Consider the following 72,089-nt stretch of genomic DNA (forward strand, 5'->3'; position numbering starts at 1 on the left):
CCAAAAAATCGTTGCCAAAACCAATTTCAAAAAGATTTTTCTGTTTTCTTCTAGGATTTTATGGTTTTACCCTACATTTAGTCTTTAAATTACTTTGAGGTGATTTTTGTATATGGAGTGATATGAATCCAGTTTCAGTATTTTGTACTGAAGTTTTCCCAAAACCATTAATAAAGAGACTGTCTTTCCCTAATGTGTGTTCTTGGTACTTTTGTCAAGGATCAGTTGTCCATAAATGTGTGGATTTATTTTGGGGTTTGGTACTCTCTTTCTTTGGTCTATGTGTCTTTTTTTTTTTGGCCAGGATCATGCTGTTTTAACAACTGTAGCTTTGTAGTACACATTGAAAGCAGGTAGTGTAATGCATCCAACTTTTAAAACATTTGCTTAAGATTGGTTGGGCTACTGGTAGCCTCTTGTGGTTCCATATTAATTTTAGTGTTGCTTTTTCTACTTCTGTGAAAAATGTCATTGAATTGTGATAGGGATTACATTTAATCTGCAGACTTTAAGCAGCATGGACATTTTAACAGTATTAATCACAGGGAAGTCTGGCATGCTGCAGTCCATGGGGACACAGAGTCAGACACGACTGAGTGACTGAACAACAATAATTCTTCCAATCCATGAACTGGGAATATCTTTCCATTTATTTGTGTCTTTAATTTCCTTTACTAGTGTTACACATCTTTAAGTATATAGATCTTTCACTACCTTGGTTCAATATGTTCCTAAGATTATTTTTTTGATGCTATTTTAAATTGTATTCTTTATTTTTTTGGATAGTTTGATATTAGTTTATAGAAAAGCAGCTGATTTTTATATGTTGATTTTATATTTATTTTCATTGAGATAGAATTAACATATAGTATTAAAATAGTTTTAGGTCTATAAATTAGTGCTTTGATATATATATATATATATGTGTGTGTGTGTGTGTGTTGTGAAATGATCATAAGAGTAAGCTTAGAAGTTACAAATTATTTTTCTTGTGATAAAGGCTTTTAAGATTTAGTCTCTTCAGTTCAGTTCAGTCAGGCAGTTGTTTCTGACTCTTTGCAACCCCATGGACTGTAGCACACCAGGCTTCCCTGTCCATCATCACTCCTGGAGCCTGCTCAAACTCATGTCCATTCAGTTGGTGATGCCAGCCAACCATCTCATCCTCTGTCATCCCCTTCTCCTGCCTTCAATCTTTTCCAGCATCAGCGTCTTTTCCAATGAGTCAGTTCTTTTCATCAGGTGGCCAAAGTATTGGAGTTTCAGCTTCAGCATCAGTTCCTCCAGTGAACACCCAGGACTGATCTCTTTTAGGATGGACTGGTTGGATCTCCTTGCAGTCCAAGGGACTCTCAAGAGTCTTCTCCAACACCCCTGTTCAAAAGCATCAATTCTTCAGTGCTCAGCTTTATTTAGAGTCCAATTCTCACATTCATACATGACTGCTGGAAAAACCATAGCTTTGATGAGATATGCTATCTGACCTTTGTTGACAAAGTAATGTCTCTGCTTTTTAATACGCTCTTTAGGTTTGTCATAGCTTTTCTTCCAAGGAGCAAGCATCTTTTAATTTCATGGCTGCAGTCACCATCTGCAGTGATTTTGCAGCCTAAGAAAATAAAATCTCTCACTGTTTCCATTGTTTCCCCCTCTATTTGCCATGAAGTGGTAGTACCAAATGCCATGATCTTAGTTTTTTGAATGGTGAGCTATAGGCAGCTTTTTCACTCTCCTCTTTTACTTTCATTAGAGGCTCTTCAGTTACTCTTCACTTTCTGCCATAAGGGTGCATATCTGAGGTTATTGATATTTCTGCTGGCAATCTTGATTTTGATTCCAGCTTATGGTTCATCCACCCTGGCATTTTGCATGATGTACTGTGGATATAAGTTGAATAAGCAGGGTGACAATATACAGCCTTGATGTATTCCTTTCCCAATTTGGAACCAGTCTGTTATTCCATGTCCAGTTCTAACTATTGCTTCTTGAAATGTGCATACAGGTTTCTGAGGAGGCAGGTCAGGTGGTCTGGTATTCCTATCTCTTGAAGAATTTTCCACAGTTTGTTGTATTCCACGCAGTCAAATGCTTTGGCATAGTCAATAAAGCAGAAGTAGATGTTTTTCTGGAACTTCCATGCTTTTTCTAAGATCCAATGGATGTTGGCAGTTTGTCTGGTTCCTCTGCCTTTTTAAAATCCACCTTGAACTTCTGGAAGTTCTAAGTTCATGTACTGTTGAAGCCTGACTTGGAGAATTTTGAGCATTACTTCACTAGCATGTGAGATGAGTACAATTGTGTGATAGTTTGAACACTCTTTGGCATTGCCTTTCTTTGGGATTAGAAGGAAAACTGACCTTTTCCAGTCCTATGGCCACTGCTGAGTTTTCCAAATTTGGTACCATATTGAATGCAGCACTTTCACAGCATCATCTTTTAGGATTTGAAATAGTTCAACTAGGATTTCATCATCTCCACTTGCTTTGTTTGTAGTGATGCTTCCTAAGGCACACTTGACTTCAGACTCCATGATATCTGGTTCTAGGTGAGTGATCACACCATCATGATTACCTGAGTCATTAAGATCTTATTTTTATGGTTCTTCTTTGTATTCTTGCCACCTCTTCTTAATATCTTCTGCTTCTGTTAGGTCCATACCATTTCTGTCCTTTATTGTGCTCATCTTTGCATGAAATGTTCCCTTAGTATCTCTAATTTTCTTGAAGAGATCTCTAGTCCTTCCCACTCTATTGTTTCCCTCTATTTCTTTGCACTGATCACTGAGGAAGTCTTTCTTATCTCTCCTTGCTATTCTTTAGAACTCTGCAGTCAGATGGTTATATCTTTCCTTTTTTTTTTTTTGCCTTTAGATTCTCTTCTTTATCCAGCTATTTGTAAGGCCTCCTCAGAGAACCATTTTGACTTTTTGCTTTTCTTTTCTTTGGCATGGTCTTGATCAGTCCCTCCTGTACAATGTCAGGAACCTCTGTCCATAGTTCTTCAGGCTCTCTATCAAATCTAATCCCTTGAATCTATTTGTCACTTTCACTGTATAATCGTAAGGGGTTTAATTTAGGTCATACCTGAATGGTCTGGTGGTTTTCCCTACTTTCTTCAGTTGAAATCCAAATTTGGCAATAAGGAGTTCATGATCTGAGCCACCGTCAGCTCCCAGTCTTATTTTTGCTGACTGTATAGAGCTTCTCTGTATTTGGCTGCAAAGAATATAATCAATCTGATTTTTATATTGGCCATCTGGTGATGTCCATGTATTGTCACCCTGCTTATTTAACTTATATGCAGAGTACATCATGAGAAATGCTGGGCTGGAAGAAGCACAAGCTGGAATCATGATTGCTGGGAGAAATGTGAATAACCTCAGATATGCAGATGACACCACCATTATGGCAGAAAGTGAAGAAGAACTAAAGAGCCTTTTGATGAAAGTGAAAGAGGAGAGTGTAAATGTTGGCTTAAAGCTCAACATTCAGAAAACGAAGATCAAGGGATCCAGTCCCATCACTTCATGGGAAATAGATGGGGAAACAGTGGAAACAGTGTCAGACTTTATTTTTGGGGGCTCCAAAATCACTGCAGATGGTGACTGCAGCCATGAAATTAAATGATGTTTACTCCTTGGAAGGAAAGTTATGACCAACCTAGATAGCATATTAAAAAGCAGAGGCATTACTTTGCCAAAAAAGGTCCGTCTAGTCAAGGCTATGGTTTTCCCAGTGGTCATGTATGGATATTTGAGTTGGACTATAAAGAAAGCTGAAGTATTGATGCTTTTGAACTGTGGTGTTGGAGAAGACTCTTGAGAGTCCCTTGGACTGCAAAGAGATTCAACCAGTCCATCCTAAAAGAGATCAGTCCTAAGCGTACATTGGAAATACTGATGTTGAAGCTGAAACTCTAATATTTTGCCTACCTGATGCAAAGAACTGACTCATTTGAAAAGACCCTGATGCTGGGAAAGATTGAAGGCAGCAGGAGAAGTGAATGACAGAGGATGATATGGTTGGATGGCATCACAGACTCGATGGACATGAGTATGAGCAAGCTCTGAGAGTTGGTGATGGACAGGGAGGCCTGGCGTGCTGCAGAACATGGGGTTGCAGAGTCAGACATGACTACATGACTGAACTGAACTGAACTGTATTGATGTTAATGTTAAGTCATCTCTTGTGTTGTTGGAAGAGGGTTTTTGCTATACCCAGTGTGTTATCTTGGCAAAAGTCTGTTAGCCTTTGCCCTTCTTCATTTTGTACTCCAATGCCAAATTTGCCTGTTACTCCTGTTATCTCTTGACTTCCCAATTTTGCATTCTAGTCCCCTATGACGAAAAGACATCTGTTTTTAGTCTCTGAGCAACTTTTAAATATACAATACAGTATTGTTAACTCGAGTCACCATGTTGTAAATTATACCCCCAGAATATATTTATCTTAAACTAGAAGTTTGTATATTTTGACCACCTTCATCTATTTTGTCCATGCCTCCACTCCCTCCCCACCTTTGACAATTATCAATCTATTATCTGTATATATGAGTTTTTTTTTTTTTTAGGTTTAACACATAAGATCATAATTACTTATCTTTCTCTGTCTATTAGTTTCACATAACATAATGTCCTCAGGGTCCATCTGTGTTATCACAAATGGTAGAATTCTTTTTATATGGTTGAATACTATTTTACTACATATATATGTGTTTATATGTGTACATATATACACGCACATGTATATGAATGAATAGATAAAGTATATGTGATATGTATATGTATATATATCACATTTTCTTTATTCATTTGTCACTGGACATTCAGTTTATTTTCATGTCTTGGATATTGTAAATAATGTTGAAATGAACATAGGTATCAAGATATGTTTTCATGATTGTTGTTTCTATGATCAGTATCCAGAAGCAGAATTGCTGAATGGTATGGTCCTAAAGGAGATCAGTCCTGGGTGTTCATTGGAAGGACTGATGTTGAAGCCGAAACTCCAATACTTTGGCCACCTGATGTGAACAACTGACTCATTTGAAAAGACCCTGATGCTGGGAAAGATTGAGAGCAGGAGGAGAAGGGGATGACAGAGGATGAGATTGTTGGATGGTATCACTGACTCAGTGGACATGAGCTTGGGTAGGCTCTGGGAGTTGGTGATGGACAGGGAGGCCTGGCATACTGCAGTTCATGGGGCTGCAAAGAGTCAGACATGCCTGAGCAACTGAACTGAACTGATGGTAATTCTATTTTTAATATTTTAAGGAAACTCCATACTAACCTCCATAGTGGTTGCACCAATTTCCATTCCAAGCAACAGTGGTCAAAGGTCCCCTTTTCTCCAAATCCATACCAACACATGTTATTTCTTGCCTTTTTAGTAATAGCTTTTCTAACAGGAGAAGCTTCCCTGGTTGTTCAGTTGGTAAAGAATCCGCCTGCAGTGCAGGAGACCTCCTCCACTACAGAAGACCAGGGTTCAATCTCTGGGTCAGAAAGATCCCCTGGAGAAGGAAATGGCAACTCACTCCAGTATTCTTGCTTGGGGAATCCCATGGACAGAGGAGCCTGGTAGGCTATACTCCATGGGGTCTCAAGAGTCAGACATGACTTAGCAACTAAATCACCACCATTCTAACAGGTGTGAGGTTGTTTCTCATCATGGTTTTAATTCGTATTTCCTGATGATTGATGATGAAAAACACATTTTTGTGGCCCTGTTGGCCAACAGTATGTTGGAAATGACTTAGCAACTAAACCACCGCCGTTCTAACAGGTGTGAGGTCATTTCTCATTGTGTTTTTAACTTGAATTTCCTGATGATTAGTGATGATAAGCACATTTTCATGTCCATGTTGGCCATCAGAATGTCTTTGGAAAAGTGTCTACTCAGATCTTGAAAGGTTGTTGCTGAACCACAAAAGACACTGGGATTCTTGGCCTCCAGAGGAGAAGAATTCAATCCGGGTCCAGAGACAAGGCTTGATCGCTCAGAGCTTTTGTGTAATAAAGTCTTATTAAAGCATAAAAGAGATAGAGAAAGCTTCTGACATAGACATCAGAAGAGGGCAGAAAGAGTGCCCCCCTTGCTAGTGTTAGCAATGGAGTTATCTACTTTTTAATTACTTATTACAGTGAATCAAAAGAATGTCTGGAGGTTGTAAAGACCTTACTAGACCCACACCCATAATTTATATTTTAAGATAACAGGATTAGCCAGAAGGTTTTTTCCAGAAACTGTCCTCAAGCAAGATACATTATTGTTATATAATCCTAAGGAATGTAAGTGAAGTTGCTCAGTTGTGTCCGACTCTTTGCAACCCCATGGACTGTAGCCTACCAGGCTCCTCTGTCCATGGAATTTTCCAGGCAATAGTACTGGAGTGGATTGCCATTTCCTTCTCCAGGGGATCTTCCCAACCCAGGGATCGAACCCGGGTCTCCCGCATTGTAGACAGACGCTTTACCGTCTGAGCCACCAGGGAAGTCCAAATGTAGGGGGAAAGAAAAAGTTTGTCCTTTCTTCCTCCTTGAGAATTCTAGATTTCTCTCTCCTTAGGGAGACTTCCCTGGTGGCTCAGACGGTAAAGTGTCTGTCTACAATGCGGGAGACCCGGGTTCGATCCCTGGGTTGGGAAGATCCCCTGGAGAAGGAAATGGCAGTCCATTCCAGGACTGTTGCCTGGAAAATCCCATGGACAGAGGAGCCTGCTAGGCTACAGCCCATGGGGTCGCAAAGAGTCGGACACGACTGAGCAACTTCACTCACTCTCCTTAGGGACCCTTGGACTGCTTATCAAGCTGCCTAGGAATTGACTCTCTCATGCTATTCTTGCTATCAACCTGTATGAGTTCTTTATATATCTTAGATATTAATGTCTTATCAAATATATGATTTACACATACTTTCTCTCTGTAGATTGTATTTCATTTTACTTTTGTGCAGAAACCTTTTAGTTTGTTGTAGTCTCACTTGCTATTTTTTATGTTATCTTTTTTTGTTGTCAAAAAACAACAACAAAAAACATTGCTAAGATTGATTTCAAGGAGCTTATTCTCCATCTTTTCTTTTAGGTATTATGATTTCAACCAAGTTTTTAATCCTTTTTGGGTTAATTTTTGGGCATGATGTAAGCCGGTGGTCTGCTTTCACTCTTTTGCATGTGGCTTTCCTGTTTTCCCAACATAATTTATGGAAGAGACTATTCTCTTTCCATTTTATATTCTTGGCTTCTGTGCAATAAATTAACTAAACATAAGGAGTGGATTTATTTCTGGGCTTTGTATTCTTTTCTTTCGATCTATGTGTTGGTTGTTATGCCCATACTATACTGTTTTCATCACTGTATTTTTGTAATATAGGATGAAATTAGAAAATATGATTGCTCTAGTTTTGTTCCTCTTTCTCAAGGTCATTTTGGGTATTTCTTGTCTTTTGTGGTTCCATACAAATTTTAGGATTGTTTTTTTCTATTTCTGGGAAAAATGCCATTGGGATTTTGATAGGGATTGCATTGAATCTATAGATTATTTTGGGTAATATGGATACTTAAATGATATTATTCTTTCCATTCATGTGCATGAATATCTTTCTATTTAATTTGCATCTACTTCAGTTTCTTTTATCAGCATTGTTTACAGGTCTTTTACCTCCTTGGTTAAATTTATTTCCAGATGTTTTATTCTTTTTTTGCAACTATAAATAGGATTGTTGTCTTAATTTTTCTTTGATAGTTCACTATTAGTATATGGAAATGAAATAGATTTTTGAGTATTGATTTTATATCCTGCAACTTTACTGATTTTGTTTATTAGATCCAACAGTCCTGAGTGGAGTCTTAAGGGTATTCTATATATGATATCTGCAGATAAACACAGTTGATTTCTTTCTTTCTCATTTGGATGGCTTGTATTTCTTTTTCTTGCCTATTTGTTTTGGTCAGAAATGTTAAGACTGTGTTGAATAAAAGTAATAATAATGGGCACTCTTGTCTTATTCTAATTTTTGAGGAAGTGCTTCCAGTTTTTCACCATTGAGTATGATATTAGTTATGGGCTTGTCCTGTGCTGTGCTAAGTCGCTTCAGTTGTGTCTGACTCTGTGCTACCCTATGAACTGTAGCCTGCCATGCTCCTCTGTCCATGGAATTCTCCAAGCAAGAATACTGGAGTGGGTTGCCATGTCCTCCTCCATGGATCCAGGGATCCAGGATCTTCCCGATCCAGGGATCGAACCTGCATCTCCTGAATCTCCTGCATTGTAGGCAGATTTTTTACTGCTGAGGCATCAGGGAAACCCTGGGCTTGTCATGCATGGTTTTTATTGTGTTGGTATGTTTCTTTTATAACCACTTTGGTGACAGTTTTTTTTTTTTTTTAACATGCATGGACTTTGAATTTTGTCAAATGCTTTTTTTCTGCATCTGTTAAATGTTCATATGATTTCTGTCATTTATCCTGTTAATATGGAATATCATGCTGATTGCTTTGCCAATACAGAACCATCTTTGCATCCCTGGGATAAAATTTTCTTAAAAGTGAGGTATGATCCCTTATTGTATTATTTTTTTAACTTTTTATTTTATATTGGAATGTAGTTGATTAACAGTGCTGTGATAGTTTCAGGTGTACAGCAAAGTGATTCAGTTATACCCTTTAATGTATTTTTGATTTCAGTTTGCTAGTATTTTGATGAAGATTGTTGCATCTTTATTTATCAGGGATGGTGGCATATATCTCATAGTCTTCTTGTCTGACTTTGGTATTAGGGTAATTATAACCTCATAAAATACATTTGCAAGTGTTCTTGCTTCTTTAATTTCTGGGGCAGAGTTTGAATATAATTAATATTAATTCTTCATTCAGTGCTTGGTAAAATTCACCAGTGGCCATTGGCTTTTTTCAGGGAGGGTTGATTTTTGATTACTGATTCAATCTGTTTATTCATTGTTGGTCTGTTCAGATATTCTATTTCTTTATGACTCATTCTTGGTAGGTTGTATATGTACAGGAATTTGTCCATTTCTTCTGTGTTGTCCAATCTGTTGAAATGTAATTGTTTATGGTGAGTGGTCTTTTATGGTCCTTAGCATTTCTATAGTATTAGTTGTAATATCTTCTTTTAATTTCTGATATTTGAGTCTTCTCTTTTTTCTCAGTCTAGCAAAGGATTTGGATTTGCCAAGTTTGTTTATCTTTTAAAAAAAACACTCCAACTCTTTCTTTTGTTGATCCTTTTTCTTCTTCTAATCTGCATTTTATGTATTTCTTTAATCTTAGTTATTTCCTTTCTTCTACTAACTTTGGTTTTTGTTTTTCTAGTTCTTTGAGGTATAAAGTTATAATTTGAGATCTATATTCTTAATGTAGGGATTTATTATAATAAACTTCCATATTAGACTGCTTTGGCTGCATCTTATTAGTTTCGATATGTTGTGGTTCCATTTTCATTTAAGAGTTTTAAAATTTTTCCTTCGATTTCTTCTTCAGCCATTGGCTATTCAGAAGTGTGTTGTTTAATTTCTTCATTATTTATGAATTTTCAGATTTTCTTTCTGTTACTTATCTCTCGTTTCATGCCATTTTGTCAGAAAAGATACTTGATATTATCTCAGTCTTAGTGAATTTGTTAAGACTTGTTGTGTAGCCTCGCATATGCTCTATACTGAAGAATATGTTCTTGAAGAGATGTGGCTCTCCATGTTGGATAGAATATGCTGGGTATGTCTATTAGGCCCATTTAATCTGTAGTGTTCACGTCCGCTATTTCCCTGTTGATTTTCTGCCCGGATGATCTATCTATTGTTGAAAGTGGGGTATTATAGTCCTCTACAATTACTGTTTGTATGTAATTTTCCCCTTTCAGTTCTATTAATATTTGTTTTGTACATTTAAATGCTCCAAGGTTGGGTGCCTGTGTATCTGTAATTGTTATATCATCTTGATGAATTGACCCCTCTATTATTATGTGGTAACTTCTTTGCCTCTTTTTACTTCTCTTGATTTAAAGTCTTCTTTGTCTGATATAAGTTTAGTCATAGTTGTTCTCTTTGGTTTACCATTTGCATAGACTATCTTTTCCCATCAATTCACTTTATGGCCTTTCTTTTAAATCATTGCAACTGCTTGTATTTTTCTCTCTACCAAAAAGTTCTTTTTAATTACTACCATTGAACATTTTAGGATTTGTGTTGTCCTCTTGTTCCAAGAGGTCTTCCCAGGTGGCTTAGTAGTAAAGAAACCGCCTGCCAATGCAGGAGACATAAGAGATGCAGGTTCAATCTCTGGGTTGGGAAGATCCCCTGGAGGAAGAAATGGAAACCTGCTCCAGTATTCTTGCCTGGAAAATCCCATGGACAGAGGAGCCTGGAGGGCTACAGTCTATAGGGCTACAAAGAGTCAGAAATAACTGAATGAGTACAAATGCATGCCGGTTCCAGGAGTTATCTGTGCTTCACTTGGGTTGGAGTCCTCGTTGCCATCTAGCCAGTGCATGACCCAATCCCCAAATCTCATCTTACAGTTTGCTTTCTAAGAGCACATTTGGTACCACTGTGTCAGTTGGATCTTCCGGGGAGTAGACACTGGGATGATGTTAGGTAGTGCCAATGGTTTACTAAGAAGCAGTGCCTGTGAAAGGAAGCAGGTAGGCTGAGGCAAGTGTTGGATCATGATGCTTCTCAGATAGGTAACTGCCAGCATCAGTAGGGAGTTTCAGAGGAAAAATCGTCTGGTGGATGTAGAATAGTTAGGCCATTGTACCATAGTTTTTCTCTTTTTTTGGTTGGGTTCACCCAGAGGAAAGTATAACAGCATAAAGGTGGAGATGCATGTGTGCTAATTCACTTCAGTCTTGTCTGACTCTTTGCAACCCTATAGACTGTAGCCCATCAGGCTCCTCTGTCCATGGAATTGCCAAGCCCTCCTCCGGGGATCTTCCCAACCCAGGGATAGAACCCATACCTCTTACATCTCCTGCATTGGAAGTAGGGCTGTTTACCACTGGCACCACCTGAGAAGCCCCAAAGTGGAGATATGAAGGATCAAACACCTGAAGACTGTCAGCTAACCAACCATACTCCTCATGGCTGGTCGAGAAGTCCTTTCTTGGAGGAGAATATGAGCCAGGTATCTCTATACCTGCCACAATTGTGTGCTGTGCACCACCTCTAGTTATTGAAACTGGACAGATTTTGATGATGTGATGTGAAGCTTATGTTGGAAAAGCTGCAAGCAGAAATTTACTTTGTCCCTGAATGTAATGCGCTGTCTATAGAAGTACTGCTTTTTAGTTGCTAAGTTGTATCCAACTCTTTTGCAACTCCATGGACTGTATCCCACCAGGGTTCTCTGTATATGGGATTTCTTAGGCAAGAATACTGGAGTGGGTTGCCATTTCCTTTTTAAGGGGATCTTCCTGACCCAGGGATCAAATTCATGTCTCCTGTATTGGCAGGCAGATTCTTTACCACTGAGCCCTCAGGGAAGCCCCAGTTGCTGCTGCTGCTGCTAAGTCACTTCAGTCGTGTCCGACTCTGCGACCCCATAGACGGCAGCCCACCAGGCTCCCCCATCCCTGGGATTCTCCAGGCAAGAATACTAGAGTGGGTTGCCATTTCCTTCTCCTGTAGAAGTATGCAAACTCTGTACGTGGGAAATTGTCTCTTCTATTCTGAAAAGAAGCTGTGCAAGACTGACTGAACTGTAGGAACCTATTTCAAAGCCTGATCAGCGCCTATGCTAACAGCTAAGTGTCCAAAAAGATTTTTATGGTAGATTTCTCCATTGAACTATAGATTCCACTCAAATACCAGATTTTGTTTTGGGGAAAAACAACATCTGAAATGGAAACATTAGAAAAACTAGTTTTCCTAAAAGCCAAAGTATTGCATATCACAATACACAATAAAACTCAATACCTGTCTTTGATGTAGGTATAAATACATCTTGGTACTTCATTCTTTGGTGATTTATTTCCTTCTCTGTAAAAGCTCACATAATTTTCCAAGCACCAGTAAATCTTCCTTAGAGAAGAGCATTCTCATTTCAGCAATTGCTTAAGAGAGGGAGTCTAAGACAAAGAAGACTCAGAAAGAACCCTTGGGAAAGATTTTCACAATACATCTTAGGAAGGACCTTAAATGAGCCAGCCTGGCTTGGAAACGATCAATCTGTGCTGAAAGCCTAGTGGAATTGTTTAAGATGGAAGAAGAATCAGAATCACTTTCACACACTGCTCCTCTTTTGCTCTCGCTTCTAAGGTTGGATTTTGTCCTCAGATCATTCTCTTGTTGGGGTTAGCCCTCAGGACCATGCTATCTCAGTGATGAAAGCAGAAGCCAGTAAAAGAGGAGCAGCAGTAGGGTAACAGTATGTCTAGTCACACATTGAGAACGGTTTGGGATAGGGGTTATGATCTGGGAGGCACATATTTTCTTTGTTGCTAATTTTCTTTCAAGTCTCTTTATAGGGACAGAGAAGGCAGAACATGGTTGTAATTGATGTGGACTTCATGTGTCTTCTCAGATTTTCTTGGCAATGGCCAGTCTTCCACCTCAGTTGCTGCTTAGCCTGATTCCAGTCAGGTATGATTTCTCCCTCTAGATTTTCCTAAGAAGTTCTATGTGATGAGCAAATTCCTATGACCTGCCCTGAAGCTGCAGCAAACATGATTCACCTCTTCTCAGGCCAGTTCACTTTCTATTTTCCTTTGAGGCCATGGATTTGTTCCTCCCAAAGCCATTCTCAGGCCCTGTTTTTAGAGTTTTCAGGTTAAGCCAGTAAGATTGATTGATCTAAGGTTAGGTTTTGTCAGTCAAGTGAGGAGAAAAGTTGGAGAGGATATTTAACACTAATGGTTGTGAGACTCAAGTCACATTCCCAAGCTGAGAAGGTCTAATTGAACAGCATGAAGCTCCTTTAACAAGGAGAAAACTGTGATCAATAGTGGAAGGTAGGCATTGAAAATCTGTAGTTGCTGGAAGTCAACCATTGAGCTTGAGGCGATGGGATCCCTAAGGCTGGGGAATACTTTGACCCTTAGATACATGAACTGTGTTCTCATTTTTGGTGGTATGCCAGGTCCCAAGAAGTATATGGAGCAGACTTCTGACTTAGTTACTATTAGTTACTCCCTAGTAGTAACTAGCCTCCACAATGACCCCCAGCAATCCTTTCCCCTTGAAGTTTATCTCCTTGTGTGGTTAGTTCCTTTCCACATTGTAACAGGGTTGGCAATTGTGATTGATTGGATATGGAAAGTAATGGTGTGTCTCTTCCAAGCTTCAATTCAGTTCAGTCGTTCAGTCATGTCCGACTCTTTGTGACCCCATGAATCGCAGCACGCCAGGCCTCACTGTCCATCACCAACTCCTGGAGTTTACTCAAACTCATGTCCATCGAGTCAGTGATGCCATCCAGCCATCTCATCCTCAGTCGTCCCCTTCTCCTCCTGCCCCTAATCCCTCCCAGCCTCAGGGTCTTTTCCAATCAGTCAACTCTTTGCATGAGGTGGCCAAAGTACTGGAATTTCAGCTTTAGCATCAGTCCTTCCAATGAACACCCAGGACTGGTCTCCTTTAGAATGGACTGGTTGGATCTCCTTGCAGTCCAATGGACTCTCAAGAGTCTTCTCCAACACCACAGTTCAAAAGCATCAATTCTTCGGCGCTCAGCTTTCTTCACAGTCCAACTCTCACATCCATACATGACCACTGGAAAAACCATAGCCTTGACTAGACAGACCTTTGTTGGCCAAGTAATGTCTCTGCTTTTGAATATGCTACCTAGGTTGGTCATAACTTTCCTTCCAAGGAGTAAGTGTCTTTTAATTTCATGGCTGCAGTCACCATCTGCAGTGATTTTGGAGCCCCCCCCCCAAAAAAAAGTCTGACACTGTTTCCACTGTTTCCCCATCTACTTCCCATGAAGTGATGGGAACAGATGCCATGATCTTCGTTTTCTGAATGTTGAGCTTTAAGCCAACCTTTTTACTCGCCTCTCTCACTTTCATCAAGAGGCTCTTTAGCTCCTCTTCACTTTCTGCCATAAGGGTGGTGTCATCTGCATATCTGAGGTTATGGATATTTCTCCCGGCAATCTTGATTCCAGCTTGTGCTTCTTCCAGTCCAGCGTTTCTCATGATGTACTCTGCATAGAAGTTAAATAAGCAGGGTGACAATATACAGCCTTGACGTACTCCTTTTCCTATTTGGAACCAGTGTTGTTCCATGCCCAGTTCTAACTGTTGCTTCCTGACCTGTATATAGATTTCTCAAGAGGCAGGTCAGGTGGTCTGGTATTCCCATCTCTTTCAGAATTTTCCACAGTGTATTGTGATCCACACAGTCAAAGGCTTTGGCATAGTCAATAAAGCAGAAATGTTTTTCTGGAACTCTCTTGCTTTTTCCATGATCCAGTGGATGTTGGCAATTTGATCTCTGGTTCCTCTGCCTTTTCTAAAACCAGCTTGAACATCAGGAAGTTCATGGTTCATGTATTGCTGAAGCCTGGCTTGGAGAATTTTGAGCATTACTTTACTAGCCTGTGAGATGAGTGCAATTGTGCAGTAGTCTGAGCATTCTTTGGCATTGCCTTTCTTTGGGATTGAAATGAAAACTGACCTTTTCCAGTCCTGTGGCCACTGCTGAGTTTTCCAAATTTGCTGGCATATTGAGTACAGCACTTTCACAGCATCATCTTTCAGGATTTGAAATAGCTCCACTGGAATTCCATCACCTCCACTAGCTTTGTTTGTAGTGATGCTTTCTAAGGCCCACTTGACTTCACATTCCAGGATGTCTGGCTCTAGGTGAGTTATCACACCATCATGATTGTCTGGGTTGTGAAGATCTTTTTTGTACAGTTCTTCTGTGTATTCTTGCCACCTCTTCTTAATATCTTCTGCTTCTGTTAGGTCCATACAATTTCTGTCCTTTATCGAGCCCATTTTTGCATGAAATGTCCCCTTGGTATCTCTAATTTTCTTGAAGAGATCTCTAGTCTTTCCCATTCTATTATTTTCCTCTATTTCCTTGCATTGATCACTGAAGAAAGCTTTCTTATCTCTTCTTGCTATTCTTTGGAACTCTGCATTCAGATGCTTATATCTTTCCTTTTCTCCTTTGCCTTTCGCTTCTCTTCTTTTCACAGCTTCCAAGGTTAGGTTCTGAAATATATGTGGTTTTATCTTGGTTTCTCCCCTTCCCTCTTTTTTCTCTATAGATAACTTGCTTGGGGGAAGTCTGTTGCCATGTTGTGAGCAACCTTATGGAGAAGGCCACAGATGAGTTTTCTTGGTAACAGCTGAGTTAATGAGCTTGAAGGAAAATCATTTTATCTCTGTCATCCCTTCCAGTTGCTAAAGTCCCAGTCCAGCTTGACTGCAAACCCATGGGAGATCCTAAACCAGAACCATCTAGCTAAACTACTCCTGGATTTATGACCTCAGAGATTATATATATATATATTTTTTTCTTCTTACTGTTTTATGCTGCTAAGCTTTAGAAGATTATTATGCAGCAGGAGATCATTAATACAGTGTTTGACCCACTAAACAGATGTTTCTTCTCTCCCTTTTCAAGTATGCTTCCACCATTGCAAAAGTCTTCCTGTTGAAACCCATTCTGCCAGCCATTCCTGTGCCAAAAATTCCTGATAAATAAGCCATCTGTAAGAAAGTGGCTGAGGAGCTTCCAAGTGCCATTGAAAAAACAATTATTAAATTCATTTGTTGTTTGCCTTTCTGCCAAATAGTTGTAACCATTTCTGAACCTGTGGCCCATGGATACCAAATGAAGGCAGATGTTCAGCATGCTTTCCTCTCTCCCAAAGAGAAAGGACGAAGGCTTGTGGCAGGAATTGTGACCTTGTATGCAGTTACCATGATTGACTATTGCTCTTCTCACTGATTCCTGGTGAAAATCAACTTGGGTAGCTCTGTGGAGGGTGTCTTTATTTATTTTTTTAAATATAAATTTATTCATTTTAATTGAAGCCTACTTTACAATATTGTATTGGTTTTGCCATACATAAACATGAATCTGCCACAGGTATACATGTGTTCCCCATCCTGAACCCCCCTCCCTCCCCGTACCATCCCTCTGGGTTGTCTCAGTGCACCAGCCCCAAGCATCCAGTATCATGCATTGAACCTGGACTGGCGATTCGTTTCATATATGATATTATACATGTTTCAATGCCATTCTCCCAAATCATCCCACCCTCACCCTCTCCCACAGAGTCCAAAAGACTATTCTATACATCTGTGTCTCTTTTGCTGTCTTGCATGCAGGGTTATTGTTACCATCTTTCTAAATTCCATATATATGTGTTAGTATACTGTATTAGTGTTTTTCTTTCTGGCTTACTTCACTCTGTATAATAGGCTCCAGTTTCATCCACCTCATTAGAACTGATTCAAATGTATTCTTTTTAATGGCTGAGTAATACTCCATTGTGTATATGTACCACAGCTTTCTTATCCATTCATCTGCTGATGGACATCTAGGTTGCTTCCATGTCCTGGCTATTATAAACAGTGCTGTGATGAACATTGGGGTACACATGTCTCTTTCAATTCTGGTTTCCTCAGTGTGTATGCCCAGCAGTGGGGTTGCTGGGTCATAAGGCAGTTCTATTTCCAGTTTTTTATGGAATCTCCACATTGTTCTCCATAGTGGCTGTACATAGTGGCTGTACTAGTTTGCATTCCCACCAGTAGTGTAAGAGGGTTCCCTTTTCTCCACACCCTCTCCAGCATTTATTGCTTGTAGACTTTTGGATCACAGCCTTTCTGACTGGTGTGAAATGGTACCTCATTGTGGTTTTAATTTGCATTTCTCTGATAATGAGTGATGTTGAGCATCTTTTCATGTGTTTGTTAGCCATCTGCATGTCTTCTTTGGAGAAATGTCTATTTAGTTCTTTGGCCCATTTTTTGATTGGGTCGTTTATTTTTCTGGAATTGAGCTGCAGGAGTTGCTTGTATATTTTTGAGATTAGTTGTTTGTCAGTTGCTTCATTTGCTATTATTTTCTCCCATTCAGAAGGCTGTCTTTTCACCTTGCTTATAGTTTCCTTTGTTGTGCAGAAGCTTTTAAGTTTAATTAGATCCCATTTGTTTATTTTTGCTTTTATTTCCAGTATTCTGGGAGGTGGGTCATAGAGGATCCTGCTGTGATGTATGTTGGAGAGTGTTTTGCCTATGTTCTCCTCTAGGAGTTTTATAGTTTCTGATCGTATGTTTAGATCTTTAATCCATTTTGAGTTTATTTTTGTGTATTATGTTAGAAAGTGTTCTAGTTTCATTCTTTTACAAGTAGTTGACCAGTTTTCCCAGCACCACTTGTTAAAGAGATTATCTTTAATCCATTGTATATTCTTGCCTCCTTTGTCAAAGATAAGGTGTCCATAGGTGTGTGGATTTATCTCTGGGCTTTCTATTTTGTTCCATTGATCTATATTTCTGTCTTTGTGCCAGTACCATACAATCTTGATGACCGTGGCTTTGTAGTAGAGCCTGAAGTCAGGCAGGCTGATTCCTCCAGTTCCATTTTTCTTTCTCAAAATTGCTTTGGTTACTCGAGGTTTTTTGTGTTTCCATACAAATTGTGAAATTATTTGTTCTAGCTCTGTTAAAAATACCGTTGGTAGCTTGATAGGGATTGCATTGAATCTATAGATTGCTTTGGGTAATATGCTCATTTTCACTATATTGATTCTTACGACCCATGAACATGGTATATTTCTCCATCTATTTATTTAAGAAAACAAATTTGCTTTCAGCTACGTGTGGCCACAGATTAGGTATAAACACTGACAGTGAGCATGACCCTAAGGTTGTTCTACACGAATGTGGTGTTTGTGTTAATTTTTCTTTGCTGCATACCAAATTAGTACAAACCTAGTAGCTTAAAGAAACACAGGTTTGTTATTTTAGTTTCTGTGGATCATATGTCCATGCATGGGTTCCTGGACCCTCTGTTCAGGATCTAATCAAGGTGATGGCCTGGTCTAAGTTCATCTAAGGCTTGGGCTCCTCTTCAAGCTCACAGGTTAAAGGCAGAATTCAGTTGTAGGACTGCAGCCTTCACTTCTAGAGGCTGCTTAGCTATTCCCTCATATGTGGCCCTCTCCACAACATGACAGTTTGCTTCTACACAGCCAAAGAAAGAAAATCTTGACTGCTTTGAATCTCTCTTCTTCTATCTCTGACCTCTAGATCTTGCAAAGTTCTTGCCTAATTAGGGCAAATCCATCTAGGAATTATCTCCCTTTTGATTAATTCAGAGTCAACTTATTAGGGACCTTTTTAACATCTGTTAAGATCCTTTCTTCTGTACCATGTAATTAACCTAACTATGGGATTGAAATCTCATCACATTTACAATTTCTGCCCCCACTCAAGGAGATGGTATTATATACTTGGAGCAGTGAATCTTTGGGCCATCTTAGATTCTTCCTGTCATAGTGTTCCTGTCAACACCTTCAAGTATCAGTAAACTCTGACCCGATATTAGGCTCTATCTCTGTCTGCAGTATTTTGTCTGTTATCTAATAAAATGAAACACATTTCTAAGGTGAATTCTCTAACCCATAAAGTCAAGGTGTGGACAAGTTGGGTGCAGGGATTGGGTAGTGCCCATTACAAGAAGTGTTGACTGGCCACTTAATCTAGGTTAGAAATTTCAAAAATAAAGTCTCATACATCAGGAATATGAAATCAAGGACTTTCTTAGAGTGGCCCTGGTTTGTGTGTTTTGGTCTGGACCTGTGTATCTATGATTGAATCCTATGACTTGACTCTAATGTATGCTGTGACTGATGTTAGACTCCAGGGGAAAAATCTTACTCTGGGGCCACTGGCTGTGTGTCTCAAGGAGAAAGATTGATACCCTGTGCAATGTATGGGCCCACTGGTGCCCAGTCATGTGGAAGAAGAAATACTGTGTGGTATGGTGAGGATAACTCCTAAAGTAGATGGCTTACTTGGCTCCTACAGAATGTCTTTGCTGCTGATGCTGCCTGTAGTTCTGTCACAACAAAGATCCTCATTCATAGAGTTATAGAGAGAAATATTGATGACACCCCATTGGCATAGTCTAGGGGTTAATTCAAGCTTGACTTAAGCCTGGGATCATTAAACCCAGAAAAGCAACTGTTGCTATGGGAGAGGCCCTTAATCTTGATGATAATGACTTTGAACCTCTTTCAGGAAAGAACTTTATAAATATGGCAAAATATAGACTATAGAACCCTCCAAGATATCTAGTAACAAAACCTGAGTACAAGGAAAGAAAACAAACAACTATATTATAGGTTCATATATTAGCCCACTGAAAATGCAAAATTTACTAACAATTTACACAAGAAGATAAAAGGATTCCTATTGACTTTTTCATCTCTACATCATAGTTTCTGAATTAGTTTTAATACCTACAAGATAGAACAATTGGTAAATCTTCATAGCCTAAATCTATACTGGAGCTCAAATTAGTATTATGAACCCCACTAAATTTACAGTCCCTTCTACAATTTTAGGGCATTTCCTGAACATAAAAAAGAAAACAAACATGTATGCCTCACTTTAATCATCACAACTTGCTTAAATTCATCAATGCCACCTGTTTGCCCTAAACTATCCTACAGTGGGCAAGGACACTCTGAACCAATAAGTTAGTATGTTAAAATTAAGTGAAATCTTTACTTGGCAAAAACAGGATCCCATGGGCCTTCTTTCCCCAGTAAAAATTGTGTTAAGTATAGTAAAAGTTGTATCTACAACATGTAGATTTCATACATTGATATATTGCAATCTTATTTTCACTGTAGTGTTAGCTAACACCTCTATCATATAATTTTGTCTTCTTTTTGTGGTGGGAACAATTAAGATCAAGTCTCTTAGCAACTTTGAAGTTTATAATACAAGATTGATGTCTGTAATCACTGTGCTGTACATCAAATCCCCAGGACATATCTACTAGTTGCAAGTTGTACGCTTAAACACCACCTCCAAGTCCCCCACCTCCCAGCCCCTGATAACCACCTGCTTTTACAAATTTAAGTTTTTTAGATTCCACATATGAGTGACATCATACAATATTTGTCTTTGTGTAGTCTGACTTATCTAATTTATCATATGTCCTCAAGGTACATACAAGTGGTAGAATTTCCTTCTTCCTCATCACTGAGTAATATTCCTTTGTGTGTGTGTGCATACGTGCGTGTGCACACACACACATGTGTGATCTTTTTATCTGTTACTTTGATGTACCTGTTGAAGACACTGAGGTTCTTTCAATGTCTTGGATATTGTGAATAATTATGCGATAAACATGGGTGTATAGCTATTCTTTGATATCCTATTTTTATTTCCTTGGGATGGAATGGAATTTCTAGATTATATGGTCATTCCTATTTTTAATTTTGGGTGGAACCTCCATAATGGTTTTCATAGTGGCTAAACAAATTTACATTCCTACTGACAATGTATAACGGTTCTCTCTACTCCACATCTTCACCAACACTTGTCTTCCTGATGATAGCCGTTCTAACAGGTGTGAGGTGTTACATTGTTGTTGTTTAAATTTGCATCTCCCTAATGATTAGTGATTTTCATGTACCAGTTGGCCATGTAATGTCTTTTTTGAGAAAAATGTTTCAATTTTTCCATTTCTAATTTATTTTCCATTTCTATTCAATACCTCTTTCCATTTTTAAATAAATGAATTATGTATTTTGAAAAATACTTTACCTGCATCTATTTGGGTGATCATATTTATCTTCCAGTCTATTAACATATGGTGTATGACATTCATTGATATGCACATGTTGAACCATTCTGGTATCCAGGGCATAAATTCCACTTGATCATGTTGTATAATCCACTTATTGTGTTGTTGAATTTGGTTTGTTAATATTTTGATAATTTTTTACATCTATATTTATCAGGAATATTGGTCCATAGTTTTGTTGTAGTGTCCCTTTTTGGTTTTGGTATTAGAAGAATGCCTGACTTGTAAAATGAATGAGGGAGTGATATCTCGTCTTTATTTTTGGAAAAGTTTGAGAATTGGCATTATTCTTTTTAAACTATTTTATACAATTTATATAGTGAAGCCATCTGGTTCTAGAGTTTTCTGTGTTGAGATGTTTTTGATTACTGATACAATCTTCTTACTAATTATTGGCCTATACAGATTTTATGGAAAAAAAAAAAGTGGTAAAAGAAGGGCTTTTCTGGTGGCTCAGATGGTAAATAATCTGCCTGCAATGAGGAGGACCTGGGCTTGATCCAAATTTAGTCTTGGAAGGTTTTACACTTTCAGGAATTTGTCTCTTTCCTCTAGGTTATCCAATTTGTTGATGTATAATTGTTCACAGTGGTCTCATGATCATTTATATTTCTGTTGTTTCAGTTATAATATCTCCTTTTGCACATCCTATATATTTATTTAAATTTTCTCTTTTTTCATAGTCTAAAGTTCCATCAGTTTTCTTTTTGAAGAACAATTTCCTAGATTTATTTTTACATTGTTTCTTGAACTTTATTTCATTTATTTTTGGTCTGATCTTTGCTATTTTCTTCCCCCTATCAGCTTTGGGTTTAGTTCTTTTTTTTTGTCTGATTCCTTAAGATGTTACGCAGAGACATTACTTTGTCAACAAAGGTCCATCTAGTCAAGGCTATGGTTTTTCCAGTAGTCATGTATGGATGTGAGAGTTGGACTATAAAGAAAGCTGAGTGCAGAAGAATTGATGCTTTTGAACTGTGGTGTTGGAGAAGACTCTTGAGAGTCCCTTGGACAGCAAGGATATCCAACCAGTGCATCGTAAAGGAAATCAGTCCTGAGTGTTCATTGGAAGGACTGATGTTGAAGCTGAAACTCCAATATTTTGGCCACCTAATGTGAAGAGCTGGTTTGAAAAGACCCTGATGTTGGGAAAGATTGAAGGCAGGAGGAGAAGGGGACGACAGAGGATGAGATGGTTAGATGGCATCACCGACTCAGTGGACATGAGTTTGGATAAACTCTGGGAGTTGGTGATGGACAGGGAGGCCTGGCATGCTGTGGTTCATGGGGTTGCAAAGAGTCGGACATGACTGAGTGACTGAACTGAAGATGTTAAGTTAGGTTGTTTATTTGAGAGCTTTTATTTTCTTAATTTATGCATTTTTGACTAATCTTGACTCTTAGAGCTGCTTTTGAAATATCCCATTGCCTATGCTGTGTTTCCATTTTCATTTGTTTCAAGATATTTTTTATTTCTTCTTTGACCCATTGGTTCTTCAGAAGTATTAGTTTCACATTTGTCAATTTTCCAGCTTTCCTCTTGTGTTGATTTTTAGTTTCATACCATTGTGGTTGGAAATGATACTTGGTTTGATTTCAATCTTCTTATATTTGCTAAGACCTGTATTTTGTCTTATATTGTCTGTCCTGGATAATATTTCTTGTGCACTTGAGAGAAATGTATATTCTGCTTCTGTTGATGGAATGTCCTATAAATGTCTGTTAGGTCAATTTGGTTTAATGTATGGTTCAAGTCCAACATTTTCTTGTTGATTTTCTGTCTGGATGATCTATCCATTGCTGAAAGTGAAGTATTAAAGTCCTCTTTTATTATTGTATTGTTGTCTATTTCTCCCTTCAGATCTGTTAGTATTTGCTTAATATATTTAGGTGCTCTGATGGTGGATGTGTGTATATTTATGATAGCAGTAGCATCTGGTGAATTTATCCCTTTATCATTACATAATGGCTTTCTTTGTCTCTTATTGTTTTTGGCTTAAAGTCTGTTTTGTCTGATATAAGTATAGCCAATACCTCTTTCTTTTGTTTGCCACTAGCAGGGAACATCTTTTGCCTTTCCTTCACTTTAGGCCTGTGTGTATCTTTAAAGCTGAGGTGAATCACTGTAGTCATCATAGTAGGGTCTTACTTTTTATCCATCCAGTCACACTGTGCCTTTTGATTGTTGAATTCAGGATGTTTACATTTTGAATTATTATTGATATGTAAGGAATTACTAATGCCATTGTGTTAACTATTTTCTGCCTGTTTTGTGTTTTCATCGTTTCTTTTTCCCCTTCTGTTTCTGCCTACCTTTGTAAATTCATGGTTTTCTATTTGGTGTGCTGTGCTGTTTCACCCTGTCTTTATCTTTTGTGCATCTATTCTAGGTTTTTAGTTTGCGGTTATCATGAATCTTGTATAAGATATCTCACAGACAAAGCAGTCCATTTTAAGCTGATAAGCTTCAGTTGTCTTCAAAAGTTTTACCCGTTACTCCTGCCCTTTCATATTTTTGATGTTATTATTGACCTGTTTTGTATTGTGTATTTGTTAACAAATTGTAATAGCTGTAACTGTTTTTAAATGTTCTTTTGACATTTATACTATTGTTTAGTGGTTAACATGCCATCCTATTACAGAATAGGAGTTGACTAACTTTGACTGTGTATTTACCTTTACCATTATGTTGTATTCTTTTGTATGTTTTTATGTCACAGTGTTTCTTCATTTCAACTTGAAAAACTCCTTTCAGTGTTTCTTGGAAGGTAGATTTAGTGACGTTGAACTTCCTCAGCTTTTGATTGTCTAGAAAAAGTCTTTATTTCTCTTTTAAAATTGTAGGATGAATTTGCAGGATAGGATATTCTTTGCTGGCAGTTTAAATATTTTAACACTTTGAATACGTCATTTCATTCTGTCCTGGCCTATTCAGTTTCTGCTAAGAAAGTCACAAATAGCCTAGTTGGGGGTTCATTGAAGGTACAATCATTTATTTCCCCCTGACTGCTTTTTATAATTCTTAATTTACTTTGATTTTTGACAATTTTATTTATTTATTTATTTATTTTTAAAATTTATTTATTTATTTTTAATTTTTACTTTACAATTCTGTATTGGTTTTGGCATAGATTGACATGAATCCACCACAGGTGTACATGCGTTCCCAAACATGAACCCCCCTCCCACCCCCCTCCCCACAACATCTCTCTGGGTCATCCCCGCGCGTCAGCCCCAAGCGTGTCATATCCTGAATCAGACATAGACTGGCATTTCAATTCTTACATGATATTATACATGTTTCAATGCCATTCTCCCAAATCATCACACCCTCTCCCTCTCCCTCTGAGTCCAAAAGTCCGCTATACACATCTGTGTCTTTTTTGCTGTCCTGCATACAGGGTCATCATTGCCATCTTCCTAAATTCCATATATATGTGTTAGTATACTGTATTGGTGTTTTTCTTTCTGGCTCACTTCACTCTGTATAATCGGCTCCAGTTTCATCCATCTCATCAGAACTGATTCAAATGTATTCTTTTTAATGGCTGAGTAATACTCCATTGTGTATATGTACCACAGCTTTCTTATCCATTCATCTACTGATGGACATCTAGGTGGTTTCCATGTCCTGGCTATTATAAACAGTGCTGCAATGAACATTGGGGTACATGTGTCTCTTTCAATTCTGGTTTCCTCTGTGTGTATGCCCAACAGTGGGATTGCTGGGTCATAAGGCATTTCTATTTGCAATTTTTTAAGGAATCTCCACACTGTTCTCCATAGTGGCTGTACTAGTTTGCACTCCCACCAACAGTGTAGGAGGGTTCCCTTCTCTCCACACCCTCTCCAGCATTTATTGCTTGCAGATTTTTGGATCGCAGACATTCTGACTGGTGTGAAGTGGTACCTCATTGTGGTTTTGATTTGCATTTCTCTAATAATGAGTGATGTTGAGCATCTTTTCATGTGTTTGTTAGCCATCCGTATGTCTTCTTTGGAGAAATGTCTATTTAGTTCTTTGGCCCATTTTTTGATTGGGTCGTTTATTTTTCTGGAATTGAGCTGCAGGAGTTGCTTGTATATTTTTGAGATTAGTTGTTTGTCAGTTGCTTCATTTGCTATTATTTTCTCCCATTTGGAAGGCTGTCTTTTCACTTTGCTTATGTTTTCCTTTGTTGTGCAGAAGCTTTTAATTTTAATTAGATCCCATTTGTTTATTTTTGCTTTTATTTCCAGAATTCTGGGAGGTGGATCATAGAGGATCCTGCTGTGGTTTATGTCGGAGAGTGTTTTGCCTGTGTTCTCCTCTAAGAGTTTTATAGTTTCTGGTCTTACATTTAGATCTTTAATCCATTTTGAGTTTATCTTTGTGTGCGGTGTTAGAAAGTGATCTAGTTTCATTCTTTTACAAGTGGTTGACCAATTTTCCCAGCACCACTTGTTAAAGAGATTGTCTTTACTCCATTGTATATTCTTGCCTCCTTTGTCAAAGATAAGGTGTCCATATGTATGTGGATTTATCTCTGGGCTTTCTATTTTGTTCCATTGATCTATATGTCTGTCTTTGTGCCAATACCATACTGTCTTGATGACTGTGGCTTTGTAGTAGAGCCTGAAGTCAGGCAAATTGATTCCTCCAGTTCCATTCTTCTTTCTCAAGATTGCTTTGGCTATTCGTGGTTTTTTGTATTTCCATACAAATCTTGAAATTATTTGTTCTAGTTCTGTGAAAAATATCGCCGGTATCTTGATAGGGATTGCATTGAATTTGTAAATTGCTTTGGGTAATATACTCATTTTCACTATATTGATTCTTCTGATCCATGAGCATGGTATATTTCTCCATCTATTAGTGTCCTCTTTGATTTCTTTCATCAGTGTTTTATAGTTTTCTGTATATAGGTCTTTAGTTTCTTTAGGTAGATATATTCCTAAGTATTTTATTCTTTTTGTTGCAATGGTGAATGGAATTGTTTCCTTAATTTCTTCTTCTACTTACTCATTATTAGTGTATAGGAATGCAAGGGATTTCTGTGTGTTGATTTTATATCCTGCAACTTTACTATATTCAGTAATTAGCTCTAGTAATTTTCTGGTAGAGTCTTTAGTGTTTTCTATGTAGAGGATCATGTCATCTGCAAACAGTGAGAGTTTTACTTCTTCTTTTCCAATTTGGATTCCTTTTATTTCTTTTTCTGCTCTGATTGCTGTGGCTAAAACTTCCAGAACTATGTTGAATAGTAGTGGTGAAAGTGGGCACCCTTGTCTTGTTCCTGACTTAAGGGGAAATGCTTTCAATTTTTCACCATTGAGGATAATGTTTGCTGTGGGTTTGTCATATATAGCTTTTATTATATTGAGGTATGTTCCTTCTATTCCTGCTTTCTGGAGAGTTTTTATCATAAATGGATGTTGAATTTTGTCAAAGGCCTTCTCTGCATCTATTGAGATAATCATATGGTTATTATTTTTCATTTTGTTAATGTGGTGAATTACATTGATTGATTTACAGATGTTGAAGAATCCTTGCATCCCTGGGATAAAGCCCACTTGGTCATGGTGTATGATCTTTTTAATGTGTTGTTGGATTCTGATTGCTAGAATTTTGTTGAGGATTTTTGCATCTATGTTCATCAGTGATATTGGCCTGTAGTTTTCTTTTTTTGTAGTATCTTTGTCAGGTTTTGGTATTAGGGTGATGGTGGCCTCATAGAATGAGTTTGGAAGTTTCCCTTCCTCTGCAATTTTCTGGAAGAGTTTGAGTAGGATAGGTGTTTTTGACAATTTTATTATAATATGTTTTGGAATTTTTTTTTTTTTTGCATTGAAATAATGGTGTCCTCTCTTACATCATGAATTTGAATGTCCAGTTCTCTCCCCAGATTAGGGACATTCTTAATTATTACTCCTTAAACTTTCTGTCCCCTTTGCCTTCTCAGTTCCAAATATTCTATTTGTTTGATGGGATCACATAAATCATGTGGCTTTTTTCCTCTTTCTTTTTTTTCTCTTTGCTTTCCATTGAGTTATTTCAAAATTTCTATCTTCCAACTCACTTATTTTGTGTTCCATTTGCTCTCCTCTACTGCAGATGGTCTCTGTTGCATTTTTAATATCATTTATTGATTCAGCTCTAGAATTTCTGCTTGATTCTTTTTAAAAATGTATTCTATCTCATTGGAAAATTTCTCATTTTGAATGAGATTTTTTTTTTTTGGTCTTGAATTCATGTTCCTGAATTTTCTTATGGCTTATTCAGAATGGTTATTCTAAATTATTTTACATCTAGTTCATAAAATTTCATTCCTTTGATCTTGATTAGTATAAAATTATTATCTTTTAGTGATGGCATGTTTTCTTGGTTTTTCATATTCTTTGCAGTTTTGTATTGCTGTTTTCACATTTGAAATAGCAGACACCTCCTTTAAAACACTGCTACTTGCCTTTGGATGACTGGTCTGTTAGTGTGTTATTATCTGGGTCTTTTCTCTGTATGAGTACAGAGGGCGTTTGTATGAGTACAGCTGTTCCTCTCTCCTTGCTTTTTTCTTGTGGCAGAATTCTTAAGCTTTATATCTTCTCTGGTTCTTACAGCTGACCAGGATAGCTACTGGAAGCCTCCATTTGTTTTCCATAAGGTGGAACCATAGCTCAATTTTGTGGTCTCTCCCTTGCATGCCACCCTTGGCCCATCTTCTGAGTGCTTCCCCTGTCTACCAGAGCTTACTGTTGCTTCTGTGCAAAAAGGTTGCAGAGTCTGGGAGGTGTGGGCTTTGCACTCAGGGTGTTGCAGGAATCTGCAGACTGATAGGGGGATCATGAGTTGTAGTACTTGTGGGCTTCCTGAGTGCAGCTTGCAAAAGCCAAGTGCCTCTAAAGCCCTTTGATATTCCTATCTGCCTATTTCCTGATCTCCTAGTCATGGAGTTTCTGCCTCAGTATTCTAGATATTGCTAGAGAGAAATAGGTTTCTCTGGATGCATCCTACACAACTGAGGTAGCTAGGCACTCATTCACTGCTCTCCTTTTCCCCAAGGGAGAGATGTTGATATTTCAGTCCCATCCTTTGTTGCCTTGGGAGTTGGGTGTGCATATGTGTGTGTGTTTAGTCACTCAGTCATGTCTGACTCTTTGTGACACCATAGACTGTAGCCCACCAGGCTCCTCTGTCCATGGAGTTTTTCAGGCAAGAATACTGGAGTGGGTTGCCATTACTGATAAAGTTCTTCTTGCTGTTTTGTCTACATCCAAACTTTTTATTTTCCTCTTTAATGACATGATGTGTTCTCTCCTCTGGAAGACTGTAATTCTGCAGTTTCTTGTCTGTGGGTACCTGTTCAGGTCTGTAGTTTCTAGGTGTTTCTCTGACCATTGCAAAGGAGTTGGAGCAGGTTCACCACTCCATGGGTTCCACAGCCTGTATTATGTCTGTCTGCCTGCCTATCACTGGATACATAGGTGGGTGAGACTCCTCCTGGGTCCTTTACTGTATGGTGCTGGATCCCAGAATTCCTTTGTAGCAATCTACAAAGGAATTTTGTTTGTGGATGAATGTCTAACTCTTGGTTTTAAAAGAGGGACAAACAGGAGGAATGACTTATGACACCATAATTCTGAGGGCTCTCTCTGCTTCTTCTCCATTTATCAGTTCATTCTGGCCTGTTCTTAAACTTGGAAAGGAGAAATAGCATCTCAAAATGGATTACCACTATCTTAAGGTCAGGGAACTACACATTAAGGTCTCTCTCCATTATTATACAATTAATGACTCCATCCAATCTGGTAAATACTTTGTAGTCATAGATTTAGCTAATGTGCTTTATCCAATGTCTATTTCGACAGACTTTCAGAAGCATATTGCCTTCACCTTCAAAGGAACAGAAGAAGTATCTTCACCTACCTCCTTATAGAGAACTTCATCAGCTTTGCTATTGCACACAGTCTTTGTAGGCAAGATCCTGAGCGTGTTCAACTTTCTCGGGAGCATAAGTACACATTGTACATCCTCATCTGAGAAGGTGTTTGGTCCTCTATTTTAGGACATACAAATCATCACAGAAAAGCTCACAAAGGGAACTGCCCACTGGCCCACACATAGTACAAAGTCCCACCATCTCGGTTACATTCCTGATAATTATTTGTCAAGCTGAGGAACACTCCATCTTTGAGACTGTCAAAGAACTATTGACCTTCTCAGCACCCACAACTTGAAAACAAACCCAACATCTTTTAGCCCTTTGGGGTTCTGCAGGCAACATATTCCTCATTCACAATTTTCCTTTAAGTCAGTTTATGCTGTTAATCACAATTTGGCTCATCAGAATAACTAAAGGCACCAACACTTTCTTGGAGACTCCCACACAGTAGATCCATTAGGCTCCCCTCATGACTCCTGGGGTCTCTGGACCACCCGTGATGACCATAAGTTTCTGGTACAAGAAAATGCATCCCTTGGCCCCATATTCTATACCATTAAAGTGGAAATTGCTGATCATATGCTGGATTCTCCTGGAAATGGAGACTCTCACACAGGTCCTGAGCCCATGACTCTCTGTTCTCAGCTTCTCATTTTGTCTTGGGCCATGGGAGCAGCAACCTTCCAAGGCTAGCATGGGCACTGAAGACTCCTTGCGAAAATGGACATGGCACCTATGGGATTGAGACAGACCTGTACCCACAAGAGTGGTAGCCTACCCTGTCCTCAGTCCTTTGCCAGACGTCACAGTATTGGAGAAGGACACCCTCTCCCTCACTCCTTGGATACTTGGGGAATTCCCTGAGATCAACGGAGTGAATGGCAGAGGAAGTTCATATACTTTAGACAAGACAGTGGCACCATCATGTGTAAAGTAGCTCACTGTTGAGCTGCTGCTTTTCTACCCCTTAACTGGGCCATCTCTGATAAAGAATAGGACCCAAGGGTCAGCACATTGGCTAAACTTCAGGCTGTCATCGTTCACTGGATATGTTGGCTAAAAATCAGCCTCATCTGTACATTGTTACAGATGCTTGGGCCGTTGCCAATGGTCAGGCCATCTGTCTGGCCAATGGCAGGAGCAACAATTCCTTAGCCAAAGTTTCCCCTTTGGGTAAAAAGCTAGGACTATCTTGCCTCAAACATATACTGCACCCCCCCCAATAGAAATCAAGCTTATACATGTGTCTGCATAAAATCACAATATAAGGCTTCATCAAGTCATTTCTTATTTCCTTTGAAATTCTACATAATATCAATATAATATTACCAATGGAGACCAAGGAACACATTTCACTTCCTGAAATATCCAATGATGGGTGTTGAAGGAGGTGGTAATATAAACTGCATCTTCTTTAATGACCTCAGGCTACAGTGCCTCACTGAGTGCCAATAATGGCTATTTAAGTTCAAATTCAATTAGATGAAACATGGCACATTTCAGTCATCAAACAGAAAAGTAAATTGTAATCAAGAATCTGACTCCATTTATGATGTTTGATTGCTGATAGCTTTCAAACTTCATTATCCATCCTCTTGCCTCTTGCCCTGTATCCAGACAAGATAACCCACCACTTCCTTCTTTGGTGTTGGCAGGAAATTCAAAGCACACAAATCCCACCTTGTGCATGGAAACCCTCCCACCAACCCCACCCTCTAACCCAGTGTAACCCACCCAGTCTCCCCTCTCTGCCTGTCTCAAGCCATTTTTGGATATGCTTAGGGGCTTGCATCAGAGGAGGCAATGGCAACCCACTCCAGTATTCTTGCCTGGAAAATCCCATGGACGGAGGAGCCTGGAAGGCTGTAGTCCATGGGGTCGCTAAGAGTCGGGCGCAAACGAGCGACTTCATTTTCACTTTTCACTTTCATGCATTGGGGAAGGAAATGGCAACCCACTCCAGTGTTCTTGCCTGGAAAGTCCCAGGGACAGAGGAGCCTGGTGGGCTGCCGTCTATGGGGTTGCACAGAGTCGGACACGACTGAAGCGACTTAGCAGCAGCAGGGGCTTGCATGGCTCTCTCCAGAAGGCCTCAGTGTGTGAGTAATAGACTTTTTCATACCCTCTTGGTTTGTGTGTGGTATAATCAGTCTCAAATTGCAGATCAAATCTGGGGTGATGGTGGGGTCCACTCCTGCTCTGAGGATTGCCTACAACAATCTTCATTAAATGATCCAGTTACTTAGGCCACCAAGTTTTAAATAAACCATGTGCCCTAGAAAGTTTATCATGAGGGAAGAGATGGTATTTTTCCCCATATCCTTTGAGATTATTTTGTAAACCCTGTGGTTTAACCCAACTAAAGGTATCTTCTTGTTAGTGCCCTGCTATTCTGATTTTTCAACAAAGTACCAGAGAAAATTTCACCAGAAAGCTTAATAGTAACTGAACATTATTTAGAACTGTTTTCAATATTCCTGCATAGGGAACCCTTACTGTGTGATGCTATAGCATTCGCTAAGAGGTGGAATGGGCTAAATCCTGGGAGGATTAGATGTGGAAACTTGCTCCGATATCTGAACCTAGTTGTGCTGTGCATTTATTTCCATCATGGTTTATTTATGATGTTGACTATAGTACTCAGGGATTCTTGGCAGCATTATAGCAAGAATGGCAATTATTATTGTATCACTAACTGTGGCACTCACAAGAGATGATCCAAGGTATTGCTATAGTGTAATGTCAAGGAATAATATGGGTTACAGTTTTTTCTTTTTAACCCACATTGCTTCATGTAGTCAGAGCAGTACAGGGCAGTGCACCAAAATGGCACCCTCAGTTCCTGCATGGTTAACATAAAAATTGGCAGAAGCAAAATATACTCACATAAGCACGCACTAGAATTTTGTTCCTGCTGCTTCCCCATCTGCAGCAATAGTTTATCAAAAGCCAGTAATTTAAGCATCATCCCAGTGTCCTAGTAGAATACACTGTTCTAGAATATGCATAGTTTAATTACGTTGTGAAAAACAAAGCAAAGGAATATTAAGTATTCAAGAAAAAAAGCAGACTCATTTTTAGGAAGTGTCATTTCAAAGACATGAGACTATACTTTTATAGAAATACTGATTCTCCTACCAGGACATATGTGTAAGAATTTTAGGAAGTTTTTCAAAAGGAATTTCTAGCTTGAAGTTACTTCAAAATTTCTTTCTTTATAAAATTATATATGACCCTTATCCATATAGAGTTCAATTTAGTATAAATTCTTTGTATAATTTACAAACCGACCTTAACTGTCTCATGAAAATTTTTACTTGAAATGTATTTAAATATGATTGTTAAATGTCACTCTCTGGGCAGATTTTTTGATGCTATAATCAGGTTCTGTCACTTACATTTTAGTCTTTGTTGTAGGTGTTCATTAGCTGCATGGCATTTAAGATCATCTTTCCAGTCTGAGAGTTCCAAGATGGCATAACTGGGTGGCCACGTGGCTGCCCTTACAGCTCAGCTGCTGCTGTGCTTGAGGCCTCCGGTATAGAAAGGGGGAGGACCTTGTAGTTTGCTGGGGCTTCAGATGGTTGGTGTCTGACTTCACTGCAGGCAGTTGTGGAAGTATCGAAATCTGTGGCTATACTGAATGGGTTTTTAGTCTTCCCAGTATTTTCTTGGTACATGCTCAGTAGGATGACTAGGAGCCCCTGTGCTCAGAAGCCTTTGCTATTCTTTCATCTCCTAAAGCCAGGGGCTGTCTCAGCTTCCTCCAGAATGAGGGCCAGGATTTGGCACAGCCCCACGGCACCTTCTTAGTGAGAGCCAGTGTGGCGTGAGCATCTAGATCCAACTCAGCCCAGTCCACAAAGACCGACTCTTCACACCGTTTCTGGATCTGAAGCAGCACGGTGCTGAGGGGGCGTGGATCTAGCTCTGCAGTGGCTTCCTGAGCAGCTGGGAAACGTGCAGGCAGGGGTAGTCATCACCCTGCGATCTTCATTAGAGGGAGGAAAGGGGGGATTTTCCGTTGCCTTTCTTCTGTCTCTAGTTTGTCATTCACAGGCTCATTCTGAGGCTGGGTGGTTTGTTCCACGTGGTCTGTCTGGAAGCTTTGCCAGTGGACTCAACAACTGGCTCTACTTTACCATGAAATTGTTGTCAGTTTGGTAACAATCCCCCTTTTATGTGATTTCCTTCCTTCTCTATTCATATCACTCTTATTGCACTAGAGTTACACCTTCCATCTCATCAGGGTTTGAACCAACTCTCATTTCTTCGTAGTGAGAAGAGTCTAAAGCCTGGTAATTGGGTTTCCAAATGCTAGATAGAGAGATTCAGAAGGGATCTGTGAATGCATGACCACCACATCATTGCTTAAAACTCAGAATGTCCCACTTTTGTAGCTTGTGTCAAAAGCACTGAAAATTTTGAATTCTTTGCTCTAATCTTTTGGCCATGGAGGTTTCTGTTCTTCTTGAGATCCCTTAACAATATGATTAAGGCTTAAAAAGATCACTACTTAGTCTATTTTTCTATCTGCTCCTGGAATTGTTTGTATCTGCCTACTCAAACACATTCTGGAAACTATCCTCTTAGGAAGCTGACCAATTATTACTAGTTTACCCTGAATCCAGCGAGGCATGAGGTGAAGCTCCATGAAAGTGAATTTGTTGGTGGCCTTGAAGTTGGAGGAAGGTGCTGAGGATCATTTCCATTATATTCTACCAAGTTCCATCAATCTGTACCCGCCAAATAAAATTCAGTAGGCTTTAGAGTTCTTCCTGTCTGCTGGTTCTTAACTCCTCATTGTTGAGGCTTTGCTAGAGAGTAGATCCCTGGGCTGGGAAGATCCCCTGGAGGAGGGCATGGCAACCCAGTATTCTCCAGTATTCTTGCCTGGAGAATCCCATGGACAGAGGAGTGTGGCAGGCTACAGTCCATAGGTTTGCAAAGAGTCAGACATGACTAAAGCAACTTAGCGTATATCCTAATTGAATGAGAAATTAAGGTGTCTTGAGAATTATATTTACTGGCTGTCAATTTTCCAATTTTTCTGAGTTTCTTTATACAGGGTGAAGGTCCTAGAAAAGAATCCCAAGAAAGGAGGTAACAGAATAATAGGTAGAGGTAAGAAGGATGTAATGATGTCAGCTGGATGAGCATGACTTTTCTCTCTGGTCATGTGAACAGTTTACATTCACTTATTTAAGGGAAGCATTTTTTAAGTTGGGACTCAGGCTGAAAGGATGGCATGATGTAGATGCCATGCAGATCAACCACATAAAACCAGTATTACTGTGGAATTGATTAATCTGGCTTGTTTACATCACTTAAGCTATTCCCATAGGCCCGAGGTTGTTTGTCTGTCTTGTAGATTAGCTATGGTTATGGGACTAGCTGGTAAGATGTATGTAGTGGATGCTATGATGTGTTGTCCAAATCCAACTACAGGAACAAAACATTTGTTAGCTTAGCTGGTTGAGGAGTTGTGGGAAGATGTCAGCCCTCAGCTGGAAATTGTCTGAAATTGTCTCAGTTGAAACAAACTACCAGACACTCTTCCTGGGGTGGCCTGTGTTCAAGACTCAACCATATAGAGGTATAAAGGATTGAATTTCTCTCTCCAATTCAGGACAGCTTTGAATCATCCTGTATTCAGAAAGCCTCACAGTTTCAGCCAAAACATTTTTACAATGGCATATCTGCTCAGCTTCTACCTCTGCCAATCCTGTCCCTTCCTTCCCACAGACATTGATCCCAATAACCCTTTCTGATAGGCTCGCAGTGTGCTAACCTTTGTTGTAGGTTAGATTCTTTGGGAAGCCAGCTATTAATGTAAGGTGACATTTAACTTCCGCATCCAGTTTAGGGGGCTGGGAGTTCAGTTGTCTTTAGGAACAGTCTACTGCTTCCAGGGGAGTCAGTGGCAGTGTGGAATAGCTTTTCTTTCACTGTGGCTCTAGCTCCTTGTTGACCAACTAAGGGAAACAGACTGCCTCATTTCTTTGGAATGGAACTGACACGTGTTCTCAAGTCAATCTCATTCACTTTCAAGTACTTCTCATATGAAACTCTTTTCTCCTTCAACTTTTGGAGCTAGTTTACACCTCTATGGCAGAAAGTGAAGAGGAACTGAAGAGCCTCTTGATGAAAGTGAAAGTGGAGAGTGAAAAAGTTGGCTGAAAGCTCAACATTCAGAAAACGAAGATCATGGCATCCAGTCCCACCACTTCATGGGAAATAGATGGGGAAACAGTGGAAATAGTGTCAGACTTTATTTTGGGGGGCTCCAAAATCACTGCAGATGGTGACTGCAGCCATGAAATTAAAAGATGCTTACTCCTTGGAAGAAAAGTTATGACCAACCTAGATAGCATATTCAAAAGCAGAGACATTACTTTGCTGACTAAGGTCTGTCTAGTCAAGGCTATGGTTTTTCCTGTGGTCATGTATGGATGTGAAAGTTGGACTGTGAAGAAGGCTGAGCACTGAAGAACTGATGCTTTTGAACTGTGGTGTTGGAGAAGACTCTTGAGAGTCCCTTGGACTGCAAGGTGATCCAACCAGTTAATTCTGAAGGAGATCAGCCCTGGGATTTCTTTGGAAGGAATGATGCTAAAGCTGAAACTCCAGTACTTTGGCCACCTCATGCGAAGAGTTGACTCATTGGAAAAGACTCTGATGCTGGGAGGGATTGGAGGCAGGAGGAGAAGGGGACGACAGAGGCTGAGATGGCTGGATGGCATCACGGACTCGATGGACGTGAGTCTGAGGTAACTCCAGGAGTTGTTGATGGACAGGGAGGCCTGGCGTGCTGTGGTTCATGGGGTTGCAAAGAGTCTGACAAGACTGAGCGACTGAACTGAACTGAACTTACACCTCTATGGCCCCTCTGATGCTCATCCCTAGGAGTCAACCAACACTGAGGCTGGAAGAAAATTCAGCTTCACATGAAGTGTAGTGAGAGTACAGGTTTCAGCCCCCAAGATAGCTTTTGCTGGATGAAGTTGCATAGTCGCACACACGCACGCACGCACGCATGCACACACACACACACACACACACACACACACACAAAATGTATGTCTCTGCTACTGAAAATTTCTATTCTGAGGAAAATTCCAGAGGGAATCAGCTATGAATGGCTTAATTAGTCTTTTGTTCTTTGATCCAGATTTTGTGACCTGTGCTTTTAAAGCCAACCCTAAAATCTTGAATATTTTCTCCTGGCTAAGCAGAGTTCCTCATCTTTGAGGTCCTAATCCACCCATGAATATTTCATCTTAGGATCATGAGAGAGGCCAGGGTCATCTTAGTCCCCCCTGGGAGGATGAATCAATTCTGAGGCATGGAAGGCTTTTGTCTACATGAAGATCCAGACCTTTGTGACACAGTCAAATTTTACTGGCTTGTGGGGAAGGAGGTGGTTAATTGGCTTATTTGTTTGAGGGCCTAAATAAGAGAGGGACTGGAGAAACAGTTCCACTGGGGCAATGAGATAGACTTTGTGGGAATGTAGGACTAGATCAATTCTGTCATCTTGGAGGTTGTGGTGTGTCTCACCAATTACTTAAAAAGAAATAAGATATTGTCTCTTAAAAATATTTATTTCCTGTCACTTGAAAAGCACCAGCTAGGGATGTTGACCAAATCAGGAGGAGTGAGCCCTTGATTCCAACAGCCTGTGTCTGCAGCTGTCATTCAGAGAGCTGCCATTTGCTAGTGCCCAGAATGCAGGAATAGAACCTCAGGAATACCTGGGAGTTGAGTCTCTCACCCCTAGGAAGGGCTTTGCTTAGTCAGTTATTCCTCAGTATTTGCCCTGATTTGAAGCAAGTGATCTGGGTTTTTATAGTGCTGCTGCAATCAGTGTTCCCTGATTTGGCTTCTTCCCTGTGATGACAGTCTCTGACTTGTGATCCCATTTCCTTACTGTTTGTCCAAAGAGCATTTTCTTAATAAGTCACACGTCATGAGTTCTTATCTTGGGGTCTGCTCCTGAGAAACTTGGGAAAAGTCTTAGGCACTCTAGGATCAAAAGCACAAAATACCTTTGAACAAAGTTTTTAAGTTTCTCTATATGTATATTATGAAATTCAATAGGATCATATCACAGTTGGTAACTTAGAAACTTAAACCATCATCATGAATACAGGATGGAGAATAATTTACTTGGAAGCTGTATTAAATACTTCTGAGAGTTAGTCCAAGCTGAATGTGAGCAAACAAAATTTGTGATTATAGAAAACACTAATTCTAGGGTCTAAAATAGTAACCCTGGGCTATATTCAATGAAATCTAATTATTAGTATGCTTATGAAGTCCTACAATTTAGGGGTCTTTTAAAAATATGATACAGTGAATCTGGAGACATTCCAAAACAGAAGGGACATGGTTTATTTTAGATGTAAATTAAGAAGAACTGAGATGCACTAGGGCCTTCTTTCTCATTGTCATTCCTCCATTTCTGGACTTGGAGGTGATGTCACACCACAGAGCTTGGGAACTGGCCTGCTTGTTGGCTGTGTGGGGGCAGGGAGGTCCAGCCTGGATGAGTGTGAGAGGACCCCCTTACCACAGCATGAGCTTATACCACATGGAAACAGGAGAGACCAGGGCAAATGACAATTTGTGCACAGACTGTTCAAAAGTACATTTTCTCAGTGTGAACTTTCCAGAAAAATTTGGATTATGTCTGTTAAGGCAGCAGATATTTCTTCATGGTACACTGCAAGATGATGGCCATACAGTAACCTTGAGTCTTTGCTTACCTCACTTCTCTTTTTTCCTTCAATTATACTGCCCTGGCCTTGCACCTTCCATTAGATGTCATAAGCTAAAGATTAATCTCTGACTTTAGCTCTGTTTTCTAGAGGATGCAGGCTAAGACATTTATTGATTATTTCCTTGAAGGCAATCAAGCGATATTAAAAAACAGAATGCTTAGGATATTTCTAAGGGAAATGATTAAATATAGATTCAGACAATGTAGATCATTTCAGAGATATGGCTTAGTTTACCCCATGTTGCTCAAATTCTGAAGGATGTGTGTGTATGTTTTATTTCTCAGTTTTGGAGGACAGTAGTGAAGAAAAAACAAAAGTATGGATACAGCTGGGAAAGGAGAGAGCAGAATGAATTGAGAGAGTAGCATAGATATATATGCATGACCATGTGTAAAAGAGACAGCTAGTGGGAAGCTGCTGTATAGCCCAGGGAGCTCGGTTCAATGCTCTGTGAAGACTTAGGGGGTGGGATGAGGAAGGGGTGGGAAGACGGCTCAAGAGGGAGGGGCTATGTGTATACTTATAACTGATTAATAAAAACAAAAAAGCAGAAAAAGCAACCACAACATTGTAAAGCAGTTATCCTCCAGTTTAAAATGAATAAAGCAGAAAAAAATACTTCAGGATAATATGGTTGTAGAAGTTAATGCAATCTTTACGAAAGGACTTCTGAAACAGATTAAAATATAAAGAAGAAAAAGGATGGAAAAAGACACCTTAAAATGATGCAGAAAAATTAAAAGGTTGTAAAACTGTATCAGGCAAATAAAAACTAAGCAGATATTTTGTTCAATGCTAATACTAACACAAGAATATAAATATTAGAGGCAAAGACATAAATTTGATATTGATAAGAAGTATATTTCACCAACATAAGTCAAATACTTATGTAGACAGTATGCCAAAATATATGAAATCAACACTTTTAGAACTGAAAAATAGACAAAATCAATCAGTCTAATTTTAACATATTTTTCTTGGGAACTAGAAAATCGAAGAAAACTAAAAATAAGGCTATAAATGATTCAAGCAATTAACCACCTTGGCTTATTATAAAATTTGGCTAAGGAAAGAGTAGAAATTACAATATAACATTCTAAATCCATTGCAATAAATTCATAAAGTAGCAAAAACATTTCTGTAAATGAAATACGCTTACAAATAACATTTATTTTAATTTTTTTCTTAATCCATTCAGAAATTCACAAAACAAGCATATGCTTTTAAGGATACAGTTTAAGTAGTACTAAGAAGAAAACGATCTGAAATTTTATTCATTTTTAGAAAACAGGACAGAAAATAAGCCAAGCATTTAACTCAAGAATTAAGAGGAAAGCTTATTTCAAAGAAAGTAGATGTAAGAATTAATAAAGACAAAGGCAGAAGTTTCTGAGGTGGAAGGGATGGGGGAAATCAATATATGACCAATAAAACCAGGACAGCTGCATTTCTTATAATATTGTTAAAGAGGCATTCCTTTGGCAAAACCAACTTTTGCCAATAAATTTGAAAATATAGATGAAGTGCATAATTCTCTAGGATGATATAAAATTATTTCAAGAAAAGATTACAAGTCCTTGGCAGGACCACTAGAGTGAGTAATGGATTAATATCACTCCTGATCTAAGCCTGCCTGTCATCTGGCTCCTCTTTGGAAACCTCAGAGTTAGAGTCACTCACTGAGGACATTGTGGTGCCTCACATGCTGTGAACCTTGCTCTGGAGACTGCTCTGGACTGGTGAAGATGCTCGCGTGTGCTCAGTTGTGACAGACTCTGCGACACCATGGATGGTATAGCCCGGCAGGCTCCTCTGTCCATGGGATTCTCCAGGCAAGAAAATAAGAGTGGGTTGCCATTTCCTCCTCCAGGGGATCTTCCCAGCCCAGGAAGAACTAAGTAAACACAGTGTTAAATTAAAGCTATTGTGTCTCCTGAATCTGGCAGCAGATTAGAATCTGTAATAACGACTAATATTCCTGCTAGTTAAAGAGCTACCTCTAAAAATGCATGAGGCCTAGATGGTTTCATAGCTACTTTTAAAGAACCTTCAAGCAACAGATTGCACTCCATTATTATTTAAACAGTTCTGGCACACAGAATAAGATGTCTTAACTTATTTAAAATGCCTAGCATAACGTTTTTCCTAAATAGGACCAGTTGAGCGCATAAAACTGTAGGTCAGTTTCACTTTTGGTGAGAGACAGATGAAAAGGTAGAGGAACCAGAGATCAAATTGCCAACATTCATTGGATCATAGAGGAAAGCAAGGGAATTTCAGAAAAACATCTACATCTCCTTCATTGAGGACAGGGCTTTCCATGTGGCACTAGTGGTAAGGAACTCGCCTTCCGTTGCTAGGAGACTTAAGAGATGCGAGTTGGATCCCTGGGTCAGGAAGATCCCCTGGAGAAGGAAATGGCAACGCACTCCAGTATTCTTGCCTGAAGAATTCCATGGACAGAGGAGCCTGGCAGGTTACAGTTCAGGATGGGGAACACATGTACACCCATGGCTGACTCATGTCAATGTATGGCAAAACCCACTACAATATTGTAAAGTAATTAGCCTCCAATTAAAATAAATAAATTAATTAAAAACAAACAAAAAATACTCTGTAATGACGAATATGGGAAAATCTAAAGAAGAGCTGATATATGTACATGTGTTCCCCATCCTGAACCTCCCTCCCCATCCCATCCCTCTGGGTCATCCCAGTGCACCAGCCCTGAACACCCTGGCTCATGTATCAAACCTTGACTGGCCATCTGTTTCATATTTGATAATATACGTGTTTCAATGCTATTCTCTCAAATCATCCCACCCTCACCTTCTCTCACAGAGTCCAACAGACTCTTCTTTACATCTGTGTCTCTTTTGCTGTCTCGCATATAGGGTCATTGTTACCATCTTTCTAAATTCCATATATATGCATTGAAAAAAGTGAAAAGTGAAAGTGAAGTCACTCAGTCATGTCCGACTCTTTGCGACCCCATGGACTGTAGCCTACCAGGCTCCTCCCTCCATGGGATTCTCCAGGCAAGAGTACTGGAGTGGGTTGCCATTTCCTTCTCCAGGGGATCTTCCTGACCCAGGGATCGAACCTGGGTCTCCCGCATTCCAGGCAGACGCTTTAGCCTCCGAGCCACTTCCTTCACTCTGTATAATAGGCTCCAGTTTCATCTACCTCATTAGAAGTGATTCAGATGCATTCTTTTTAATGGCTGAATAATATTCCATTGTGTCATTACAGAGTATTGAGTAGAGTTCTCTGTGTTATATAGTAGGTCCTTGCAAGCATGCTCAGTCACTTCAGTCGTGTCAGACTCTTTGCAACTCCGTGGATGATATAGCCCGCCAGGCTCCTCTGTCCATGGGATTCTCCAGGCAAGAATACTGGAGTGGGTTGCCATGCCCTCCTCCAGGGGATCTTCCTGACCCAGGGATTGAACCCATGTCTCCTGCATTGCAGGTGGATTCTTTTACCCACTGAACCACCTGGGAAACCCATAGTAGGTCCTTATTAGTTACCTATTTTATATATAGTAGAGTGTATATGTCAATCTCAATCTTCCAATTTATCCCTCTTCCCCTTTCCCCTCAGGTAACCATAAGCTTGTTTCTTAAATCTGTAGCTCTGTTTCAGTTTTGTAGGTAAGTTCATTTGTACCATTTGTTTTAGATTCTACATACAAGTGATTTTATACAATATTTGTCCTCCTCTGTCTGACTTACTTCACTCAGTATGACAATCTCTAGGTCCATTCACGTTGTACCAATGACTATTTCATTTTATATGGCTGAGAAATATTCAAGTGTATATGTGTACCCCATCTTCATTATCAATTCCTCTGTTGATGGACATTTAGGTTGCTTCCATGTTCTGGTCATTGTAAATAGTGCTGCAGTGAACACTGGGATGCATGTATCTTTTTGAATTATAGTTTTCTTTGGATATATACCCAGGAGTGGGATTACTAGGTCATATGGTAGCTATATTTTGAGCTTTTTAAGGAACCTTCATACTGTTCTCCCTAATGGCTACACCAATTTACATTTCTATGAACAGTGTAGGAGGATTCCCTTTCTTTCACCCCCTCTCTAATATCTATTGCTTACAGATTTTTGATGAGGGCCATTCTGACCAGTGTGTGTGGCTTTGATTTGCATTTCTCCAATAACTAGAGATGTTGAGCATCTTTTCATGTGCTTTTTAGCCATCTTTATGTCTTCTTTGGAGAAATGTCTGTTTAGATCTTCTGCTCATGTTTTGATTGGATTGTTTGTGGGTTTTTTTTTTTTTTTTGACATGGGATGTTTGTATATTTTGGAGATTAATCTCTGTAGGTTGCTTCATTTGCAGATATTTTCTCCTATTCTGTGGGTTGTCTTTTCGTTTGGTTTATAGTTTCCTTTGCTGTGCAAAAGCTTTTTGAATTAGTTTTCTCCAGATATATGCTCAGAAATGGGATTGCTGGGTCACGTGGACACTATTTTTAGTTTTTTGAAGAACCTTCCTACTGTCCTCCAAAGTAGCTGCACCAGTTTATATTCTTACAACAGTGTGGGAGGGTTCCCTTTTCTCCACACCCTTGCTAACATTTTTTTTATTTGTAGAATTTTTGGTGATGGCCATTCTGACCAGTGTGAGGGGATATCTCACCATGATTTGATTTGTGGTTTTCTCTAATAATTAATGATTTTGAACATCTTTTTTAGGTGCCTGTTGGTCATCTGTATATCTTCTTTGGAAAAATGCCTATTAAGGGCTTCTGCCCACTGTTTGATTGGGTTGTTTTTTTTTTTTGTTGTTGTTTTTGTTATTGAGTTATATGAGCTGTTTGTACATTTTGGATATTAACCCCTATTAGTTTCATCATTTTCAAATATTTTTGCCCATTCTGTAGGTGTCTTTTCATTTTGTTTATGGATTTCTTTGCTATGCAAAAGCTTGTAAGTTTGATCAGATCCCATTTGTTTATTTTTGTTTTCACTTCTATTGTCTTCAAAGACAGACCTAAGAAAACAGTGGTATGATTTATGTCAGGAATGTTTTGCCTATGTTCTCTTCAAGTTTTATGGTGTCATGCCTTGTGTTTAAGTCTTTAACCCATGTGCACTTTATTTTTCTGTAGAGTGTGAAGGTATACTGTTAGTTCATTCATTTATAGTGGCTGTCCAACCTTCCCAACATCACTTGCTGCTCTGTCTTTTCCCCATTGTATATTCTTGCCTCCTTTGTTAAAGGTTAATTGATGATAGATATGTGGGTTTATTTCTAGGTTTTCTCTTCTGTTCCATTATTCCATGTGTACATTTTTGTGCCAATACCTCCCTGTTTTGATTACAGTAGGTTTATAGTATTGTCTGAAGTCTGAGAGGGTTATGCCTCCTGCTTTACTCTTTTGCTTCAGACTTGCTTTGGCAATTGTGGATCTTTTGTGGGTCCATTTAAATTTTAGGATTATTTGTTCTATTTTTAGTTCTATGAAAAATATTATGGGCGATTTGATAGGGATCACATTATATTTGTAGATTACTTTGGGTAGTATGTCCATTTTAACAATATTGTTTCAGTCCAAAAGCATAGGGTATTTTTCCATTTCTTTGAATCGTCTTCAGTTTCCTTTATTAATAGTTTATACTTCTCAGTATATAAGTCTTTCTCTCCTTGGTCAGGTTGATTCCTAGGTATTTTTTCCTGATGCAATTTTAAAGAGATTGTTTTTCTAATTTCCTTTTCTGGTAATTCATTGCTAACATAAATAAATACAACCAATTTCTATGTGTTAATCTTATATCTTACTACCTTGCCGAATTCACTTCTCATTGCTAGTTGTTTTTGTGTGTAGTCTTTAGTATCCTCTCTATATAGTATCATGCCATTTTGCAAATATTATAATTTTATCTCTTCCCTTACAATTTGGATTGCTAAGTCACTTCAGTCATGTCCGACTCTGTGTGACCCCATAGACAGCAGCCCACCAGGCTCCCCCGTCCCTGGGATCCTCCAGGCAAGAACACTGGAGTGGGTTGCCATTTCCTTCTCTAATGCATCAAAGTGAAAAGTGCAAGTGAAGTTGCTCAGTCATGTCGACTTAGCGACCCCATGGACTGCAGCCTTCCAGGCTCCTCCATCCATGGGATTTTCCAGGCAAGAGTACTGGAGTGGGTTGCCATTGCCTTTTAGCTTATACTTTTCTTGTATGACTGCGGTGACTAGGACTTCTAGTACTATATTGAATAGACATGGTGAGAGTGGGCATCCTTGTCTTGTTCCAAATTTTAGAGGGGAAGCAGTCAGCTAAAAAGCTGACTTTCACCATTGAGTATTATGTTGGCTGTGAATTTGTCATAAACAGCTTTTATTCTGTTGAGCTCTGTTTCCTCTATACTCACTTTGGTAAGAGTTTTTTTTTTTAACTTATTTTTAATATTTATTACAAATGTTGCAGGCAGTTTGGTATATGCCAACAATCATGCAGTTTTAACATTTCGGAGTGTGAAAAACACTCAACAATTTCCAAAGGGATATGTATGTGATATGGTCTTCATTTCAGAGAAGCATAAGTGACTGAATCACTGTCTGTTCTTTAGTGTTTCACCTAACCATTCCATGGCCTCATCAAAGCGAGTGCCTTTGGTTACTGAAGTTTTGAATATTTGCTATTTTCAGTCCTTCAAGACAGGTAGCTCAAGTGAATTTGCCATCTCTGAGGGAGTCATGTCCTGTTCCGTTGTCCTGCTTATTTGTAACCTGCTAAAATGGCTCTTCTCAGCTCTTCTTCCTCCAACTTGGCAACTAACTCTGATTTTGAAATACCAGTTTGGTCTTGGTCACCACAATCTACTATATAAATGACTGCATGAGAGTTTGAATAATAACATCAGTTGTCTGCCCTCCCAAATTCCAGACTTGGAATTTAAGGTTTTTGTATGTTACCATCTCAATATTAAATCCAGTGGTAGGAATAGTAGCAATGACTTCTCCAGCCTGTAATCAGTACAAAATTGTGGTTTTTCCTGCTCCATCTAATCCCAAAATTAAAATTCTCATTTCCTAGGTTCCAAACAAACTGGAAAAAATGCTTGAGAAAATGTTACCCGTGATGAACCACCTGTCCACCCTCATCAACCAAAGCCAGTTCAGCTCCCAGGCAGTTTTCTTGAAAACTTGCTTAGCCTGCAACTTCTGCATTGGACTCCTGGCAGTGCTTGGAGCAAGGGGCAATGGCGACTGCACACCAGGAAACTGGTAAGAGTTTAATTTTATCAAATGCTTTTTCTGCATCTGTTGAGATGATCATGTGTTTTTTGTTTTTTGTTGATGTGACGTATCACATTGTTTGATTTGCATATGTTAAACCATCCTTGTGATCCTGGGATGACTCCAGCTTGGTTGTAGTGTATGATCTGTGTGTTGCTGAATTCAGCTTGATAATATTTTGCTGAGAATTTTTGTATCTATATTTGTCCAAGATATTGGCCTGTAATTTTCTAATAGTGTCTTTGTCTGGTTTTGGTATCAGAGTGATGGTGGCTTCATATTGATAGAATGTCTTTGGGAGCGTTCCCTCCTCTTGTATCTTTTGAGAGAGTTTAAGAAGGGGTGGTACAAGTTCTTCTTTGTGTGTTAGGTAGAATTCCCCAGTAAAGCCATCTAGTCCTGGACTTTTGTTTGCAGGGAGGTTTTCTTTGTGTTTTTTTTTTTTTTTAATTACAGATTTATTACAGAATTTTTAATACAGATTCTACTTATTGGTCTGTTCAAATTGTCTCTCTTTTTGATTGAGTTTTAGTGGGCTGTGTTTCTATAAAGTTGCCCAAAGTTGCCCATTTCTTCTAGATTGCCCAATTTGTTGGCATTGATAATGCTCTCAGATGGGTTTTTTTTTTTTTTTTAATTTTTACCCTCTGCAGTATCTGTTGTTATTTTCCTCTTTTTCTCCCCTTATTTTGTTTATTTAGGTGAGCTGGGCCAGACCTTTGTCAATTTTGTTTACCTTTTCAAAGAATCAACTTTAAGTTTTATTGATTTTTTTCCAATTTTTAATCTCTATTTTATTTTCCCCTTCATCTTCATTATATCTTTCAGATACCTTTAGGTTTTGTTTGTTCTTCTTTTTCTAATACTTCCATTGGAGAGTTTTATATTCAAGTATTTTTAGATTATAATACACTCTCAAGATGTTAAAGATCAAAATACTCAGAGATGATAAAAAAATTTGATTTTAAGTGATGGAACTTTTCCAGCATTATCTTGCATCTAGTTAATACATAGGGGGGAAAAGGGACTGCCCAAATGGCTCAGGGATAAAGAACCCATCTGTCAATGCAAGAGACTCAGGTTTGATCACTGAGTTGAAAAGATCTCCTGGAGAAGGAAGTGGTAACCCACTCCGGTATTCTTGCCTGGGAAATCCCATGGACAGAGGAGCCTGGGCAGTCTATGGGGTCGCAAAAGTCAGACACAACTTAACAACTAAACAACAACAACAACAAAAGACCACTGTACATGTCAATAATACCAAATAGAAAAGCGACTTGGATATTAAGAAGTACTGTACTAGCCATTATATCACACTGCCTTTTTAGGCCACCTTCAGATATCACACACATTAAATTACATGCTTTAACTTTCCACCTAGCTCTTCTCATCAAAAGAGAATGGATATAAGTCTGGTCTAGGTTAATAATGATATTCTCCAAAACACTCTCTAAAGCTACTTCTTGTCTGAATATGTTTTTCTTGGGGTCTGGTAAACCATCTTAACCTTAAACTGTAATAGGGCAATTTAATTGGTTTCCTGGTGGAGCATACAGGGGTAACTGAAAGACACTGATATTTACAGTCTCAAGTTAAACTAGCATCAATCTCACAAAGCATATTGGAAGAATAAGCTACCTAGCCGTACAAGAGTTTACTGAAGTTTTGTGCTGTAAAGAGTCTATCAACAAAGGCAATTTTTGAGAGGATGGGGTACTTAGATTGTTATTTCAGTTTCTGAAAAAGTATCTTGAAATAACATCTTTGCTATGGCTACAGGATTTCTTTAGTACAGGAGGTACAACTAGTAACTGGTTACTAGTCTAAGCCTCTGATACTGATGTGATTCAAGTAGAAGTGGAGTCAGATATAATGTCTTACCCTTTCCTGTGGTATTTAAAGAATTAAAATGGCTTGTTAAACCTTTAAGTAATGAGGGCAGGACCAGCAGTGTTCACTGTATGGTTGATTCTATGTGACTTGAGCAGGCTGGATACTTTACTTAGTTTCATCTTCATGTGATCTGAATTAGCTGAGTGATCAGACATCATCTCTTCTAACATATTCATTTTAAAGAGTGGGAAACCAACACTGAGGTTAACTTATTGAAGTAACCTACTTCTCTCTAAAGAGCTGAACCTCAGATTAAGTTTTCCTGATTTCTAACCCATTTCTCTACATTGGATAAAATTACCCCAGCTCCACTTTTAACCACATCTTTTATGGGTTGAATTGTGTCCCCTCAAAAAATATTTTTCATTCCTAACCCCATGTACCTATGAATGTGACCTTATTTGGGAACAGAGTCATTGCGGATGTGATTACTTAAGACAAGGTCATACTATTAATATAGGGTGGGTCCTTAACCATGTGACTGGTGTCCTTATAAGAAGAAGGAGAGTTGGAGACAAACATAGAGAGAAGATAGCCACATGAAGACAGAGTCAGAGATTAGAGTTATATTGCCACAAGCCAAGGAACACTTGCTCCCAGGAGCTGGACCAGGTAAGGAAGGATCCTCCCATAGAGGCTGTAGAAGGATGTTGCCCTGCCAACACCTTGATGGCAGTCTTCTAAAGTGGGAAGACAGTTCATTTCTGTTGCATTAAATGTGTGGTGCTTTGTTACAGCAGCACTAGGAAATTAATACAACATGTAAAAATTAATACTGTGGCCATGTGTGAAGGTACCATGTTTATGCCATAGCTGGTAGCCAGATTTCAAAACTCTAGGCAGCAGGTGATTTGTAGTTAGTATTGGGTTTTATTGATTGAACCAGAAGGTCTGATGCTTTCATAAACTGCACCTCTGAAATACTAGAAACAGTTAGCCTTTCAATAACTTTAATACATACTTTTAAATGCTTATATAATTAATTCTATTGGACATTCTATTTATAGTGACTAAAATGTGGACACAGCTTGGTGGGTATACATATTGGCTTAATGTTTGAAAAGGTCTGATTACTCTAGATTGCTTCACCATTTTTCACACTCTGAGAGCTGCCAACATGGAAGTAGCTTTTTATATAATTGTCACAACTCATTGGAGTTGTCTCTACTTCTGTTTTAATAGCAATATTAATGATTATAAAGGATGTACCTATGTATGATTGACCAGGCGGACTTCATTGTAGTGAAGCGCACTGCGGTTTACCCAGTTTATCTAATAAATGGCTCCAGAGCTTCTGTGTTCAGAATAGAGAGGAAAATAGCATTGACATTACCTTCCCTATAAGTATCCAGCCATAAGTATATGACTTAACACGAGCAGTGAGTTCATCACTGGAATAATTTCTGTTTAATTACAGTGGTGGCAAATGTTATGAGCATGAGCACAAGCTGGGATGGGGAGTTACATATAACCTGAATTGGCTGGAGGAGAAAACCAGTCAGAAAGGCATTTGAGGAATTGATACAAACTCTATTTCTGACAAGTGAGTAGGAAGCTCTCAGCCCTCACTCCATCCACCCGTGAATCCTGTGAGTGCTCCTTCAGTCTGGATCTTTAATCCAGCTTTTTCATTGCCAGTATTGCTAATACTGTGATGGCTATTGCAATACCATCACCGCAGCACCTGGGCTATTTTAATATGATCCTGTTTCTTGCTTCCATCCTTACCTTCTTACACTCTGTTCTTATCACAGCGGCCAGACTCATTCTTTAAAACTATGACTCAGACCATGTCTGTCCTCTCTCCAATAGCTCCCATGATTTCCCAAACTGGAATAAAATCCAGAACCCTTACAGTGGTTGATGGTTGATAAGCCACCCTTCTGACCTCATCTCCAACTGCCCTCTGCCTGCCTCCCTCTGCCTGCCTCCCTCTGTTCCAGCTGCACTGGCCACCCTGCTGTACCATGATATCCACTGAGAGGTTTCACTTTGGCTGTTGGTTTTTGCTTTTGTCCTTTTTTTTTTCTTGTTTGGAATGCTCTTATCAAGACAGCTGATCAGCTCACTCACGCATTTCATGTCTTTGTTAGTTGTGACCTTTTTAGAAGGTCTTTCCTGGCCATTCAGTTAAAAAAAAAAAAAAAAGGCAACTCCCTGGTTTCCCTGTCATTCCCTGCCTGTCTCACTTACTTTGCCTTAGTTTTTTTTTTCCCCTATAGAATTTAGCACTATTGAAAAGCTTTCACTCTGTTGTATGGGGTAGGACGGGGGTGTTGGAATGACCTGGACAGGCAGTTGTATTCATACAGTGTGGATAGGAGCTTCTCTTGTTGAAGGAGTTGAAAGGCCCCGGTGAAGGGAGAACTCTGAGCAGGGGGCAGATGGCAAAGGAAAAGGAGAGGTAGACAGGACCAGACCATGGGGGCCACTGAGGGCATGTTAGATTGAGGGTCCCAAGCTTGAGAGAAACATGTAGCCACTGACAGTTTTCAAAGGGGGAGTGACGATGCATGTACATACTAACACCCCTGCTGATTGTGTGTAGAGAATGGTTGGGAAATGACAGGTTTGAAGTCATCCATTCCGGTGATCTGGACGGGGGATGACATGTTCTAGATCATTAGGTTTACCTGAAGAGAGGGATGGTGGACAAGGTTGGGGACACTGGGGAGACTATCGAGACTTCTCCTGAAGGAGCAAGGGTGTAAGGGGGTGGCTCTTGCTCAGCTTGGGATCTTGAGATGGAGTAGGTTTATGAGTATTGAAGCTAGAGGCTGGAAGAGCAGACCATGGATTCTGTTTTAGATACGTGGTCTTTATACTACAATTCTTCTCACAACCAGACCCATTTATCTAATCCCTTTGTTAACATTTCTACTCACATACTTACAAGGCAGCTCAAAGCTTAGCATGTAGCCTGGACATAGTGTTTGAATTTGTGGAAAAGATCTTCCAAGGAGAGGTATGAGAAGTAGTCACATGGGAGCCTGGACTGACCCCTGAGATGTTCTAACTTGTAACAGAAATCAGGTGGAAAATGAAAATTCCCAGAAGATGGCCCTTTTCTCCTTGGAGATTCATTCTGATCAAGTTTTTGACAGCTGAAGAAACAGATGCTGAGAACAGGGAGGCAACTTGTCTGATCTCCTGGGTAGTTGAGCAGTGAGATTAAGCAGTCTTTCTGGATTGGGGTAGAGTAGGAGTAAATAAGTCGAAATAAGAGGTTTTTGAACTTTTGGCGGAGTGTTTATGTCATAATCCCACTTGGACAAGAGTCTCATATATGTTCCTACCTTCTTCCATGTGAAATCTATGTCCACTCCCATTTAGAAATACCTAGGAAAGTTACTTCCATTAATTTTTTTTTTCTTCAGAAACCTCTCCTCTGTATCCTTGTGACACTAAAAATTTACTACGTGGTGCAAGGTGGTTTTAATTTTTGAATTCATTCTCTTTTTCTCCCCTCCTGTCTCTTGTCTTCCTCCCTCTCTCCCTCTCTCTCTCATTTTCTCCTTAGATTGGGATCTGCACTCATGTGTCTGCAGCGTTTAACACTGTCAGTATGCAGTACATTGTTGATAGACATGCATCTAAATAGAATGTGCAGAATGCAACAGAAATGCATTTTTAAAAAGTTTAATCCTAAAGATGTTTCAGTGTGTTCTAAGAGGAGCTGTAATTCTTTGTGTTCTGGACAAAGAATAGATTCAGATCATTAGCATTCTGCTCCTCACAGTAGGGGGGACATTTTGCAGTAAATTATACTCATCAGCGCTCCCATAGACCCTTGCAAACAAGGCTCACTGAGCCCTTGCTTGGAAGTTGCTGCTACTAGCTTTATAAGAGAGGCAGGAACTAGTTAAGACAAACTGCAAACCATGAATGTGGATTCTATAGGGGACCCACCTGATCAATGTTAGTAGAGCCCCTAAATCTGCTCAAAAGAACCTCTTTAGAGTTATCACAGAATTTTAAGCTAGTACTTCAATGCCCTTTACAAAGAGTTTAAGTCCTTTGCTCTTCTCCATGAACATTTTCATCAAAATGTACTTGAGCTCCAATTGCTTGGTGAAAAATAGGTCACTGCTAGTCATGTTTAGCATTCTTCTTTCTTCCCCTTTGGGATAGAATCTGCCTTCAGACTATTTTTCACACAGAATAAGGATTAGTGCCTCTTTATCAATGTTGTCCATATCCCCCCTCAGTGTACTTTATTATCACTGCTAGAAGGTGCTTCTCTAAGACTGAGTTGTAGAGCTGTTAAAAAAAAAAAAAAAAAAAAAAAAGCTCCCCAAAGCCAGGGAAAATTGAAATGTCACTCTTTACAAGGAGTTTTAGGAGGGAGACTAAGCGTTTACTTCAATACACACCATCCATTCTAGGGCCCAGTTTAGAAACTTTCAAAATCAATTTTAAATCTTTTCTTTACAGCTTTCACATCCCTTCAATACCATCCTTTTTTTTTTTTTTTTTTTTAATGAGATTGCCTTGGCCAGGTAGCCCGGGCCGGGGTGGGGTGGGTTGGTGGGAGTGGGTTGGAGGGACGCTGGCGGTTGATCTGTTGCCCAGGCTCTGTCGCTCCTGTGCCCGCAGCTCTGCCCCCCGGCCCGGCTGCCCCCCGCCTGCTGCCCGCCTGCCACGGATGCACTGAGCCTGCCCGCTGTTTGGCAGACATTTCCCTTTGTTTGTGCTCCTTGTGTTGCTCTAATAACCCTCCTCAAGGCCAAATTAGATTTATATGGAAGGAGAAGGGAGCTAAAGGCTTCAGAATGACTATGCTAATTAGAAACCAAAATATAAACAGCAACTCCACATGGATGTATTAAATAGGCCAGCATTCTCCACAGCAAATCAAATTAAGAGAAATCCCATTATCTCGCTCAGGGCTTCTGCGTGTTTTTCCTGACCGCCTGCTTTCCTGTATGAACAGGACAAGGGCATGAATATATTTCATTCTAGGTCTGGTTCTAAATTACAGTCTCTCCCTCACCCCAAACTACAATGATTCCAAGTCATTATTCACAATTACAGCAAACTCATTTTTTAAAAAATCCGCTGTAAGTTTATATATCACCCTCTAAAGATTTTAGGCTTCGATGCAGCCTCAAACATTTCATTTATTTTCACCAGCTTGGCTTCAATGTTAACTAGTTACCGCAAAGTATTCTAAACAGACTTCTGGAAAGTCCCATGGATCCTATGAGAATTTATGATTATCTGTTACAGGAAATGAATATTCCATCCCTTAATTTCTAACCTTGTGCAGTCAGGCTGATGCTACAAAGGAATGTAAGACAAAAGTAACCTGTCTCATCCTTTAAAATGAACCAGTACTAGTTGTCAGAAAGTTTTTAGGAGCTCAGTATTACAGGTGGCAAAGCAGGTAGGAAAAGTAGTCACTTTTGCAGTTAAAAGTCACTAAGCTAATGATGGAGGAGGCGTTGGAAATGAGAGGTTTTCTCAGAGGCTGGGGAAACAGAAGGCAGGTCTCCGTTAGCCACTGGAAAAACTTAATGTACAAGTGAAAGTGAAAGTCACTCAGTTGTGTCTGACTTTTTGTGACCCCATGGACTTAGTCTATGGAATTCTCCAGTCCAGAATACTGGAGTGGGTAGCTTTTCCCTTCTCCAGAGGATCTTCCCAACCCAGGGATCCAACCCAGGTCTCCCACATTGCAGGCTGATTGTTTACCAGCTGAGCCACAAGGGAAGGCAGGTATACCAAAGCTTGGAGAATCATGGCTCTTGTCTTTCAACTTTTAAAAAATTGTATTTGTTTTTAATTGAAAGATAATTACTTTATAGGAGATCAACCCTGGGATTTCTTTGGAAGGAATGATGCTAAAGCTGAAACTCCAGTACTTTGGCCACCTCATGCAAAGAGTTGACTCATTGGAAAAGACTTTGATGCTGGGAGGGATTGGGGGCAGGGGGAGAAGGGGACGACAGAGGATGAGATGGCTGGATAGCATCACTGACTCGATGGATGCGAGTGTGAGTGAACTCCGGAAGTTGGTGATGGACAGGGAGGCCTGGCATGCTGTGATTCATGGGGTCGCAAAGAGTTGGACACGACTGAGCGACTGAACTGAACTGAACTGATGGTGTTGGTTTCTACCAAACAGCAACATGATCTTTCAACTTTATGAAAATAAATTTTTCACTACTCATAGCTTTTCATTTTGTACTAAGTGATAAGTCCTCTAATGATACAACAGTGAGCAAGCTGGAAGTCCCTGAGGCAGGGGTATGGTGCTGCAGGAAGATAAACCCCAAGAAAACCAGCAGGAGACTGAGAGACTGGAGCTTCAAGGCAGCCAGAAGAGCAGAGGTGCTCCTTCAGTTGAGTTCCTGTAGGAGAAATCATGAAAGTAGATTTTCCACCCTACTTCTGGGCCAAGTTCATCATGGTCTGATCAACTCCTTTCCTGCTGTGTGAGAACTCCAATTCCTTTTCCTTTCTTTTGAAAAGAAGTCACACCCCAATTTTGCCAGTCAGAAGCATCGATTGTAACCAGAAAGGAATAAAGGATTGTGGTTAAAGAAAGTAGTGGGGAGGGCAAGCACCTTGGCAGATGAGAATTCTGGTCCTCAGGATTAAGTAATGATGGCCATCCCTTCACAACAGCACATAGACCACTCCTCTGTTTTACTTGATGATCCCTTTCTCAGGGCTGTTTCTTCTTATGTAAATATTAAGCCTACTGCTTCTTCTGGGGAAAGCTAAGAAGAGTAAATAGTAGGAATTTCAGGTTACATCATGTGTTTCTCTAGGCATGAATACTGTAGTGAGTTGCCATTCCCTTCTCCAGGGGATCTTCCCGACCCATGGATCGAACCCAGGTCTTATGCACTGCAGGCAAATTCTTTGCCTCCTTAGCTAGATGCACATTACTTAGGGAAAATAAGCTTCTCTGAAAATGCCTCATTTACCTGTCATCTGCTATTCCAGTGAAGGGCTTAGCATTAATTTTCTTTTGCGGTTTTTGTGACAAAGACTCTCTCCTCTATCAAAATTTAGTCAAGCTCCCCTGAGCCTTCCTTTAGACTAACTCTTAGCTTTGGTTTTACCATTTTGGGCCTTTCCAGCCTAGTTGTAGCAGGAATCCTGCTAAGTCAGTTTAGCGATAATCCTTTTACCCTGATGTCTGATCATCCTTGTACCTGATCTAGATCCTCATCCCCTACAATCTCCCAGATGACAGTTGATCACCTGGCCTGCCTTCAGCAAGAATCCTATTAATTCTGTTTAGCAAGACTTACCCCTTCTTGGTAATTTTCCATCCATCTACCCCCGCCTCCCATAGCCATAAATCCTCAGTTATCTTTACAATATTCTGAGTTGTGTTTCATCTCTCTTCCCCCATGGCAATAGTCTTCACACCTATTGCAAAAATCCTGAGTAAAGTCTTCTTTACTGCTTTAAGTGTAAGAATAATTTTTCTAATTCTTGGCAAAAATATTTGTCCTTTTATGATAAAAGCAGTTGAATAAATGAAACATATGTTTGACATCTTGCTTAAACCAAATTCTGTGTTTGTGTGTATATTATATAAATGTACATATACCTATATACATATGTATATCAATATACAAATGCATATCATATATATATCTATACCTATATACATATACTTATATACATATATATATCATATTGATATACATATGTATATCAATCAGAAGATTCCTAAAAGACTGTCAAAGTAATTTTAAATATTTTTTATTACATATTACTACTTTCAGGGTAAAATTCTAAACTGTTAGCAAGTGTACAAAATCTTCTTGATTAGCCCTTTCCCTCCAAGCCTCTTACTTTCCACCCAGTTGGAACAGTGTTCCTCCATTTCAACTTTGTGGGCTTCCCTGGTGGCTCAACAGTAAAGGAACTGCCTGCAATGCAGGAGACAGGGCTTTGATCTCTGGGTCAGGAAGATCCCCTGGAGGAAGGCATGCAACCCATTCTAGTATTTGCCTAGAGAATTCCACGTACAGAAGAGCCTGGCAGGCTATAGTCCATAGGGTCACAAAGAGTCGGACTTCACGACTGAAGCAACTTAGCACACACGCACGCACTCCAACTTTAGTTTAAATATCCAAGGCATGCAAACAGGCCATATTAAAAAAAAAACAAAAACAAACTGTAGGTATGTGCCACCCAACATGGGAACCATTAGGCAAAAATGACTATTACATTTAAATTAAGTCAAGTTAAAATTGCCTCAGTCACAGTAGTCACATCTCTAGTGTTCAGTATGTAACTATGGCTATTGGCTGTCATATTTGTTAGCACAGATGGAGAGAATTTCCATTATCTATCATCGTTAGAAAATTCTATAGGATAGTGTTGATCTATATAATTCAGGCTTGCAGGAACAAAAAATGTAGACAGCTCTCAGAGCCAGGCTTACAACAGCATAGAGTGTGGAGAGTATTTAATACCAACTTATATTCATTTACTCAAATTTAAGGCTTGTGGTGGCACATTCTGTGAATCCTTTCTTGGTTCCCCCAGCACAGAGTAATCAACATTTGTTTCTGTTGCTTATACGATGTTTTTGTTTTCCTGGCTGTAAATCGGAAACCTAAGAAGCAGAATCCGTTTCTAAATCTATAGGAATAAGTAGATAGAGTGAATGAAGAGTTTTGTCCCTGTAGCATGAGTTTAGCAAAGTACTGGTGACTTTGGGAAAGTTGGATCTTTGGAGAAGGTCCAAATCCTTGGCTCTTTTGCAGGTATGCTGCTCTTGCTGCTAAGTCGCTTCAGTCATGTCCGACTCTGCGACCCCAGAGACGGCAGCCCACCAGGCTCCCCATGTCCCTGGGATTCTCTAGGCAAGAACACTGGAGTGGGTTGCCATTTCCTTCTCCAGTGCATGAAAGTGAAAAGTGAAAGTGAAGTCGCTCAGTCGTGTCTGACTCCTAGCGACCCCATGGACTTGGACTGCAGCCTACCAGGCTCCTCCATCCATGGGATTTTCCAGGCAAGAGAACTGGAGTGGGTTGCCATTGCCTTCTCTGTCGCAGGTGTCATAGATACTGACAAATTATATATCTCTATTTAAAGATACTGAAATTGAGGCTAAGGAGTTAAAAATACCTGCCTTAGCATTGTTGTGAGCATTGGTTTAATAAATCACTTAGCACTGTGCATGGCATATAAGTACTTAATATTTGGTATCATTTAACCTAAATTTTGCATTCCTTATTTAAAAAAAATTATTGGGATATTGGGGAGGAGGTCACATTAATATTTTGTTTAAAATATTTTTTAAAGAATCATTTTGATGTTCAAACCAATGTAAGAGTTAGTAATGGGGAAAGGGTGATTTGTTTCTAGCTTGAACTTAAATCAAGCTTTGCTTTAAGACTTGTATCCAAGTTGGACACAAAGGATGATACTTCATGGTCAGAAGACTTGTGTTTAAAAAAAAATTGAAGAGAGATAGATCAAAATTATACTTTAAGCATTAGAAAGGAGGCAATAGTAATATTCTTAATATATTAGACACAGAGTCATTGAATAAAGTCTCAGTGATGCAATAGATGTTCCTTCTTTCAATTTTATCAGTTTGCAAAATTCATGAGGTTAATAAGTATTAAAAATCTCATTACTGTACCATATCAGATAGGGATGTAGCTCGAGGGTGTAATAAACTAGTTCTATTGTTGAAACTTCATCAAAAAGCAGGATTGCACTTACCAGCATTATAAAAACCTCTATATCTTTCTGCATACAACTTTATCTAACAAAAAATATTACATATGGGGTTTCTGAAAACTCACAATTCAAATCTTGAAACTCATTGACTTCACATACAAAGTTATAGCAGGTGGCTATTAAGAGTTTGAAAGAGATTCACTGTCAGCAAAGTGCTATTGGTCTAGTTGTAGATATACTGGGAATTTACATCAATAGCCATATTTTGCTTTTTTTAAAAAAAAATCTACAGGATGCTTGGGGCTGGTGCATGGGGATGATCCAGAGAGATGATATGGGGTGGGAGGGGGATTCAGGATTGGGAGCTTGTATACACCCATGATGGATTCATGTCAATGTATGGCAAAACCAATACAGTATTGTAAAGTAAAATAAAGTAAAAATAAAATTTAAAAAATAAATAAATAAATAAAAACTAAAACCTAAAAAAAAAAAAAATCTTGTATAACTTTGCTGAAGCAATACAGGTTCCAAGTATTTTGCACAGTGCAACTGTTACCCCCTACTTCTTGTAGAGATTATACATCAATATTGATAGGGTTTAATAGCTGCTTCCTCCTTCTCAGGAAGAACTGAGGAAGCTTCAGTAGAATTTACTTATACTGACTCTAGTAACTTCATATTCTATTCTTCCTCCAGCTCAACCTGGGAGCCTCCATCACCCTCAGTTAGTTATCAGCTACACTATTGCCCTTCTCAAATGTCACTTTGTTTTAATATTTAATGGATAACTTAAGATAAATTACCCTAGAGATGGATGTGAGGGGCCCTACTTGTAAGATACAAATTGGGGGAAAATCCTAAATAAAAATATAAGCTACATTGATAGTATAATGAACTATTTGTTCATCTTCCCTTAAGTTATTCCAAGTACAGCAGGCAAGGAAGGTAAGTTTGCAAGATATATTGCTTTGCTACCCATGATTTTTTCCTCCTAGAGCACTCATAATTTTCAGGTAGCTGCTCTGTTTCCACCTATGATCTCAAATTGGTTAGGCTCTTATCCCAGGTGATAAATTATAGTTTTGCTAAAGCACTTAGATATCTATTTCCTCAGATTGATATAAGTATGGGGAAAGAAGGTCAGGGAACATGAATCAGTTTTGGCTAATGAACTATATTGCTGTTTAGTCTCTCAGTCGTGTCCAACTCTTTGTGACCTCATGAACTGCATGCAACATGCTAGTCCTCCCTGTTCATCATCATCTCCCAGAGCTCGCTCAAACTCATGTCCATTGAGTCAGTGATGCCATGCAACCATCTTGTCCTCTGTTGTCCCCTTCTCCTCCTGCCTCAATCTTTACCAGCATCAGGGTCTTTTCTAATGAGTTGGTTTTTCACATTAGGAGGCAAAAGTATTATAGCTTCAGCATCAGTCAATACAATGAATATTCAGGACTGATTTCCTTTAGGATTGACTGGTTTGATCTCCTTGCAGTCCAAGAGACTCTCAAGCGTCTTCTCCAACACCACAGTTCAAAAGCGTCAGTTCTTCAGTGCTCAGCCTTCTTTATGGTCCAACTCTCACATCCATTCATGACTACTGGAAAAAACATAGCTTTGACTAGATGCGCCTTTGTTGGCAAAGTAATGTCTCTCCTTTTTAATATGCTGTCTAGGTTGGTTATAGCCTTTCTTCCAAGGAGTAAACGTCTTTTAGTTTCATGGCTGCAGTCACCATCTGCAGTGATTTTGTAGCCCAAGAAAATAAGGTCTGTCACTGTTTCTATTGTTTCCCCATCTATTTGCCATGAAATGATGGGGCCAGATGCCATGATAGTTTTTTTGAATGTTGAGTTTTAAGCCAACTTTTTCACTGTCCTCTTTCACCTTCATCAAGAGGCTCTTTAGTTCCTCTTCACTTTCTGTCATAAAGATGGCATCATCTCCATATCTGAGGTTATTGATATTTCTCCCAGAAATCTTGATTCCAGCTTGTGCTTCATCCAGCTGAGCATTTCTGCATGATATACTCTGCACATAAGTTAAATAAGCAGGGTGACAATATATAGCCTTGATGTAATCCTTTCACAATTTGGAGCCAGTCTGTTGTTTCATGTCTGGTTCTAACTGTTGCTTCTTGACCTATGCAGGTTTCTCAGGAGGCAGGTAAGGTGGTCTGGTATTCCCATCTCTTCAGAATTTTCAGCAGTTTATTGTGATCTACAGTCAAAGGCTTTGGCATAGTCAATTAAGCAGAAGTAGATTTTTTTTCTAGAATTCTCTTGCTTTTCCTATGATCCAACAGATGTTGGCAATTTGATCTCTGGTTCTTCTGCCTTTTCTAAATCCAGCTTGAACATCTGGAATTTCTCAGTTCACGTGCTGTTAAAGCCTAGCTTGGAGAATTTTGAGCATTACGTTGCTCGCGTGTGAAATGAGTGCAATCGTGTTATAGTTTGAACATTCTTTGGTGTTGCCTTTCTCTGGGATTGGAATGAAAACTGACCTTTTCCAATCTATGGCCACTGCTGAGTTTTTCAAATTTTCCAGCGTATTGAGTGCAGTACTTTAACAGCATCATCTTTTAGGTTTTAAAATAGCTCTTCTGGAATTCCATCACCTCCACTGGCTTTGTTCATAGTAATGCTTCCTAAGGCCCACTTGACTTGTCACTCCAAGATGTCTGGCTCTAGGTGAGTGATCACACCATCATGGTTATCTGAGTCATTATGATCTTTTTTTGTTTAGTTCTTCTGTGTGTTCTTGCTTCCTCTTTGTAATATCTTCTGCTTCTGTTAGGTCCATACCATTTCTGTACTTTATTGTGCCCATCTTTGCATGAAATGTTCCCTTGGTATGTCTAATTTTCCTAAAGAGATCTCTAGTCTTTCCCATTCTATTGTTTTCCTTTATACCTTTGCATTGATCATCTTCTTATCTCTCCTTGCTTTTATTTGGAACTCTGCTTTCACATGGATATATCTTCCCTTTTCTCCATTGTCTTTTGCTTCTCTTTTCTCAGCTATTTGTAAGGCCTCCTCAGACAACCCTTTTGCTGTTTTGCATTTCTTATTCTTGGAGATTGTTTTGGTCACTGCCTCCTGTACAATATTACAAACCTCAGTCCGTAGTTCTTTAGGTACTCTATCAGATCTAATCCCTTTATTTGTCACTTCCACTGTATAATCATAAGAAATTTGATTAAGGTCATATCTGAATGTCTAGTGGTTTTCCCTACTTTCTTCAATTTAAATCTGAGTTTGTCAATAAGGAGTTCATGTTCTGAGTTACAGTCAGCCCCTGGTGTTGATTTTGCTGACTGTATAGAGCTTCTCCATCTTTGGCTGCAAAGAATATAATTAGTCTGATTTTGGTATTGACCATCTGGTGATGTCCATGTGTAGAGTCATCTCTTGTATTGTTGGAAGAGGGTGTTTCCTATGACCAGTGCATTCTCTTGGCAAAACTCTGTTAGCCTTTGCCCTGCTTCATTTTGTACCCCAAGGCCAAACTTGACTTTCTAGTTTTACATTTCAATCCCCTATGAAGAAAAGGACATCTTTTTTTGGTGTTAGTTCTAGAAGGTCTTGTAGGTCTTCATAGAACTGTTCAATTTCAGCTTCTTGGCATTTGTGGTTGGGTCATACATTTTGATTACTGTGATATTGTATGGTTTGCGTTGGAAATGAGCAGAGATCATTCTGTCGTTTTTGAGATTGCACCCAACCACTGCATTTCGAAATCTTCTGTTGACTGTGAGGGCTATTCCATTCCTTCTAAGGGACTGTTGCCCACTATAGTAGATATAATAGTCACCTGAATTAAATTTGCCAATTCCAGTCTGTTTTATTAGTTCACTGATTCCTGAAATACCAATGTTCTCTCTTGTCATCTCACCACTTCTTCTTCTTTTTTTTTTTTTTTATAAATTTATTTATTTATTTATTTTTAATTTTTACTTTACAATTCTGTATTGGTTTTGGCATAGATTGACATGAATCCACCACAGGTGTACATGCGTTCCCAAACATGAACCTCCCTCCCAACCCCCTCCCCACAACATCTCTGTGGGTCATCCCTGCGCGTCAGCCCCAAGCGTGTCATATCCTGCATCAGACATAGACTGGCATTTCAATTCTTACATGATATTATACATGTTTCAATGCCATTCTCCCAAATCATCACACCCTCTCCCTCTCCCTCTGAGTCCAAAAGTCCGCTATACACATCTGTGTCTTTTTTGCTGTCCTGCATACAGGGTCATCATTGCCATCTTCCTAAATTCCATATATATGTGTTAGTATACTGTATTGGTGTTTTTCTTTCTGGCTTACTTCGCTCTGTATAATCGGCTCCAGTTTCATCCATCTCATCAGAACTGATTCAAATGTATTCTTTTTAATGGCTGAGTAATACTCCATTGTGTATATGTACCACAGCTTTCTTATCCATTCATCTACTGATGGACATTTAGGTTGTTTCCATGTCCTGGCTATTATAAACAGTGCTGCAATGAACATTGGGGTACACATGTCTCTTTCAATTCTGGTTTCCTCAGTGTGTATGCCCAACAGTGGGATTGCTGGGTCATAAGGCATTTCTATTTGCAATTTTTTAAGGAATCTCCACACTGTTCTCCATAGTGGCTGTACTAGTTTGCATTCCCACCAACAGTGTAGGAGGGTTCCCTTCTCTCCACACCCTCTCCAGCATTTATTGCTTGCAGATTTTTGGATCACAGACATTCTGACTGGTGTGAAGTGGTACCTCATTGTGGTTTTGATTTGCATTTCTCTAATAATGAGTGATGTTGAGCATCTTTTCATGTGTTTGTTAGCCATCCGTATGTCTTCTTTGGAGAAATGTCTATTTAGTTCTTTGGCCCATTTTTTGATTGGGTCGTTTATTTTTCTGGAATTGAGCTGCAGGAGTTGCTTGTATATTTTTGAGATTAGTTGTTTGTCAGTTGCTTCATTTGCTATTATTTTCTCCCATTCGGAAGGCTGTCTTTTCACTTTGCTTATGTTTTCCTTTGTTGTGCAGAAGCTTTTAATTTTAATTAGATCCCATTTGTTTATTTTTGCTTTTATTTCCAGAATTCTGGGAGGTGGATCATAGAGGATCCTGCTGTGGTTTATGTCGGAGAGTGTTTTGCCTATGTTCTCCTCTAAGAGTTTTATAGTTTCTGGTCTTACATTTAGATCTTTAATCCATTTTGAGTTTATCTTTGTGTGCGGTGTTAGAAAGTGATCTAGTTTCATTCTTTTACAAGTGGTTGACCAGTTTTCCCAGCACCACTTGTTAAAGAGATTGTCTTTACTCCATTGTATATTCTTGCCTCCTTTGTCAAAGATAAGGTGTCCATATGTATGTGGATTTATCTCTGGGCTTTCTATTTTGTTCCATTGATCTATATGTCTGTCTTTGTGCCAATACCATACTGTCTTGATGACTGTGGCTTTGTAGTAGAGCCTGAAGTCAGGCAAATTGATTCCTCCAGTTCCATTCTTCTTTCTCAAGATTGCTTTGGCTATTCGTGGTTTTTTGTATTTCCATACAAATCTTGAAATTATTTGTTCTAGTTCTGTGAAAAATATCACCGGTATCTTGATAGGGATTGCATTGAATTTGTAAATTGCTTTGGGTAATATACTCATTTTCACTATTGATTCTTCCGATCCATGAGCATGGTATATTTCTCCATCTATTAGTGTCCTCTTTGATTTCTTTCATCAGTGTTTTATAGTTTTCTGTATATAGGTCTTTAGTTTCTTTAGGTAGGTATATTCCTAAGTATTTTATTCTTTTTGTTGCAATGGTGAATGGAATTGTTTCCTTAATTTCTTCTTCTACTTTCTCATTATTAGTGTATAGGAATGCAAGGGATTTCTGTGTGTTGATTTTATATCCTGCAACTTTACTATATTCATTAATTATCAAGAAGCAAAGAGAGAAAAATCAAATCAATAAAATTAGAAATGAAAATGGAGAGATCACAACAGTCAACACAGAAATACAAAGGATCATAAGAGACTACTATCAGCAATTATATGCCTATAAAATGGACAACCTGGAAGAAATGGACAAATTCTTAGAAAAATACAATTTTCCAAAACTAAACCAGGAAGAAATAGACAATCTTAACAGACCCATCACAAGCACAGAAATTGAAACTGTAATCAGAAATCTTCCAGCAAACAAAAACCCAGGTCCAGACGGCTTCACAGCTGAATTCTACCAAAAATTTCGAGAAGAGTTAACACCTATCCTACTCAAACTCTTCCAGAAAATTGCAGAGGAAGGGAAACTTCCAAACTCATTCTATGAGGCCACCATCACCCTAATACCAAAACCTGACAAAGATACTACAAAAAAAGAAAACTACAGGCCAATATCACTGATGAACATAGATGCAAAAATCCTCAACAAAATTCTAGCAATCAGAATCCAACAACACATTAAAAAGATCGTACACCATGACCAAGTGGGCTTTATCCCAGGGATGCAAGGATTCTTCAACATCCGCAAATCAATCAATGTAATTCACCACATTAACAAATTGAAAAATAATAACCATATGATTATCTCAATAGATGCAGAGAAGGCCTTTGACAAAATTCAACATCCATTTATGATAAAAACTCTCCAGAAAGCAGGAATAGAAGGAACATACCTCAATATAATAAAAGCTATATATGACAAACCCACAGCAAACATTATCCTCAATGGTGAAAAATTGAAAGCATTTCCCCTTAAGTCAGGAACAAGACAAGGGTGCCCACTTTCACCACTACTATTCAACATAGTTCTGGAAGTTTTAGCCACAGCAATCAGAGCAGAAAAAGAAATAAAAGGAATCCAAATTGGAAAAGAAGAAGTAAAACTCTCACTGTTTGCAGATGACATGATCCTCTACATAGAAAACACTAAAGACTCTACCAGAAAATTACTAGAGCTAATTAATGAATATAGTAAAGTTGCAGGATATAAAATCAACACCACTTCTAATTTACCTTGATTCATGGACCTAACATTCCAGGTTCCTTTGCTGTATTGTTCTTTACAGCATTGGACTTTACTTTCACCATCAGACACATCCACAACTTGGCATTGTTTCCACTTGGCTTAGGCTCTTCATTTCTTCTGGAACTATTTCTCCACTCTCCTCAGTTGCATAGGGGTAGCTACTAACCTGGGGAGTTCATCTTTCAGTGTCATATCTTTTTGCCTTTCCATACTGTTTATGGGTTCTAGAGTGGATCATTTCCATTTTTACTCAGAAAGGGAAGCCTTTCTCAGCAAAGCCTTGGGAGGGATAGACTTTTATTCCTTCCTCATCTTTTCTGCCTAGAAGTCAAATGAGATGCATGGAGGTCATCTTGCTAACATAGTTTTAAAAGCTTGTGGACAAAAATCCGATATTTTAAAGATGAAGGAAAAAAGAGCCTGGGCCCATGACATTGATATTGAGCTTACCTCTAGAGTTCTATGTGAGAGAAATAAACCTCCACTTTAAAAGCACCTCTAAGCTGGGTTTTTCTATGAAGTGAAATTGCACAGTTGTGTCTGACTCTTTGTGACCCCACAGACTGTAGCCTACCAGGCCCCTCTGTCCATGGGAGTTTTCAGGCAATTGTACTGGAATGGATTGCCATTTCCTTCTCCAGGGCATCTTCCCAACCCAGGGCTCAAACCCAGGTCTCCTGCATTATCTAGGCAGACGCTTTACCGTCTGAGCCACCAGAGAAGTGCCGAGTTTTCCTATAATGGGAAGCATTCCTGGGTGATTCAGTAACTGACAGACATTAGTTTTCTCACGTGACAAATTAGTTTTTTTGGCCAGAACTTTATTTTTAGGACTGGGATCCAGTGCTTTCCACTGTGGCTTGTTGTGAGTAGACAGTAAAACTTTGTCTAAACCGTCATTTTAGTCAACTTGGGCTGCTGTTGTAAGTTATCAAAGACTGTGTGGCTTAAATAACAGATTTATTTTCTCTCATTTCTGGAGACGGGAGTCTAAGGACAGTGTGTCAGTGAGGTTGGGTTCTGGTGAAGGCTCTCTTCCTGACTTATAGGTGGCCACCTTCTTTCTCCTCACATGTCAGAGAGAGAGCGAGCCAGCTTTGATGTCCCTTCCTTTTTTTTTTTCTTTTAAGTGCACAAATACCAACACAAGGGCCACATTGTCATGACCTCAACTGAACATAATTATCTCTCAAGGTATCATCTCCAAATACCATCATATATGGGAGGTTAGGGCTTCAGTGTGTTTTGGTGAGCACACTTCAATCCATGGCAATATGCAATCTACACTATTTTACTTCTAAGCTCTCAGAGGGCCTTGTATTCATGAGGCATATGTGAAGAAGCTGATATATACATCATTTAAATGGTGAGGTTATTCCCTGTGCTGGCTTCATACACTTGTTGGGGCGTACATGCTAAGAGGCGACCTGCTCATGCTCATCGGGCTTGCTCTCATCCAAAGCATTGTCGTACTGTGTTGCTTCCTTATGAAAGTCAGTCATCCAGCTTTTCTTCCTGGCCTCCTGTGTTGTTCATTTGGTTCCTTTCTTCATTCTCATTCATCTACCCTGTGGCTAATCACCACCTCTAAAGTATATGGGGTATAGATTTCATAGGCCACAGCAAATGAGAACATGCAACCTTATGTTTTTTTCAGAACTAACCTCATCTTACTGAGTCCTCAGTAGGTCTGAGATAGACATAAAATATTCTAAACACTTGAAACAAGTCATCATTGTTTCAAGTTGAAACAAGGATAAATCCAGGATTTTACCTTTCTTCTGCTTTTATTTCCTGCGGGTCCTGACTAGGATGACCAGGGCACCTGGAGAAATGAGAAAACTCCTAGTGGTGTTTGGAGATCCTGAACAGATGATGCTGCCTGTGCCCTGGCTTGGTCTGCAGTATGCCTCTGCCTTCCATGTCCCTTTTGCTGGACAACAACAGTGGTATTCTTACTGAGCTCCACGCATTGACATTTTAATATGTGCATAATTGGTTCACTATCCAAACAATACATAAGGATGTAAAAATAGGAATTTCATGTCTCCTTCCCAAGCTCTAGCCCTTCTACCAGGAGGCAACGACTTAATACTAATTCTATAGTTTGCATCATAGCTTTAAAGCTGAAAAGAAATAAAAGAATGAGTGTTTAGACAGGATTTATTGTCTCTGCTGGGAAAGATGAAGAATTTACTAAATTTACCCAACCTCTTATCTCTTCTACCAAATCTGTTAATTATAGTTACATAAAAGATTGTAAATGTCAAAGCTTGATTTAAAAATAAATTATAACTAAGTCTTCCATGCTCTGGTTTGTAGATTCATCCCATAGATAATGAATGGCATTTATCATATTATGTAAATGTTCTTTTAAAACCAGTTATTATGAATGGATTCTTTCAGAAGTAGACAATCTTAGATTATTGAAACATTGCTGCTTTTAGGAGACTTTTCAGTGTTTTAAGGTCTAATATAGCCATTAATTTCTTTTTATCTAACTTTTCTGGTTCTGATAACTGTTCTCTCCCTCAGACCTAGGGAACGTTGGAACGTTGCTAGACCCAGGGAACACTGCACATCTTGTCTTTTGTCTCTATCATACCCATACTCTGAGGAACCTTTAAGTGAAAGTGAAGGTCGCTCAGTTGTGTCCGACTCTTTGTGACCCCCATGGACTATACAGTCCATGGAATTCTCCAGGCCAGAATACTGGAGTGGGTATCCTTTCCCTTCTCCAGGGGAATCTTCCTGACCCAGGGATCGGACCCAGGGATCGAACCCACATCTCCCGCATTGCAGGTGGATTTTTTTTACCAGCTGAGCCACAAGGGAAGCCCAAAGGGACCTTTAATAGAGGGACTATTCATAGGATACCTGATTGGGTGTGTCAGTTTGTTCTTATTAGGACCCTTTTAAGTCTAATCTCAGTCAGTCTATTACTCATGTATAAAGATGCAAATCCAAAATTTTCACTCAGAACTTTGATGTACTGAATGCAAAATGACACAACAAAAACGATACATTGTTGTCACTAAAATATCTGTAGAACTGTTCCTTACAAAGGCATTTCTTTATGTAGGATGGTATAATTTAGAAATTCCAATCATGATAAAGGTCTCTGTGTTTAGGTATAACTCATATTTCATTCAATCTATTCAGTATGTTGGGGATCCTTTCCATCAGTTTGCCTTAAATTATATTTTTAAAGCATTATTCAAAGTAACACATTTATGGACTTAAAGTTTGACAGTGCTAAAAGACTTAAAAAAAACAATGATCTCTTTCTCTGCCCTGTACCTCCTACTCCACTGGTGTGTCCTAATCATTTTATCTGGAATTTACCTATGCAGTGATCTATTTCTATTTCTTTATCAGTTGGGATACTGTGTCTTATTATGGATGTTGATTATTTAGTCCAGCTTCCTACCTCTGGCCTTCTCATGAGTTTCTCAACATCATAATCAGTCAAAGGAAGATAGCATATGGCTATAAAAATATTGCTCTCTACTGAGCCAGGTAGTATACTACAATAAAGATTCTCTTTTTATACAGTGTTTTTCTATTTATCTATTTTTTAAAAAGTTCAGGTGAGCTTTTGAAAACCAACTGATTTTTTTCTAAATGCCAAAATACAAATCCATCAGCTCCTTTTATTTCCCAGATAACTTCCTCTTGCAGCCTCTGTGCTCTGGCACCAACTGAGATTGATAATTCTTTGAGTATAACTTATTACTTATCTAGCATTTTCCTTCTCTGATCTCCAGTGTTTGAGCTTCCATTTTATGAATCATCTATCTTAGTTTTTGCTGCTGTTGTTGTTGTCGTCGTCATTGTTTATAACTTTGATTTGACGGAATCCATCCTCCAGTAGCATCTGAAAAAAGGCACATTCAAGGTATATTTTAGTTCTAGACCTGAAAATGTCTTTTTCAACCTGTATTTCTCTGCCTACACAAACCACCCATCAAGTATGAGTGTAGAACAATATATATTGTTTATTCCTCGTAAATTTAAGGGCATTGTTCTATTGCCTTAAGGCATCTAGTGCTGATGTTGAGAGTTCTGAAGATACTCTGATTCTCTTTCCTTTTTTGTAACTTATTCTCCCTTCCAGAAAATTTTAGGATCTTACTCTCTCTGTTGTTTAGTGATGTTAATTTGTATACTTTATGTGCATTTAAAGGTTAATTGACTGTGTTCATGTTTTTCTCTTACTGATATTAGAACTAACTTCAGGGATAGCATATCAATTTTGATGTTAAAAAAAAGAATGAATCTGTGTATACAATCAATACTGTAACCAAAAGTAGAGTCTGGTCCACTCAAAAGCCAACAAAGAGACAAGATTGGTGGAAAGGAAAGTTTGCTTTATTTTGGATGCTGGCAACTGGGGTGGCTGGGAGGACGATGGACTCTTGTCCAAAGGCTGATTCCTGCCTACTGACAATCAGTGGGCAAGAAATTCTGTAGACAGAGGGAGGGTGATACATGCAGAAATCTTACAGTCAGTTCTGACAGTCATCTTGAAATTGGTCATGTGGTGTTCTGATCAGCGTCATCTTGGTTGCTTTAAGTGCTATTAACCTTCAGTTCTAGGGTCAACTTGTTCCCATTTCTTGAGACCAGTTCTTGGAATTGTAGCACTTTATGTCATGGCTATAGTCTGGTCATCATATAGTTAACTTCTACCTGGTGGGAGTTTCAATACCTATAAGATCTCTCACAGGATATGGCTCAGAATATTATCTGTAGCCCATGTTATTTTCCTTAACAATGAAAAATAATGGTCCATTAAGCTCATTCCAAAGATTCAAGTTGGCAGGTAGAAAATCTTCAATGTGGTTAATGATAGAACAATTTTTAAACCCCAAATCACATTACATTAATATTGTTAACTAGCATGTTATTATTTAGTGGGTCTTAAAATAAATTTGTAAATCTGCTTTTGTTTTATAATTCCATAAGAAGTCTTCCTGTATTTGCTAAGTTTCTACAGGTGTAGGACACCAAAATCTCCTTAGGCTTATATTCACTGTATTTATTTTTAAGTGCAGTGTGACTGAATGTGTCCTCCCCAAATTCATATATTGAAGACCAATTGCCAAATATGAGAGTATTTGAAGGTGGGGACTTTGGGAGGTGATTAGGTTATAAATGGAATTAGTGCCCCTATAAAAAGATCCTACAGAAGTGTTTGATCCCTTCTGCATGTGAGTGAGGACATAGAGTTCTTACCAGATACCAAATCTGCAACTTCCTTGATTTCTCAGCCTCCAAAACCTTGAGAAACAAATAACTACTGTTTTTTAGTAAGCTACTCAGTCTATGGTGTTCCCTTACAGCAGCTGAACTAAGTACGTTTTATGAAGAGGGAATTTATTCTTAGCTATAATACTTAGAACATTATAAAACATACATTCAGCATATAAAATGTCTATATGTACATATTTTCATGTATAAATTTAACACTGGATTACTAAAAGAATGTTTCCCATTGATTGAGTCCTCTGAAGTTTGAGAAGCACTTTTATTCCTTATACTTCCATAAATGCTTTTTTTTTAACTTTTCATATTTTCCCTCCAGATTCAGAGGAGAGAAGAACCTTAAAGATTCACGAACACCCTTGTCTCATTCTAATTTTTCTTCTAGGCATGAGTTTCCTCATTGATCAAATGAGAGGATATAGATTCACATCAGAAGAGATAGGGCCAAGGGTGCGAGAGAAACATGTTCTCAGAGGTTATTTGTATTAGTTATTGAGAAAAGGACAGAAATATCCCAGTACAGTGTCCACGGCAGCACCCATGGATGACTGAGCAATGCATATGGTTTTCTGCACTTGGAGAACATCAGGGCAGAGAAGAAATATGCCTGCTTTTTTTCCTACTTAAGTAAGAACAAAGTTCTGAGTAAGAATTTGGCTCCCATACAAACAATTTAATACAAAGATTGCTTCTCTTCAATAGATTTACTTGACTTAATTTCTTATGAATCTTCTTATTTGTAGATTTTAAGAGCTGAGGCAAAAACTTACCTGGTTGCCGGAGAACTCCCAGAGCATAATCAGCTCTCAACATATTGCTTCTGTCAAAGGAAAAGAGACACAAAAAGTGACAAATACGGATACAAATGCTGTCTGGATGAAACACAGCATGCTTTTCATAAAATGGAAAGGACATCTGCTAGTTGCCTACTTGTATATGCTTCCCTTTACTTCAGTGTTTCGAGTACAAGACAGATTGGGGATCTGTGGGAAACAGGGTTCAGGGTATAAGAACCCCTCCTGGCTGTCTTAAATACAGTTACTGGCTAATGTGGATAGAGACAGGGACCACCCTCTATTTCATCTTTCCATTGTCTGCCAGGGTGGCATATAATCTATTCCAAGCATCTGCAACTGGAAGCAAAACATGCCAATTATTTTTATTGATCTAAAGCCTTCATAGGTGGGACAACTTGCCAGGGCAGCATATGGAAATTTAGATAAGGAAATGATTGCAGAAGCATGGAAAGGGCTTCGCTATTTGGAAAAGAATGTGTAGGCCTTAAAAAAATGAACAAGTACTTGGTATTCCAGAGCTTAAGATGAGTCAAAGATGAATTATGCAGTTGCTGCAATCGAAATTGATTACTAAGCCTTCGATGAGTCACATGCCTTAGGAATTAAGTACTCCAATCTATTATTGTCAGTATCCTGATCGGTCAACCAGGCTGTGAATGGGAATTTGCATTAAATTGATTTGAGTGTTTTTTCTTGAACTAACATCACTCAATCAAGGGACACATTCAGACAGAGCTAGATAAGTCTGACTGAATTTGATTTGGAAAAGCAGGGTAGCAAGGGATTAGCAGGCAGAATTTAAAAGCACCATAAATCTGGCACTACAGGATGGGCTGGAAGAAGCAGGTGACTAGTCTTCGTGCCACAAATAGGGTATGGAGTCAAAGTAGATTTGTTTTGTGAGTCTGTAGCGTGTTGATACAGTCATGGATTGCAAAATTCATCATCAGGTAATACAGAGAGCTATTTCTTGGGGGATTTCAGAAGATCTGATTCAGAAATGACAAAGTATTTGTCAACTGTGTCAGGATTAAGTCTTATTTATAGTATGTTTGCCATGCCATGATCTTTTGACCCAATAGGAGTCATTAACTTTATGTATAATTAAACTTTTATGTAAAGAGGGTGAGTAGATTACATGACCTCAGGTCTACTCAAGTTTAACATTACATGATCCTATGAGTAGAGAAATATCAAGTGTCAAATTTCACTCCAACATGATCTTTGTTGGCTAGATGCTAGGATTCACAAAAAGCCTCAGCTGTCTCAGGCACTCAGTCCTGGCATTTAACAGATGGTTTAGGGAAGGCATGAGTCCCTGGGGCTATGATGGATTGGAAAGTTTTGAGATGAATTTGTAATAGATACCGAGAGTTTAAAACATTTGAATGTTGACTGGATTTACCTACAGGTCAGGAAGGAGCATTCGTTGATGCTCAAAATGACTCTTGGCACCCCACTCCAGTACTCTTGCCTGGAAAATCCCATGGATGGAAGAGCCTGGCAGGCTACAGTCTGTGGAGTCGCAAAGAGTCAGACACGACTGAGCGACTTCACCTTACCTTACCTTCAAATGATTCTGATTCATTACATTCTGAATAAAATAAATGAGTTCTCTCTCTCTCTTTATTTTGCTCTAAACCACTCACACAGATAGAATAATCAGGATCCAGCTTTGAATGGTGGGGAAAGGGCAATAAAACTTGTCAGATGGTTCTTTACAGTAGAAGAAAACCATGAATTTCCAGTGAACCTACAATATCTTTGCATCTTAACCTGTTCTAACTAAATAATACCATGCTGAAATTTTATTCTTTCATTCTCAAAAATGTCTAACTTTGAACTGTTATAGTATTGCTCTTAGCTGATTGAAGGCTTCTTAGAAGGATCATAACTAATATTCACCTGTACTAACCACTAAGCTGAAAATTTGGTAAAGATAAGAGGTTATTGGTTTCCTGATCAAGCAGGACTATGGGAGTAATAGCTGATAGTGTTGAATCTCTTCCATTCCCATCTTATTTGTTCCCAGCATTGCCATGGTAATGTTTTTCAGGGTGTCCTTACTATTGATTACTGCTTGCCAGAAGTCTCAGAGGTATATGAGAATGTAGGAATTTGTATTACGACATGTCCCTTCTATGACTCTCTGTCACAGCAAGGTAAAGAAGTCAATAACACTGAATGGGTCTTTTATCATGCTGATATTCAAAGGATATGTGTCTTTGATGTTTCAGAGTATATATTTGCTTGGTTTGATTATAATACAGGAAGTACTTCTTAAAGATCAGTATCATGAAAGTTACTTTTCCCCTTGAAATTTTCTCTTAAGCAGAAGTTGGTGAAGTTTTTAAGCTAAGTCATTTGCACAAGAAATGCTCATTGTTTGAATATGTTACCATTTGAAGATACAATAATCAATATTTTTTGCAGCATTGTAGATTAGAGTTGTTCAGTTAAACTCCATTCAACATGAACCATGGGTTCTGTTGAATTCTTGTTTGAACTAGAAAGCAACTAAGGTCAAAACCAGTACACCAAAGATAAAGTTACTGTATTATAATTCTCTAGTCAATTGTGTGGGATGTGCTGATCCCGGAAAGATGAAAATTAGATAGAAGTCAAGCAAAAGAAGTTGAGAATCCATTTTCAACGATATGAAAATTTGAT

The 72,089-nt window shown here is 38.9% G+C and overlaps 1 long non-coding RNA gene and 1 pseudogene across 1 annotated transcript; both read right to left on the reverse strand.

The window, feature by feature from the left end:
• Positions 1 to 16,068: 16,068 nt before the first annotated feature.
• LOC120852948 lies at positions 16,069 to 40,351 on the reverse strand. The gene is made up of 3 exons (XR_005718690.1): positions 40,186 to 40,351; positions 37,285 to 37,287; positions 16,069 to 16,092 (listed from the first exon to the last, which is right to left on the reverse strand). It is a non-coding gene; the product is annotated as an uncharacterized LOC120852948 (long non-coding RNA).
• A 3,418-nt stretch (positions 40,352 to 43,769) lies between these two features.
• Positions 43,770 to 44,700, reverse strand: LOC120853635 (annotated as a pseudogene).
• Positions 44,701 to 72,089: the final 27,389 nt, after the last annotated feature.

Source organism: Oryx dammah, unplaced genomic scaffold, assembly GCF_014754425.2.
Source record: "Oryx dammah isolate SB20612 unplaced genomic scaffold, SCBI_Odam_1.1 HiC_scaffold_26, whole genome shotgun sequence".
NCBI classification, from domain to species: domain Eukaryota; kingdom Metazoa; phylum Chordata; class Mammalia; order Artiodactyla; family Bovidae; genus Oryx; species Oryx dammah.